The sequence below is a fragment of the Nicotiana tabacum genome, chromosome 7 (assembly GCF_000715075.1).
Source record: "Nicotiana tabacum cultivar K326 chromosome 7, ASM71507v2, whole genome shotgun sequence".
NCBI lineage: Eukaryota > Viridiplantae > Streptophyta > Magnoliopsida > Solanales > Solanaceae > Nicotiana > Nicotiana tabacum.
The window spans coordinates 52,035,312-52,107,400 of NC_134086.1; the positions used below are offsets into that span (position 1 = coordinate 52,035,312).

Here is a 72,089-nt window from a genome sequence, read left to right on the forward strand (position 1 = left end):
ATATCAGCCTTCACCTTCTAGATATCAATAACCTGCCACCATCTACCATACTTATAACACAAAACCTTCATATTACCACTCACCACCACCAATCCGCCAAAACTACCAGAAATCCAGGCCAAATTTCGACCGAAGACCACCTAGACAATACACTCTTATTGCTGCACCCATTGATCAGCTCTATGAAAGACTGAAGGCTGCCGGTTATGTCACCCCCATTCCCATTTTTGCTATGGAAAACGCTTCCTAGTGGGTCAATCCGAACAAGACATGTGTCTATCTTTTGGGCATGAAGGGACACCTATTGACGAATGTCGCACTTTGAAGGATAAGATCCATTGACACCAAGTTTATACAAGAAAAAAAAAGCTGCACCTAATGCCCGCAACAATCCCCTTCCGGATCACATGGGCGAGGGGGTAAATGTGATAGAAACTAATGAAGAATGGGATCCGGAAGGATTAATTGAACTCATTCGTGAGGGGGATGAAACCACAATACCTCCAGTCACTCTCACACCTATTATAGTGAAAATTCAACCACCAATTGAGGTTGAAGTGGCTACAACAACTACGTTTGAGGTTAAAACAACAACGCCCTCAGCCGCACCAGCTCCGTTTGAGGTGGAGGTGACTACACCCTTCACTGTGATGGTAGTACCCACACCGTCCTTTAATTCCAATGCTATACCATGGGACTATGTTGCAGAGGCGAGAAGGAAAAGAAAAGGGAAGATGGAAGAAACAGGTGTCGCACAAGACATGACCAGGACCTGTAGGTTTACATGCCTAAGCATTTGGAAGGAACAAGTAAAGAAGCTGCTCCCACAACCTATCATTGAAACCGGCCCGAATGATTTTTGGTGGAAAGTGAAAGAAAGGGAGTACTCTGTAGTGGATCATTTGAACAAAACCCCTATTCAGATTTCCATTCTGTCACTGCTGCAAAATTTTGAGACGCACAGGAATGCATTAATGAAAGTATTGAACGAAGCTTACGTGCCCAATAACATCACAAGTGGAGAAATGGCCAACATGGTAAGGCAGGTATTGGATAGCCACAAGATCACCTCATGAAGACGAACTACCATCTGAAGGACTGAGTCACAAAAGGCATTGCATATTACAGTACAATTCGAGGATAAATTCATTGCTAGAGTCCTAATAGATGGGGTTCAAGCCTCAACATTTGTCCGTTGACTACTTTGAAAAGGTTGGGTAATGATTTCCATGAAATACGAGCAGGGAGTATGAATGTTAAAACATTTGATGGGTCTTAAAGGGCCACAATTGGAGAAATCAACCTTTGTTTGCAGATGGGCCCGACTTGGTTTGACGTTGAGTTTCAAGTATTGGACATATCTACTACGTACAATTTGTTGTTGGAACGACCTTGGATACATGTTGTTGGAGCTGTAGCTTCTACGCTACACTGGGCCGTGAAGTTCGAATGGAACCATCAGGAGATGATCATTCATGGAGACAGAAGTAATCCCATTTACACTAATCAAACTGTTCTGGTTGTCGAGAATAGAAGAAAGCTGGGCGGAGAAATGTATCATCGTGTCGAGCGTGTCAATGCAATAGAGAAAGACAAGTGGTGGAGTAATAAGATCGAAAGCATACTGTTATGGATAAGGTATGAACTGGGTAAAGGTCTTGGTAAGAATCTCGAGGGTATCACTAAGCCGATACAACCAAAACGTCACGGTACCACCTTTGGACTGGGATATCAGTACACCTGGAAAGAGTATGATGATTGGTCACCGCCATGGCATGACCCATATTACCCTTTTGAATAGCCAATACCATATCTTCATTAGACATTTCAACAGACTGACGTGATATGGGGATCTGAAGAAGATGAGGCTTTAGCTGGCCTATGGAATCTGTTTCTAGATGATAAATACATGGACTGCAATGCAATAGTTGAGGAGGAGGAACAAGACCTCACCATTCAGACCATGGAGATAGGAGCTGGTCTCAAGAATTGGACTGCTACACCATCCCGGGCCCGTCGAGTTCCTGGGTAGCTGGCAATTAGCATGATTTATTTTCAATCAATTTTAAAGCATTTAAGGCATTTCTAGTATTTTGTTTTAAGACGCATTTTGTTTTGAAATAATTGCTCAAGTCATCGATCTGTACTTGTTTTGATGTTTTCAATATTTAATTAACGCATCGCTATTTTAATATTTATTATTATTTTTTATATTTTTCTCTACAACATTATTATTACTTATCCTGATGAACCAACAACTATGAGATGTAATAAGACTACGCAACATAAGGAGAGTGACTCAGAAGAGATAGATAAAGAAGATGTGATACCTGAGGAAATTGTCACAGAAGTTGAGAATTTTGAGAATAAGCCAAAGTCCAACCTGGACGAAACTAAAATAGTCAACTTGGGAGACTTCGAAACAGCCAAAGAAACCCGCATAAGTATCCACTTGTCACCATCAGAAAAAGAGGAATACACCCATTTCCTGAAGGAGTATGAGGACATTTTCGCATGGTCTTACGGTGATATGACTGGTTTTAGCATATCCATAGTGGCCCATAAACTACCTACCAATCCGATGTATCCGCCTGTAAAACAGAAACTCACAAAGTTCAAGCCTGATATGAGTCTAAAAATTAAAGAGGAAGTCACCCAGCAGATCAAAGCTAAAGTTCTCAGAGTGGTTGAATATCCTACTTGGTTGGCCAACATCGTGCCTATTCCGAAGAAGGGTGGGAAGGTTAGAGTATGTGTCGACTATCAAGATTTAAATAAACCAAGTCCCAAAGATGATTTCCCGTTACCTAATATACACATACTAATCGACAATTGTGCCAAGCATGAACTCCAATCCTTTGTGGATTGCTTCACGGGATACCATTAGACCTGGATGGACGAGAAAGATGCCGAGAAAACAACATTTATCACTCTGTGGGGGATGTATTGTTATATAGAATGATGTCGTTTGGCTTGAAGAATGCTGGAGCCACTTATATGAGAGCTATGACGACTATTTTCCATGACATGATTCACAAAGAAATAGAGGTGTACGTGGACAACATTATCATCAAATCCAAGAAGGGCACAGATCACATAGCGGATTTGAGAAGGTTATATGATCGACTTCAAAGGTACAATCTGAAACTGAATCCTGCAAAGTGTGCCTTCGGAGTCCCTGCTGGAAAATTGCTAGGTTTCATCGTCAGTCGCCGGGGGATTGAATTGGACCCTTCAAAGGTCATAGCAATAAGGGATTGCCACCTCCAAAGAGCAATAAAGATATGATGAGCTTCTTGGGCATTTTAATTACATCAGTCGATTTATAGCACACTCGACCGTGATCTATGAGCAGATTTTCAAAATATTGAAGAAAGATGCTGCAACAAAATGGACTGAAGAATGTCGGAAAGCTTTCGACAGAATCAAGGAATACCTATCCATGCCACTAGTCTTGGTCACGCCGGAACCTGGTAGACCTCTGCTACTCTATTTTCCGTAGTAGATGGAGCATTCGGTTGTGTCTTGGGACAGACGGGAAGAAAGGAACATGCCTTATACTATATGAGTAAGAAGTTCACACCCTATAATGCACGATATTCTTTGCTAGAACGCACCTGTTGCGCCCTAACGTGGATAGCTCAGAAATTGAGGCACTACTTCTATGCCTACACTACATACCTCATATCAAGGATGGATCCTCTAAAATACATATTTCAGAAACCAATGCCTACAGGGAAGCTAGCCAAATGGCAGATATTGTTGAGTGAGTTTGATATCGTCTATGTGACTCAGAAGGCGGTCAAGGGACAAGCACTAGTAGATCATCTTGCAGAAAATCCTATGGGAGGAGAATTCGAATCATTGAAAACATATTTTCCCAATGAAGAAGTGTCGTTTGTAGGAGAAGGTATTACCGAAGCCTGTGACGGTTGGAGAATATTCTTCGACGGAGCTGCAAATTTTAGAAGAGTAGGTATTGGAGCAGTTTTGGTGTTAGAGACATGTCAACATTATCCAGTATCCGCGAAGCTCAAGTTTCCATGCACCAACAATATGGCAAAATATGAGGCTTGCATCATGGGGCTCAATTTGGCCATCGACATGAATATACAAGAGTTTCTGGTAATTAGTGATTCAGATCTTCTAGTACATCAGGTTCAAGGAGAATGGGCTACAAAGAATACTAAGATACTACCATATCTATATCATGTGCAAGAGTTTATGAATAGGTTCACGAAGATAGAATTCAAACATGTTCCAAGAACCCCATTCCAGTAAGGATCCATAGTCAGCCAGCTTATTGTGCTCATATTGAAGAAGAAACAGATGAAAATCCTTGGTTTCACGATAACAAGGAATACTTGGCAAAAGAATAATAACCGGAGCATGCAAATCATGCTCAGAAACGCACGCTCCGGAGATTGTCGAATCATTTCTTCCAAAGTGGAGGAATTTTGTGTATAAGGACTCCAGACCTAGGGTTATTATGGTATGTCGACGCCAAAGAAGCTTCTAGATTGCTCGAGTAGATACACGCAGGAACCTGCAGGCCACACATGAATGGTTTTGTTCTAGCCAAGAAGATATTAAGAGAAGGATACTTTAGCATGACTATAGAAACAAACTGCATCAGGTATGTCCAAAAGTGTCACCAGTTTCAGGTATATGCAGATAAGATACGGGTACCACCAAATGAACTCAATACAACAAGTGCACCTTGGCCTTTCATCGCTTGGGGAATGGATATCATCGGTCCGATCGAGACTGCTGCTTCAAATGGGCACAGGTTCATTTTGGTGGCCATAGACTACTTCACAAAATGGGTTGAGACTACATCTTACAAGGCTATAACCAAGAAAGTCGTCGCAGATTTTTTGTCAGAGATCGTATTATTTGTCGATTTGGGGTACCCGAATCCGTCATTGCCGACAATGCCGCCAACCTTAATAGCGATTTAATGAAAGCTATGTGTGAAACCTTCATGATCAAGCAAAAGAATTCCACAACATACAGACCTCAAATGAATGGAGCCGTGGAAGCCGCCAACAAAAACATCAAGAAAACTTCGAGGAAAATGGAGACAACCACAAGCAATGCCACGAGAAATTACCATTTGCTTTATTGGGATATCGTACCACAGTTCGCACATCAACTGGAGCAACTCCCTACATGCTAGTGTACGGTACTAAAGCTGTCGTTCTCACCGAGGTCGAGATCCCTTCTTTGAGTATTATATAGGAAGCAGAACTTAGTGATGCAGAATAGATAAGGAGTCACTATGAACAATTGGCTCTTATCGATGAAAAAGAATGAATGCAGTATGTCATGGTCAACTTATCAAAACAGAATATCCTGAGCTTTTAACGAAAGGGTCAAACCTAGACATTCCACACCATGGTAGATGGTGTTGAAACGAATCTTCCCACATCAAGATGAAGCCAAAGGAAAGTTTTCACCCATTTGGCAAGGACCCTACATGGTTCATAGGGTACTAACAGAAGGAGTACTCATACTTGCAGAAATGGACGGAGAAGTTTGGTTAAAGCCTATCAATTCGGACGTAGTCAAAAGATACTACATTTAAATTATTTACATTTCTTTTGATGTAATTAAACTATGCTTGACTTGATTCCCGTTTAAGAGAGGAATACGTAGCTAGCCCTGTGGGTTCGATCACATCTCAATAAAATTTTCATTTTCCCCACAACCAAAAATTGGGGCAAAATTTTAAGGAGGACCCTCAAAATCCCAGAGCAAGTCCAGAACAACCGAAGAATTGCTTACTAAACTGGGGCAGAATTTTGAGGAGGACCCTCAAAATTCTAATGCAAAGAAGTCGCAATGTCTCTAAAAGTGTCACAGTAATTAGTTCATCTAATTTACTTGATATTACATACCACTATGTTTTCAAATAACTCTATTTTATCAAAGGCATACACAATTTTCAGAAACTTTATCTCTATGGCAACCAGATGTTACCCAGAGTAACTCGAACAAGACCTTCGAAGCGAGGCAAATCAAAGCAAACATACGAAGAAACGAACCAATCTCCCCCGCAAAACTCACGATCTTTCATTGGATGCAGGCACAATGAACACAACAGGAATGTTTGCAAGTATACATACATCAAAATCACTATCTTCATAATGACAAGGCTGACAAACGCAAACATGTCTCCCAATAAGAAAATACTCTGTCATTACTTATTATCTGTTATTGCATGAGACTAAGCATTGTCTCCTATTTGCATGAGGTTAAGCCATGCCTCCTTAATTGCATAAGGCTAAGCACTACCTTCCCCCGCATGAGACTAAGCATTGTCTCCTCTTCTTGCATGAGGCTAAGCCATGCCTCCCTAATTGCATAAGGCTAAGCACTACTTTCCACTGCATGAGACTAAGCGTTGTCTTCTCTTCTTGCATGGGGATAAGCCATGCCTCCCTAATTGCATAAGGCTAAGCATTGCCTACCACTCCATGAGACTAAGCATTGTCTCCTCTCCTTGTATGAAGCTAAGCCCTGCCTCCCTAATTGCATAAGTCTAAGCATTGCCTTCCATTGTATGAGACTAAGCGTTGTCTCCTTTTCTTGCATGAGGCTAAGCCCTGCCTCCATAATCTCATAAGGCTAAGCTTTTCCTTCCCTTGAACGATACTAAGAATTGTCTCTCCTTGCATAACCACAAATGCTGTGTTGTTTAAAACCTTGCATTACTCCTCTCTGGGCTAACCTCTGCCCCCCGACCTTACACAGGACTAAGATCTGTCTTTTGTTATCTCAAACATCATGTCTTTGCATCTCATGGGCTGAAGCATAGCCAAATTTTCCGAAGGCGTCATAGTCCGAAAGCATCATCCTCATAGCCGGAAGACACCATGTCATGACCTTAGGACCTCTCAATGTTTCACATTATTATTCAAAGGCATCATGGTTCAGAGGCACCATTATCATGGCCCGAGAACATAATTTCATGGCCTACGAATCCTTTATCTCACGATTCATGGCCCGTGACGTCATGGTTTAAGGACATCATCCTCACCGTCCAACGACAATCTTCATGGTCCAAAGGGAATTTGCATCATATTTAAATTCTCGCAATAACCCATATATATTTGCATGCGCCATATTTTAAGTTTTGTAGGTAATCCAGGAGGTACCCGTTCTTCAAACAGGAACAATCTTTGCTCCGGTTTCCATTTTACAACATTCACATCTCACAATTGCTTCAAACGTAACCGACTCCTATCAATTACTCGCTTTTAATATATGACCGTCAGATATCTACCAAGTGATACATCCATAACATCATGAGTTCATATTTGTGACTTCGCATAAATTCATCCTATAATATCCTGCTCAAAAGAACCCTTTCCGAAACACACGATCATTCATATAACAACACCATCGGTTTCGTTCACCATTGGGTACAGAACTGCACATGGCCTGATTCCTGTAAAACCAGGGATATGTAGGCAGCTCAAAGGCCAGAGGGCAGCCTATATTTTTTCAAATCACCCCATTCGGTCAAAATCGGTCATCATTTCTTTACCCGAGAACTCTTTCATCATTCCCGAGTAAAGAGGGCTAGTTGTTGATAACTAATTTTGAGCCTCATATTTTTAAAATAATATATATGCTTTTAAATATCATATTTACATCATCATTTAATTTATAAATTTTATACACGCATTTCCATAATTCTTCATAATTTTCAGAGCTTTTAAATTGATTTTCCTGCATTTTAATTGCTTAAATATTTATTAATTACTCCTTCAAATTATCTCGTAATGACTTAATCACCTAAAATTATTATTTGCACCAATAATATATGTCTCAAATATTTTTTACTTCATTTTATATAATTATATTTATATTTTAAGTCATTCGCCCAATTTTTGCAGTAATAGCCTGCATTCACACATAAATGCTCTTTATTTATGTTATTTGTGTCAAAATAGAATTTTATATTTTTATAATACTAAATTATTATATTTAATCATTTTAGTATATAAATAATATTTTTACTTATTTATCAAGTATTTTTATAAACTATTTGTGTGTATTTAAATAATAGCCTAGTTTTGAAACCAATTTTGGACCAAAAAACCCCCAAGTCTCTGGACCAACCCCTCAAAGCCCAATCCAAACGACCCCTATAATTACCCGGTCGGTAACCCATTCCATAAACCCAACCCAACCCCTTTTTAATCATGGTCGTTGATCTCTGAGATCAACGACAATGTATGCAATTTTGTTAGTTTTGCAGTTGCATTGAGTATTTTAAGTTAATATTAGTCTACTGGTCAATACCTAAATGTCTACATTACTAATCAATCTACGTCTGTTTTCCTACTCTACTTTGATTGCTTCACATTTGTAACAATTTGTGACCTGCTTCCCTGCTAATATGTCTCTCGGCATGTCTTTGGCTCACTTGATTCCATATTCCATCATTGATTACTTGACTCTAGGGTAGTTATCAAATTTGTGTTTTCCTACCATGTCTAAATGTTTTTTTGTTTCCTCATGTAAGTTAACATGGCTTTCTTTTGATACTGGGATGTATACTTAGCATGAATTGGACCTTTTAGGCTTTAACTTGTTTGGTATTATGCCCCTGTGTATGACAATCTTTGTAAATCCTGTAAACTTGTTTCTCCCTAACTCTTTCAACGTGATTCTGCCTATATCTTGTTTTGCTAAATGATAAACCTATTTCTAAGTGTTGTTGACCTTTTGGTCAATTGTTCTGTGTTTTAAACTTTGCTATGTCTTCTTCCTAAAACTAAGTACATCTTTTCAAATTCTATCCCTTAACCATTGCTCGCTCTCTTTCATTTGTTACCTATGTTGTTCTGAATCCTCATTCTTAGTTGGCTAAAAGCCAAGGCTATTTAGGTTCTGTCCTTGACCTCCTTAGTGTGAGCACTGCTCGGGGTCTATGTGAGACCCTTGTGAACTCTGACAAACTGGGATTTGGTCTCTAGTCTTCCTTGAACTGTTTCTGATCAGTTTCTCTAGTGCGAGCACTGCCCTAGATTCTTGAAGCCATTAGGAGCTTTTACACACTAGAGATTTGGGATTCTGTATGCTTATCCTTGTAATATGGGTGAATCGTTGACTACTGGTTATTGTATATCTATGAACATGGGTTGTTGGAGCTATTGTGAGTTGAAGGCCTAGCTTGTCCAGGTGTATTTGGGCCTACTGTAGGCCCCTGTAGTTTTACTTATATTGTAATTCATTCATTATATTCTGGTTTGTAATAATAATTTGTAATAAAAATTCTGGGGTATTATTAAAAATGGGAAAGGGTTCGTATTTTATATTTGCTATAAAATGGGGTAGAAATCCTGCCTATAGGGTTAATGCTATGTTGTGTGTTAGAAATCATGCCTATAGTATCCTATTATGTTCAGCCATTATATGCTAGCAACCATGTCCGTAGGCTCAATGTTTGGTTCAATTATGTTCGGTTACGGACCATGCCTATAGAAACAATGTGATCCAATATGTGTATGAAATCCTGCTTACATACTATTTCGTTCAGATTCTAGAAATCATGCCTATAGGATCTAAAAATGGATCAAATTATAGAATGCACGTCTGAATCTGTTCAATCATTTATTATCTTCTTATCCTCAATAGAAATCATGCCTATAGGATCTAAAATCAAATCTAATTGTAGAAAGCATGCCTATAGGTTCGAATTAGTTTAATTATCATTTCTGCCCATTTGTTCATGAGTTTTCGAACACTGCATTGTTACTCTTACTGGAAAACATGTCTATAGGATTCAACAAATAATTCTGGATCTGTTTCTGTAACCTGCCACTGTCTACTATTGCATAAAACAACTAGATATCATGCTTATAGGTTCAATTTCCTTATGTTTAAAATCAATAGGCAAATCATACAGGTTTTGGAAAATATAACGACCTTTGCGCATAACTGTCTGCCAATATAAATCCACATTCATATAGAGATCCTGCCTATAGGCTTCTTAATTATTTAAAATCAACAACTGTCTTTGTTAATCTGACTTGCGTGCATTTGTTGTCTAATTACGGAGGCCAACTTGAGCCCTTATTTGCTTATAAATGAAAGTCCTAACTATTTTGTCTGTCGCTTAGTATTTTCCCTTTTGAGCAACCTATGTTACAGTCTAAAAATACCTAAATAGAGGTCCAGAGCGTCCTAGACCATAGGCATGGGACGAGTAGTGCACGCATAGAGTACAATTTAGAATCAACTAGTGCGCTTTAGGTAACAACTTAAAAATAGTAATCGGGTAGCAGGAGATGATAGTCTGTGCCCACTGAATAATATGAGTAACACTCCAACTCGAGAGAGTTACGAAGTATTATTTATGTTGCACGAGGTGATCCTTTAGGATAAAACATTTAGGACCCCCCCCACCTTGTCTTTCATCAATTATTTGCGTTTAATGAACTTCCCAGAATCCTTTGTCTCTTCTTTCTAATCACAGAAGACTAATTCATATAATTGACCTCGGTCGGGACCCACAGTTATAGACCTCGAAGAGTGCCTAACACCTTCTTTTTGAGGTAATTTTGAGCCCTTACCCGATCTTTGGTGATGCAAACTGGTTAAACAGAGTTCTCAGCAAAATAGGTGCCCTAACGCACCTTAGTCCGTTAGGTAGCGACTCTATATTTTAAAACCCTTCCTTAAAAGAGTTGTCACATGTTGAAATCCGATTTCGCGAGAAAAAGGGGTGCGTCAATGATCTTCGAGAAACTTAGTCACTTTGTTGACGATAAATTGTTTCCCGTTGTCACATAGAATTTCGGATGGCATCCCGAACCGACATATAATGTGGTCCCAAATGAAGTCGATGACTTCCTTCTCCCTGACTTTCTCATACGCCTGTGCTTCAACCTACTTAGAAAAATAGTCAGTCATAAATAAGATAAATTGAGCCTTACCTGATGCCCAGGGAAGAGGGCCAACAATGTACATTCCCCACTTGATGAATGGCCATTGTGATAAGACCAAAGGCAGCAGTTCCCCGGGTTGATGAATCATCGGAGCATGTCTTGGCATTTGTCATATTTTCGTACAAACTCCTTTGCATCTTTTTCCATATTGATCTAGCAATAGCACGCTCTGATTACCTTTTGAACCAACGATTCGGCGCTTGAATGGTTTTTGCAGGTGCCCTCGTGGACTTCTCTCAGAATGTACTCAGTATTTCCCGGTCCCAGACATATTACTAGCGAGCCATCGAACAATCTTCTGAACAAGGTTCCATCCTCGGACAAGCTGAATCGGGATGCCTTTGTGCGCAGGGCCCTCGATACTTTTGGATCTGAGGGTAATTTCCCAGTTTTCAAATACTCTACATATTTATTTCTCCAATACCAAGTTAGGCTTGTGGAGTTGATTTCGGCGTGACCTTCTTCTACTACCGATCTTATGAGTTGTACTACTGCCCCCAGGTTGAGCTCGTCATCCTCGACCTAAGAGCCTAAGTTTGCAAGTGCATTGGCCTCATTATTTTGATCTCGATGTACATGCTGTAGAGTCCATTCTTTGAATCAATGTAATGTTACATGCAACTTATCTAGGTGCCTTTGCATCCGTTCTTCTTTGGCTTTGAACATTCCGTTAACTTGATTTACCATAAGGAGGAAGTCGCACTTAGCTTCAATCACCTCCACCCCAAGATTTTGTCCAGTTCGAGACCTACAATCATGGCCTCATATTTGGCCTCGTTGTTAGTCAATTTTACAGTTCTAATGGATTGTCTAACTATATTACATGTAGGCGACTTCAGTACGATGCCAAGTCCAGACCCTTTTGCATTCGATGCACCGTACGTAAAGAGAGTCCAGATTCCCAAAGACGTCCCCGTGTTTACCAATAACTCTCTTTCGACCTCCGTTATTAGGGCTGGCTTGAAGTCAGCCATGAAATCTACCAAATTTTGAGTGGGGTTGATATTTAATATCATACCCGCGGATTTCCACAACCCATTTGGCCAATTGCCCCTAGATTTTGGGTTTATGCATCATATTTCACAATGGGCAAGTTGCCACAACACATATAAGGTGGCACTAAAATTACGATTTAAGTTTCCTTGAGGCGCTTAGCAAAGCGAGCGCCAATTTTTCTAGGTGAGGATATCTAGTTTCGGCCTTACCTAAGGTCCGACTAACATAATAAATTAGAAATTGCATACTTTTTTCTTCCCGAACTATGACTCCACTTAACTCTATCTCTGATACTACCAAATACAAGTATAGTTGCTCGTCTTCCCTCAGTGTGTGAAGCAGTGGCGGGCTCGATAAATATCGCTTAAGTTCTTCCGAGGCCCGTTAGCATTTCGAAGTCCATGTGAAGTTATTTTTCTTCTTCAACAACGAGAAAGATCGATGACTCTTATCGGAGGACCTCGAGATGAATCGCCCCAGAGCGGCTATGCGCCCAGATAGCCTTTGCATGGCCTTCACGTTCTCCACTATCGTGATATCCTAGATTTTTATCTTGTCGGGGTTGATCTTAATTCCTCGATTGGATATCATGAACCCAAGAAAGTTACCTAATTCGACCCCGAACGAACATTTTCCCGGATTTAGCTTCATGTTGTGCTTCTTCAATATACTAAAGGTTTCGTGCAAATGCTTTAAATGGTCCTCTGCTTGCAGGGACTTAACTAACATATTATCAGTGTAAACTTCCATAGATTTCCCTATTTGTTCTTTGAACATTCGGTTTACTAGGTGTTGGTAAGTGGCACCAGCATTTTTTAATCCAAATGGCATTACGTTATAGTAGTATGTGCCATACTTAGTGATGAAGGAGGTCTTTTCTTGATCATCCGGGTTCATTTGTATTTAGTTGTACCCAGAGTAGGCATCAAGAAAGTTGAGGATCTCATGGACGGCTGTGGCATCGATCATGTGATCGATGTTAGGCAAAGGGAAAGAGTTATTGGGTAATGCCTTAATTAAATGCTTGTAATCCACACATATTCTCAGTTTGTTCCCTTTTAGGGACTACTACTACGTTTTCTAGCAATTCGGGTATTTGACTTCCCGGATGGACCCTATTTTAAGGAGTCTAGTTACTTTGTCCTTGATAAAAACATGCTTAACTCGGACTGGGGTCTCCTTTTCTGCTACACTAGATGGAATTTCGGGTCCTAGCTCAGTTTGTGAGTGGTGATATCCGGTGAGATGGGACCAAGAAAAACAATACATGTAATCTATAAGAAACTGAATGAGCTTTTTCCTGAGCTCGGGAGTTAACCACGTGCCTAGGTATACCTTTCGATCAGGTAGATGTTCGATCAGTATGACTTGCTCCAGCTCTTCGGCCGTTGATTTGGTAGCGTCGGAATTATCAGGGGCTATGAAGGGTCGAGGAACCTCGTAATCATTGTCTTTGTTAGTCCCCTACTTGTCCGATTGGATCGAGGTTGACATCGGCGATTGCTATTTGGCTTCTTGTTTTGCTTTCAAATCTGGCTCCTTTGTCGATGTGAGTGTTGATATTGGAATTACTTCATCGACAACAAACATTTCCTTCGTGGTGGGCTGCTCTTCATAGATTATTTTAGTCCCCTCTAGTGTTAGAAATTTTAATACCCGGTGAAGGGTCAAGGGCACATCCCTTATGTTGTGGATTCGTGGTCTCCAAAACTGGGCGTTATACCTTATGTCCCCTTCGATTACATAAAAATTGGTCTCCTAGATAGTTCCGGCTGCCTTTACCGATAACATTATTTTTCCCTTAGTAGTTTCACAAGCCATGTTGAATCCGTTTAGCACTCGGGTTGCATGCACGATTTAGTCCTGTAGGCCGAGTTATTCTACGACCCTCGATCGAATAATATTGGTCAAGCTACCTGGATCAGTTAACACACGTTTAACTCGAGTTTTATTCATGAGTACAGATATTACCAGTGCATCATTATGGGGCTGCATGATTCCTTCTGCATCCTCATCATTGAAAGATAAAGTTCCTTCTAGTATGTAATCTCGAGTCTATTTCTCCCTCGTGATTGGTACTTTGGTGCTCTTTAATATCGGACCTTAAGGAACATCGACCCCTCCAATGATCATATGAATGATGTGTTGAGGTTCTTCTTGCTCATTTTGTTTATTGGAATCCTAGTTTTTGAAATGAATTTTGGCTCGGTCACTCAGAAACTCCCTAAAGTGCCCGCTGTTGAATAACCGAGCTACTTCTTCTCTCAATTGTCGACAATCTTCCCATGATATTTGCACATTTGGTTGGGATCTCTTTGGGTTGGATTGGTGTGTAAAGGCTGAGGACATTTGGCATCTTTGATGCGTCCGATAGCCGATACGATGGCAACTGCGTCAACATTAAAGTTGTATTCTGATAATTATGATGCTTCTTTAGGTCCGATAGGCCTGTCGAAGTTGTTCTTGCTCATGAGCCCTCTAGAGCTCTAGCCTCGATCACTTCTCTTTTCATTTCGTGTAGAATTTCGCCCAGATCTGCTACTCCTATGATCTACATTATATGGTTGGTATTGATATCTGTTCAACCTCGATTCTCGATCAATATCCCTCTTTATTCTATCGACGGGTCTAATAGGATAAACGGACTCGGAAGGAGCCCCCAGTTGATCGCCTTCGACCCTGATTTTCGATGGATACCGATTATGCACATCGGCACAAGTAACAGCTGGGTATTCTATCAAATTATGCTTCAACTGCTGAGAATCCACCGAGCTTCGAACATTGAGTCCTTGAGTGAAAGCTTGAACATCCCAGTCATCAGCGGCCGGTGCAGGTCCATTCGTTCCATTTGGAATTGAGACACGAATTCTCTGAGCATTTTGCTGTCCTTTTGCCTTACCTTAAAAAGGTTTGACTTCCTGGATTCAACCTTGATGGCCCCCGTGTGTGTCTTTATGAAAGAATCTGCAAGCATAGGAAATGAGTCAATAGAATTAGGTGGTAAATTTTGGTTCTATATCATAGCCTCCTTTGGCAGGGTCTCTCCGAATTTCTTTAGCAAGACAAATTCAATCTCGCGATCCTGTAGATCATTCTCTTTGATAACACATGTGTAAGAGGTGATATGTTTGTTCAGATCAGTCTTTCCATTGTATTTAGGAATCTCGGGCATACACAACTTCTTGGGGATCAGCTCGGGAGTCGCACTCGGGGGAAAGGTTTTTGCACGAATTGTTTGAAGTCCAGACCCTTCAATATCGATGGTGCCCCCGGGATTTGACCGACCCTAGAGTTGTAGGTTTCCACCTTCTTGTCGTTTTCCTCGATCTTCTTTACCCCTAACTCAATTCATTTTGTTAGTTCTTCGAGCATCTTTAATGTTGTAGGATCGGTCACTTCTCGTTCAATTTCCTTGAAACCAATTCGACCATATGGACAACTTCCTGTGACAGCTCAGGCTCAATCTTGCTCGGTGGGTGATTCTGGTTTTGGAGCTGGGTTATCGCTGCCTGTTAAGCCTAAATATTTTGAGGATCACCCGCAGGTTAATCCAACCATCTTCACCTCCATATGTGTTTTGAGTAGCCGATTGAGCATCCCTATAGATGCTACCCTTAGGATCAATGGCCAAATTTGCATTGATGGCTACATTCGAGCTGACATCGATTGGATCTACAGCTGAAACTCCATCGAGATCGACCAGGGGTACGCCGTTCCCTGGTGCTATTTTATCATTCTCGCCGTGGTAGACAAAATCATTGTCAACGTGAAGGGGTGGCGATTGAGAGTTCGACATTTTAGACATGGAATTAAAGATACTTCAAAGAACAAGTATAAAATAGTGTGCGTTATGAATGTTTGTACCAAGTAACCACTATTATCCTTAGCCCCACGGTGGGTGCCAAACTGTTTATCCTTAAAATCGGATAACAATTAAATTTATACGCGGTTTTAAGGATGCGTGATATAACTTGATACAAATTAAGAAAGCAGATTAATATGGAAATTGATGATAAAGGAATAAATGCAAAACACACAAATTGAACAACCTTGGCCAATGAGTTCGATCACCCTCGAACCAAGAAATGCCTTAACTGATGTAAGGACATCATAATAAGATGATAAGAGCTAGAAATAACAGTGTATTACTTTTTTGCTGCGTATTGAAATGTATGTTACAAATGATCAGATCCCCCTTTATATAGTAGGGGTGTCTTACTCTTGATAAAATTCTATACAAGGTAAAAAAATTCTCTTGATTTGCTAATTAATCGGCCTCTCCTTGATACGTGCCGAGATTTTCGCCGTGAACTCCAAACGATCACGGATATTTCGGCCTTCTGTTATTCGGCTCGAAAGATTTCCCTCGATCTTGTTTAATCTCGATCTTGTTCGTTCCCGGGGTCACGGGCTCAACGATTTAACTTCGCACCTCAGTTCGATATAACTCGATGTCGAGCTTTAACCTGTCATGTTTTAGTCTCGATTGGTCACACAACATGCGGACCCGGTTTCGACCGTATACATTGTGCTTTAAATGTAGTTTTCGAGAAATATAAATTGTATTTTGCATTTTGGAGTTTTTAAACGACAAATTAATTTTTCACATCAATCATATTAAAAAATCCCTATAATTTTTTTTAAATAATTAAAAATAAATGCAGTAGCTAGTGGCCTTAATCTCTCTCTCATGAAACATTGATGAGAACAAAAGTTACAGTTAAATGTTTGGTCAGAAGTTATATTTATTTCTGATCAAGAATGGTACATATGAACTATTTAGACAATGACATTGCTCCATAATGTATTCCCCAACCCCTCCATTCACCCAGTCAAAAAGAGAGAAGAGGAAGTAAGTGGGAATAGAATTGATATTTCATTGGCAACTTATAAAGCATTTAAAATATGTTTTAACATTCTTATCTTTGAATTTTTTATATAATTAATAAAAGTCATTTTTGATAAAGGAGTCTAATTTTCTGTGAGAGCAATCGACTAATCAAAAATTTACATTTCATTTTTAGCTGTAGGCAGATTGAACAAAATCATACAGTACTTTTTGTTATACTGAAATTTGAAACATATTCTCTAAAGTTTACATCCTTCATTGACCACTAGACTGCACTCTTTGTATGTAATTATTTTACTTGTTGCTACCCAATTACATATTTCCTACTTTCCGTTATTATTTAATGTGAAAAATATAGTTCCAAATACAGTCAAACCTCTCTATAACAATCATGTCTGTTATGATATTTTGTGACTGTCACACCTCCTTTTTACTATCCCAAGGGGTATATGGGAGTTTTTCCAATTAAAGTGATATTAATCGAAATGAGATTATTTAATTTATCAGAGTCGCCATTGGAATAGTTTATTTGTTGTCCCAAGTCACCGGTTTATTTTAAATCCCAAATCGAGGAAGTTTTACGACTTTATTTAAAAGTCTGCGAACCAGAAATTCTAAATAAGGAATTTTTTTAACCCGGGAGAAGGTGTTAGGCATTCCCGGGTTCCGTAATTCTAGCACGGCTGCTTAGCGATTTATACTTGGCTTAAATTATTTAACTACTCATTTTTAGGACCTATGTGCATTTATCTTTCACTGCTTTTAATGCTTGATTATTCGTAATTAAGGAATTGAGTTAAGCGTATGTATACTCTTTTTCTTTGGCGTGTCAAAAATCATGTCACGCAAACGTGTCCACAATAAATAACGCTTTGTTTATTTTATTAAGAAAAGTTTGGTTGAAGTTGCGCGAACGCATCCCTCGAGTTACTTTTTTAGAATAAAATTCACGATTATGTTACGCGAACGTATACATAATCACAATAATAATCTAAGTCGAGCCTAAAGCAAATTACGAGTGTTCATGAATTAATATTCTTAAAGCTAATTTGAGAATATTGTAAGGCCATGGGTTATGAAATTATTGGAAGGGTATAAGATTTGATTATTATAATTGTGGAATACATAGGGACATTAGGCTAGGACGTTATTCATGTCCATTATTAACTCCAAAGTTAGAATAACCATCAAACTTGGAACATTTACCAAACCAAAATTAGATTATGGTTGTTGACCCAATCGATTCTTTGGTCCACACTAATTTAAAACACAACTTAAGCTCTTAAAAAAACTCTAAACAATGTTATACCTTGGAAAACGTTTACTTTCAACAAAATATTTTGTTAAAATTCCCAAATATTCCTCATTTGCTGGAGCGCATTGAACCGGGAATACAGTAAGACATCAAAACTAATTTTTAGAGGTCTTGAACTAATTTCAAACAAAGCAAAGTAAACAAACAAAACTGGTAGACTAATTAATGGAACAATTAAAGCATATCCAACAAAATTAAACAAGAAAAAAACTCTAAATCAAATAAGCACCATAAGCAACAGATTACATCTAACATATGAATACTTTAAATACAAAATAAATACCTGGTTGTACAAGAATCACTGAAATGGACGTTTCGATTTCTCAAAATATTCAGCAGTTAACAAGCAAAAAGAATGAAACCGTGGCTATTAAAGCCAACTCTGTCACTATGTGAAAATCAGCATGTACACATGAATCCGGCAATGAAAATTTGAAAGAAAACAACTACAAATCGCTATAGGGACTTGAAACAATGAAATCGACCTCGACTAACACCTCAGATAGGAATCCAAATCGAAAGTCAAAAGAAGCCATAATTCGACATGAAAATCAAAAGTATTCGAATCCGAAATCAGAACGAGAAAAATCCCGTCCGTTCACTTCCTCTGTTCTCACTGAATTTCTGAACTCATTAATGCTTGATATTTCATTTACTATTTCAATCAGCTTCTGAATTATTTCTTCTTTGTCTTCTTCTCACAGTGAATGAATTATTTCTCTTCTATCTTCTTCTCTCATTGCTTTTCGAAGATCCAAAGAAAATTACCAGAAAGAAAATCTCTTAAAATATTTTAAGAATCAAATTAATAGATGAGACTTTGTTACTAAAGTTGACATGTCATGGCCGTCGACTCTCTTGAATTAAGGGTGCTACCATTTTCTTAAAATTTAGATATGGGAGATTCAAAGATTCATGGCTGCCGTTTTTTTTTCTTCTTTTGGAATTGGGAATTTTTGTTGTTTTTGAAGAAGATAGGCTGTCGTTCTATTTGTGTAGTCTATGTCTCTTTTTTTATTTTTGGAGTTAGGGATTATTTTATAAGGGTAGGAATTAGGTTAGGTCAATTTAGGAGTGGGTATGGGCTCAATGTTTTGGCTTAAAAAGTTTTGGGTCATAAATTTGGGCTAATTAACTTTGGGATAGGAAGACTAAATCAAAAATATATTTTTTTCATTTTTTTTCTCTAATTTTAAAATCTAATAAAATCCTAAATCAATCTAATTTATAAAAGTTAAAATTGTTTATCTATTAAAATAACTAATTGACTTAAAACTAAATAAAAACACTACCTTCTAAAGACTAAAAGCTAAATATGTAAAAATGACCATTTTTGTGATTTTTCTTAATAAAATTAATTCCTACATACAAATTGGACCAAAGATGACATGAAATTAAAATGTGACATTTTTATAATTTTTCTATGATTTTAAAATATTAAAAATGCATTAAATGCAACTAAATAAAGAAAATTTCTAAAATCCCTTAAAAATTATTTTTGGTTTATTTTTGGGAGTTATTTTCATGTAGGGCAAAAATTATGTGCTCACAGCTGCCCCTCTTTGCTCGGAAACATGAAGAGTTTTTGGGCAAAGATAAAGTGAGCAATTACGAGCAATTTTTGCCCGTTTGAAACTCCATTTGAAAGCATTTTGAAAACGTTTGACCGAACCTTGCTTCGGAGGTTTCCTACATATCCTTGGCTATGAAGAAATCAGGTCGGTGTAGTTCTAGAAGGATGATGGAGTGATGAGTTCGAGAGTCGAGTGAGGTTCCATCGAGGCTCCAGTCTGCGCTCCTATTATTATATCAAAATGAAAAGGACTAACTAAACCTATCAGCTACGAGTTACAAGATTCCTATCTATAAATCTTCTGAAGCTTGATCTTGAGTCTTGGCTGATTCTTCCTGCAGACTCCGATCTGAATCTTGATGCTCGTTAGCTGTGAACGCTAGTACATTTTTCTTCATCTCTTCGGATGAAGGCGGGACATGCAAAGCTTGTGACTTCAATCATGTCTTGAGAAGTCCACATCTTTTCTCCGCTTCTACACTTAGAGTTCACTTCTTTTCTTGCTTTTCTTTTCTTTTATTTCAATCGAGACTTCTTCTTTTGGTCACCTCGAAACTTGTGCCTCAAGGTAAAAGCCTACTCAGGCACCAAAACAAACAAACGAACGAAATTTTTCTGCCCCAGTTTTCACTAGGAAAATTTCGTGAGTTATTGTAACAAAATCTAAACAATTTCTTTATTGAAAGCAATTAAAATCAGGATGGTGTATCCTTGGGAAAAAGAGATTAGGGAGTGGAGCCCTATATCTATAATAAAATCAACTAGGGATTGGGGGCCCTAAATTGGAAAGATTGTCAGGTTATGCTGGAAAAATGGTCGGGTTATGCCGAAAAGGTAGGAAGGTCCTCGGGTTATACCGGGAAGGTCCATGGGTTATGCCGGGGAAGGTCATTGGGTTATGCCGGAAAAGAAAGAGGTCATCAGGTTATGCCGGGGAGGTCCACGGGTTATGCCGGGAAAGTCATCAAGTTATGCCGGGAAGGAAAAAGGTCCTCGGGTTATGCCGGGGAGGTCCACGGGTTATGTCGAAAAGGTCCTCGGGTTATGCCGGGGAAGCCATCGGGTTATGCCGGAAAAGGTATTCGGGTTATGCCAGGGAGGTCCACGGGTTATAACGGGAAAGTCATCGGGTTATGCCGGAAAAGGACCTCGGGTTATGCCGGGGAGGTCCACGGGTTATGCCGGGAAAGTCGTCGGGTTATGACGGAAAAGAGAAAAGGTCCTCGGGTTATGCCGGGGAGGTCCACGGGTTATGCTGGAAAAGGTCCTCGGGTTATGCCGGAAAAGGTCATCGGGTTATGCCGGGGAGGTCATGGGTTATGCCGGGAAAGTTATCGGGTTATGCCGAAAAAGAGAAAAAGGTCCTCGAGTTATGCCGGTGAGGAAAAAGGTCCTCGGGTTATGCCAGAAAAGTCATCGGGTTATGCCGGAAAAGAAAAAGGTCCTTAGTTTATAACGGGGAGGTCCACGGGTTATGCCGGGAAAGGACATTGGGTTATGCCAGAAAAGGTCCTCGGGTTATGCCGGGGAAGCCCTCGGTTTATGCTGGGAAAGTCGTCGGGTTATGCCGGAAAAGAGAAAAAGGTCCTCGGGTGTACGTGGATGACGTCATCATCAAATGAGAGCCATGACGACCATTTTCCATGACATGATTCATATAGAAATAGAGGTGTACGTAGATGACGTCATCATCAAATCCAGAAGAATTGCAGACAATACAATATATTTAAGGAAATTCTATAATCGGCTTCGAAGGTACAATCGGAAACTGAATCCTGCAAAGTGTGCCTTCGGAGTCCCTACTGGAAAATTGCTAGTTTTCATCGTCGGTCGCCGGGGGATTGAATTAGAGCCTTCAAAGGTCATAGCAATAAGGGATTTTCCACCTCCAAAGACCAAGAAAGATATGATGAGCTTCTTGGGGCGTTTTAATTACATCAGTTGATTTATAGCACAGTCGACCATGAACTGTGAACCAATTTTCAAAATACTGAAGAAAGATGCTTCAACAAAATGGACTAAAGAATGTCAGAAAGCTTTCGACAGAATCAAGGAATACATATCCACGCCACCAGTCTTGGTCCCGCCGGAACATGGTAGACCTCTGCTACTCTATTTTTCCGTACTAGATGGAGCTTTCGGTTGTGTCTTGGGACAACATGACGAGACGGGAAGAAAGGAACGGGCCATATACTATATGAGTAAGAAGTTCACACCCTATAATGCATGGTATTCTTTGCTAGAACGCACCTGCTGCACCCTAACGTGGATAGCTCAGAAATTGAGGCACTACTTCTATGCCTACACTACATACCTCATATCAAGGATGGATCCTCTGAAATACATCTTTCAGAAACCAATGCCTATAGGGAAGCTAGCCAAATGGCAGATATTGTTGAGTGAGTTTGATATCGTCTATGTGGCTTAGACGGCAGCCAAGGACAAGCACTAGCAGATCATCTTGTAGAAAATCCTATGGGAGGGGAATTAGAATCGTTGAAAACATATTTTCCCGATGAAAAAATGTCGTTTGTAGGAGAAGGTATTACCGAAGCCTGTGACGGTTGAAGAATGTTCTTCGACGGAGCTGCAAATTTCAGAAGAGTAGGTATTGGAGCAGTTTTGGTGTTAGAGACATGTCAACATTATCCGGTATTCGCGAAGCTCACGTTTCCATGCACCGACAATATGGCAGAATATGAGGCTTGCATCATATGGCTCAATTTGGCCATCGATATAAATATACAAGAGTTGCTGGTAATTAGTGATTCAGATCTTCTGGTACATCAGGTTCAATGAGAATGGGCTACAAAGAATACTAAGATACTACCATATCTATATCATATGCAAGAGTTTATGAATAGGTTCACGAAGATAGAATTCAAACATGTTCCAAGAACCCCATTCTAGTAAGGATCCATAGTCAGCCAGCTTATTGTGCTCATGTTGAAGAAGAAACAGACAAAAATCCATGGTTTCACGATATCAAGGAATACTTGGCAAAAGAAGAATAACCGGTGTTAGGTACATGCAGATATGATGCGAGTACCACCAAATGAACTCAATGCAACAAGTGCACCTTGGCCTTTTGCCTCTTTGGGAATGGATGTCATCGGTCTGATCGAGCCTGCTGCTTCAAATGGGCACATGTTCATTTTGGTGGCCATAGACTACTTCACAAAATGGGTTAAGGATGCATCTTACAAGGCTATAACCAAGAAAGTCGTCGCAGATTTTGTCAGAGATTGTATTATTTGTTGATTTGGGTTACCCAAATCTTTCATTACCGACAATGCCGCCAGCCTCAATAGCGATTTAATGAAAGCTATGTGTGAAAACTTCAAGATCATGCATAAGAATTCCACAACATATAGACCTCAAATTAATAGAGCCGTGGAAGCCGCCAACAAAAACATCAAGAAAATTCTGAGGAAAATGGTAGACAACCACAAGCAATGGTACGAGAAATTACCATTTTCTTTATTGGGATATCGTACCATAGTTCGCACATCAACCGGAGCAACTCCCTACATGCTGGTGTACGGTAATAAAGTTGTCGTTCCCGCCGAGGTCGAGATCCCTTCTTTTAGAATTATATAGGAAGCAGAACTTAGTGATGCAGAATGTATAAGGAGTCGCTATGAAAAATTGTCTCTTATCGATGGAAAAAGAATGAATGCAGTATGTCATGGTCAACTTTATCAGAATAGAATGTCCAGAGCTTTCAACGAAAGGGTCAAACCTAGACAGTTCACACCAGGGTAGCTGGTATTGAAACGAATCTTCCTACATCAAGATGAAGCCAAAGGAAAGTTTTCACCCATTTGGCAAGGACCCTACATGGTTCACAGGGTACTAACAAAAGGAACACTCATACTTGTAGAAATGGACGGAGAAGTTTGGCCAAAGCCTATCAATTCAGACACAGTCAAGAGATACTACATTTAAATTATTTACATTTACTTTGATATAATTAAACTACGCTTGACTTGATTCCCGTTTAAGAGGGGATATGTAGCCAGCCCTGTGGGTTCGATCACATCTCAATAAAATTTTCATTTTCCCTACAACCAAAAACTGGGGCAAAATTTTAAGGAGGACCCTCAAAATCCCGGAGCAAGTCCAGCCAAAGTGATCATATGTGAGACAGTCAGAGAATCAGTTAAGTAACTGGGGCAGAATTTTGAGAAGCATTCTGGAGTAAATCCAACAAACTTCGTCACATGCAGAACAACCGAAGAATTGCTTACTAAACTGGGGAAGAATTTTGAGGAGGACCCTCAAAATTCTAATGCAAACAAATTGCAATGTCTCTAAAAGTGTCACAATCATTAGTTCATCTAATTTACGTGATATTACATGCCACTATGTTTTCAAATAACTCTATTTTATCAAATGCATGCATATTTTTTGGAAACTTTATCTCTATGGCAGCCAGATGTTACCTAGGAGTAACTCGAATAGGACCTCCGAAGCGAGGCAAATCAAAGCAAACATATGAAGAAATGAACCAATCTCCCCCGCAAAACTCATGATATTTCTTTGGATACAGGCACAATGAACACAACATGAATGTTTGCAAGTATACATACATCAAAATCACTATCTTCATAATGACAAGGCTGTCAAACGCAAACATGTCTCCAAATAAGAAAATACTCTGCGACTACTTATTATCTGTTCTTGCATGAGACTAAGCATTGTCTCCTATTTTCATGAGGATAAGCCCTTCCTCCTTAATTGCATAAGGCTTAGCACTTCCTTCCCCCGCATGAGACTAAGCATTGTATCCTCTTCTTGCATGAGGCTAAGTCGTGCCTCCCTAATTGCATAAGGCTAAGCACTATCTTCAACTGCATAAGACTAAGCGTTGTCTTCTCTTCTTGCATGGGGATAAGCCATGCCTCCCTAATTACATAAGGCTAAGCATTGCCTTCCACCGCATGAGACTAAGCGTTGTCTCCTCTTCTTGCATGAGGCTAAGCCATGCCTCTCTAATTGCATAAGGATAAGCACTGTCTTCCACCGCATGAGACTAAGCGTTGTCTTTTCTTCTTCCATGGGGATAAGCCATGCCTCTCTAATTGCATAAGGCTAAGCATTACGTTCTCTTGCATCAAGACTAAGCATTGTCTCCTCATTTTGCATGAGGCTAAACCCTGCCTCCCTAATTGTATAAGGCAAAGCACTGACTTCCATTGTATGAGACTAAGCATTGTCTCCTCTTCTTGCATGAGGCTAAGCGCTGCCTCCCTAATTACATAAGGCTAAGCTTTGCCTTCCCTTGAATGATACTAAGCATTGTCTCTCCTTGCATAACCACAAATGTTGTGCTGTTTAAAACCTTGCATTACTCCTCTCTCTAGGCTAACCTCTGCCCCCCCCTACCTTACACAGGACTAAGCTCTATCTTGTGTTATCTCAAGCATCATGTCTTTGCATCTCATGGGCTGAAGCATAGCCAAAAATTTTGAAGGTGTCATAGTCCGAAAGCATCATCCTCATAGCCGGAAGACACCATGTCATGGCCTGAGGACCTCTCAATGTTGCACATCATTATTCAAAGGCATCATGGTTCAGAGGCACCATTATCATGGCCCAAGAACATCATTTCATGGTCTACGAATCCCTTATCTCACGATTTATGGCCCAGGACGTCATGGTCTAAGGACATCATCCTCACCGTACAACGACGATCTTCATGGTCCAAAGGGAATTTGTGTCATATTTAAACTCTCGCAATAACCCATATATATTTGCATGCGCCATGTTTTAAGTTTTACAGGTAATCCAGGAGGTAACCGTTCTTCAAACATGAGCAATCTTTGCTCTGATTTCCATTTTACAACATTCACATCTCACAATTGCTTCAAACGTAACCGACTCCTATCAATTACTCGCTTTCAATCTATGACCGTCAGATATCAACCATGTGATACATCCATAACATCTCGAGTTCACATTTGTGACTTCACATAAATTCATCCGATAATATCCTGCTCAAAAGAACCCTTTCCGAAACACACGACCATTCCTATAACAACACCATCGAATTCGTTCACCATTGGGTCTAGAACTACACATGGCCTGATTCCTATAAAAACAGGGATATGTAGGAAGCTCAAAGGCCATAGTGCAACCTATATTTTTTTAAATCACCCCATTCGGTCAAAATTGGTCATCATTTCTTTATCCGACAACTTTTTCATCATTCCCGGGTAAAGAGGGGCAGTTGTTGATACCCAAATTTGAGCCTCATATTTTTGAAATAATATATATGCTTTCAAATAGCATATTTGCATCATTATTTAATTTGGTCTCTAGTCTTCCTTGAACTGTTTCTGATCAGTTTCTCTAGTGTGAGCACTACCCTAGGTTCTTGAAGCCATTGGGAGCTCTTACACACTAGATATTTGGGATTCTGTATGCTTATCCTTGAAATATAGGTGAATCATTGACTACTAGTTATTGTATATCTATGAACATGGGCTATTGGAGTTATTGTGAGTTGAAGGACTAGCTTGTCCAGGTATATTTGGGCCTGCTGTAGGCCCCTATAGTTTTACTTATATTGTAATTCATTCATTAAATTCTGGTTTGTAATAATTATTTTTAATAACAATTTTGGGGTATTATTAAAAATGGGAAAGGGTTCGTATTTTATATTTGCTATAAACTGGGGTAAAAATCCTGCCTATAGTATTAATGCTATGTTGTGTGTTAGAAATCATGCCTATAGGTATCCTATTATGTTTAGCCATTATATGCTAGCAACCATGTCCATAGTCTCAGTGTTTGGTTCAATTATATTCGGTTACAGACCATGCCTATAGAAACAATGTGATCCAATATGTGTATGAAATCCTGCTTACATACTGTTTCATTCAGATTCTAGAAATCATGCCTATAGGATCTAAAATTGGATCAAATTATAGAATGCACGTCTGAATCTGTTCAATCATTTATTATCTTGTTATCCTCACTAGAAATCATGCCTATAGGATCTAAAATCAAATCTAATTGTATAAAGCATGCTTATAGGTTCGAATCAGTTTAATTATCATTTCTACCCATTTGTTCATGAGTTTCCGAACACTACGTTGTTACTCTCACTAGAAAAAATGTTTATAGGATTCAACAAATAATTCTGGATCTGTTTCTGTAACCTGCCACTGTCTACTATTGCATAAAACACCTAGATATCATGCTTATAGGTTCAATTTCCTTATGTTTAAAATCAATAGGCAAATCATACAGGTTTTGGAAAATATAACGGCCTTTGTGCATAACTGTCTGCCAATATAAATCCAGATTCATATAGAGATCTTGCCTATAGGCTTCTTAACTATTTAAAATCAGCAACTGTCTTTGTTAATCTGACTTGCGTGCATTTGTTGTCTAATTGCGGAGGCCAACTTGAGCCCTTATTTGCTTATAAATGAAAGTCCTAACTACTTTGTCTGTCGCTTAGTATTTTCCCTTTTGAGCAACCTATGTTAAAGTCTAGAAATACCTAAATAGAGGTCCAAAGCCTCCTAGACCATAGACATGGGACGAGTAGTGCACGCATAAGGCACGATTTAGAATCAACTAGTGCGCTTTAGGTAATAACTTAAAGATAGTAATCGGGTAGCAGGAGATGATAGTCTGTGCCCGCTGAATAATATGAGTAACACTCCATCTTGAGGGAGTTACGAAGTATTATTTATGTTGCACGGGGTGATCCTTTAGGCTAAAAGACTTAGGACCCCCATCTTTGTTAAAGTCAATCATTTTATTTGTCCAAATGAACTTCCCGAATCCTTTGTCTCTTAGTTCTAATCACAGAAGACTAATTCATATAATTGAGCTAGGTTGGGACCCACAGTTATAGACCTCGAAGAGTGTCTAACACCTTCTTTTTGAGGTAATTTTGAGCCCTTACCCGATCTTTGGTGACGCAAACTGGTTAAACAGAGTTATCAGCAAAATAGGTGCCCTAACACACCTTAATCTGTTAGGTAGTGACTCTCTCTTTTAAAACCCTTCCCTAAAAGAGTTGTCACATGTTGAAATCCGATTTGGCGAGAAAAAGGGGCGCGATAATGATCTTCGAGAAACTTAGTCACTTTGTTGTCGATAAATTGTTTCTCGTTGTCACATAGAATTTCGGATGGCATCTCGAACCAACATATAATGTGGTCCCAAATGAAGTCGATGACTTCCTTCTCCCTGACTTTCTCATACGCCTGTGCTTCAACCTACTTAGAAAAATAGTCAGTCATAAATAAGATAAATTGAGCCTTACCTGATGCCCATGGAAGAGGGCCAACAATGTCCATTCCCCACTTGTTGAATGGCCATTGTGATAAGACCAAATGCAGCAGTTCCCCGGGTTGATAAATCATCGGAGCATGTCTTGGCATTTGTCATATTTTCCTACGAACTCCTTCTCATCTTTTTCCATATCGATCTAACAATAGCACGCTCTGATTATCTTTTAAACCAATGATTCGACGCCTGAATGGTTTCTGCAGGTGCCCTAATGGACTTCTATCAGAATGTACTCAGTATCTCCCGGTCCCAGACTATTGCTAGCGAGCCATCAAACAATTTTCTGAACAAGGTTCCATCCTCGGACAAGCTGAATCGGGCTACCTTTGAGCACAGGGCCCTCGATTCTTTTGGATCTGAGGGTAATTTCACGGTTTTCAAATACTCTACGTATTTATTTATCCAATCCCTAGTTAGGCTTGTGAAGTTGATTTCGGCATGACCTTTTTCTACTACCGATCTCATGAGTTGTATTACTGCCCCCAGGTTGAGCTCGTCGTCCTCGACCTAAGAGCCTAAGTTTGCAAGTGCATTGGCCTCACATTTTGATCTCGATGTACGTGCTCCAGAGTCCATTCATTGAATCAATGTAATGTTACATGCAACTTATCCATGTGACTTTGCATCCGTTCTTCTTTTGCTTCGAACGTTCCGTTAACTTGATTTACCACAAGGAGGAAGTCGCACTTAGCTTCGATCACCTCCGCCCCCAAGCTTATGTCTAGTTCGAGACCTACAATCATGGCCTCATATTTGGCCTCGTTGTTAGTCAATTTCACAGTTCTAATGGACTGTCTAACTATATTACAAGTAGGCGACTTCAGTACGATGCCAAGTCTAGACCCTTTTGCATTCGATGCACCGTACGTGAAGAGAGTCCAGATTCCCAAAGACGTCCCCGCGTTTACCAACAACTCTCTTTCGACCTCCGGTATTAGGGCCATCTTGAAGTCAGCCATGAAATCTGCCAAAATTTGAGTGGGATTGATATTTACTATCATACTCGCTGATTTCCACAGCCCATTTGGCCAATTGCCCCTAGAGTTTGGGTTTATGCATCATATTTCGCGATGGACAAGTTGTCACAACACATATAAGGCGGCACTAAAAGTACAGTTTCAGTTTCCTTGAGGCGCTTAGCAAAGCGAGCGCCAATTTTTCTAGGTGAGGATATCTAGTTTCGGCCTTACCTAAGGTCCGGCTAACATAATAAATTGGAAATTGCGTACTTTGTTTTTCCCGAACTAGGGCTCCACTTAATGCTATCTCTGAAACTACCAAATACAAGTTTCTCATCTTCCCTCAGTGTGTGAATCAGTGACGGGCTCGATAAATATCGCTTAAGTTCTTCCAAGGCCCGTTGGCATTTCGGAGTCCATGTGAAGTTATTTTTCTTCTTCAGCAACGAGAAAGATCGATGACTCTTATCGGAGGACCTCGAGATGAATCTCCCCATAGCGGCTATGCGCCCAGATAGCCTTTGCATGGCCTTCACGTTGTCCACTATCGTGATATCCTAGATTTTGATCTTGTCGGGGTTGATCTTAATTCTTCGATTGGATATCATGAACCCAAGAAAGTTATCTGATTCGACTCTGAACGAGCATTTTTCCGAATTCTGCTTCATGTTGTGCTTCTTCAATATACTAAAGGTTTCGTGCAAATGCTTTAAATGCTCCTCTACTCGCAGGGACTTAACTAACATATTATCAATGTAAACTTCCATAGATTTCCATATTTGTTCTTTGAACATCCGGTTTACTAGGTGTTGGTAAGTGACACCAACATTTTTTAATCCAAATGGCATTATGTTATAGTAGTATGTGCCATACTTAGTGATGAAGGAGGTATTTTCTTGATCATTCGGGTTCATTTGTATTTAGTTGTACCCAGAGTAGGCATCGAGAAAGCTGAGGATCTCGTGGCTGGTTGTGGCATTGATCATGTGATCGATGTTAGGCAAAGGGAAAGAGTCATTGGGTAATGCCTTAATTAAATGTTTGTAATCCACACATATTCTCAGTTTGTTCCCCTTTTTAGGGACTACTACTACATTTGCTAGCAATTCGTGTATTTGACTTCCCGGATGGACCCTATTTTAAGGAGTCTAGTTACTTTGTCCTTGATGAAAGCATGCTTAACTCGGACTGGGGTCTCCTTTTCTGCTTGACTAGATGGAATTTCGGATCCAAGCTCAGTTTGTGAGTGGTGATCTCCGGTGAGATGGGACCAAGCAAAACAATCCATGTTAGCTATGTCCCCTTTGATAACACCCGGTGAAGGGTCAAGGGCACAACCCTTATGTTGTGGATTCGTGGTCTCCCGAACAGGGCGTTATACCTTATGTCCCCTTTGATAACATAAAAATTGGTCTCCTGGATGGTTCCGGCTGCGTTTACCGATAACATTATTTTTCCCTTAGTAGTTTCACAAGCCATGTTGAATTTGTTTAGCACTCGGGCTGGATGCACGATTTAGTCCTGTAGGCCGAGTTATTCTACGACCCTCGATCGAATAATATTGGTCGAGCTACCTGGATCAGTTAACACAGGTTTAACTCGAGTTTTATTCATGAGTACAGATATTACCAGTGCATCATTATGGGTCTGCATGATTCCTTCTGCATCCTCGTCATTGAAAGATAAAGTTCCTTCTGGTATGTAATCTCGAGTCTGTTTCTCCCTCGTGATTGGTACTTTGGTGCTCTTTAACATTGGACCTTGAGGAACATCGACCCCTCCAATGATCATATGAATGACGTGTTGAGGTTCTTCTTGCTCATTTTGTTTATTTGAATCCTAGTTTCTGAAATGAATTTTGGCTCAGTCACTCAGAAACTCCCTAAAGTGCCCGTTGTTGAATGATCGGGCTACTTCTTCTATCAATTGTCGACAATCTTCCCATGATATTTGCACATTTGGTTGGGATCTCTTTGGGTTGGATCGATGTGTAAAGGCCGAGGACATTTGGCATCTTTGATGCGTGTGATAGCCAATATGATGGCAACTGCGTCAACATTAAAGTTGTATTCTGATAATCGTGGTGCTTATTTAGGTTCGATAGGCCTGTCGAAGCTGTTCTTGCTCATGAGCCCTCTAGAGCTCTAGCCTCAATCACTTCTCTTTTCATTTCGTGCATAATTTCGCCCAGATCCGCTACTCCTATGATCTCCATTATATGGCTGGTATCGATATCTGTTCAATCTCGATTCTTGATCAATATCTCTCTTGATTCTATCGACGGGTCTGATAGTATAAACAGACTCGGAAGGAGCTCCCAGTTGATCGTCTTCGACCCTGATCTTCGATTGATACCGATTATGCACATCGGCCTAAGTAACAGCTGGATATTCTATCAAATTATGCTTCAACTGCTAAGAAGCCACCGAGCTTCGAACATTGAGTCCTTGAGTGAAAGCTTGTACATCCCAGTCATCAGTGACCGGTGGTAGGTCCATCCGTTCCATTTGGAATTGAGACACAAATTTTCTAAGCATTTTGTTGTCCTTCTGCCTTACCTTGAAAATGTCTGACTTCCTGGATTCAGCCTTGATGGCCCCGGTATTTGTTTTTATGAAAGAATCTGCAAGCATAGCAAATGAGTCAATAGAATTAGGTGGTAAATTGTGGTTCCATATCATAGCCCTCTTTGGCAGGGTCTCTCCGAATGTCTTTAGCAAGACAGATTCGATCTCGCCATCCTGTAGATCATTCTCTTTGATAGCACATGTGTAAGACGTGACATACTTGTTCAGATCAGTCTTTCCATTGTATTTAGGAATCTCGGGCATACAGAACTTCTTAGGGATCAACTTGGAAGTCGCACTGGGGGGAAAGGTTTTTGCACGAATTTTTTGGAGTCCAGACCCTTCAATATCGATGGTGCCCCCATGATTTGATTGACCCTAGAGTTGTAGGTTTCTACCTTCTTGTCGTTTTCCTTGATCTTCTTACCCCTAACTCAGTTCATTTTGTCAGTTCCTCGAGCATCTTTAATGTTGTAGGATCGGTCCCCGATTCTTTCTCGTTCAATTTCCTTGAAACCAATTCGACCATGTGGAAAACTTCCTGTGACAACTCAGGCTCAATCTTGCTCGGTGGGTGATACTGGCTTTGGAGCTGGGTTATCGCTGCCTGTTGAGCCTACAATAATTTGAAGATCCCCCGCAGGTTGATCCAACCATCTTCACCTCCATATGTGCTATGAGCAGCCGATCAAACATCCCTATAGATGCTACCCATAGGATCGACGGCCAAATTTGCATTGATGGCTACATGTGAGCTGGCATCGATTGGATCTACAGCCGGAACTCTATCGAGATCGGCCAGGGGTACGTCATTCCCTGGTGCAATTTTATCATTCTCGCCATGGTAGACAAAATCATTGTCAACGTGAAGGGGTGCCGACTGAGAGTTCGACATTTTAGACCTGGAATTAAAGATACTTCAAAGAACAAGTATAAAATAGTGTGTGTTATGAATGTTTATACCAAGTAACCACTATTATCCTTAGCCCCACGGTGGGTTCCAAACTGTTTACCCTTAAAATCGGATAACAATTAAATTTATACGCTATTTTAAGGATACGTGATATAACTTGATACAAATTAAGAAAACAGATTAATATGGAAATTGATGATAAAGGAATAAATGCAAAACATACAAATTGAACAACCTTGTCCATTGAGTTCGATCACCCTCGAATCAAGAAATGACTTAACTGATGTAAGAACATCATAATAAGATGAAAAGAGCTAGAAATAATAGTGTATTACTTTTTTGCTGCGTATTAAAATGTATGTTTCAAATGATCAGATCCCCCTTTATATAGTAGGGGTGTCCTACTCTTGAAAAAATTCTATACAAGGTAAAAAAATCTCATGATTTTCTATTTAATCGGCCTCTCCTTGATACGTGCTGAGATTTTCCCTCGATCTTGTTTGATCTCGATCTTGTTCGTTCCCGGGGTCACAGGCTCAATGATTTAACTTCGCACCTCAGTTCGATATAACTCGAGGTCGAGCTTTAACCTGTCACGTTTTAGTCTCGATTGGTCACACAACATGCGGGCCCGGTTTCGACCGTATACATTGTGCTTTAAATGTAGTTTCCTTCTAATATATTTATCTTCTTGAGTATTCTTACAATTCTTTTACGTCAAAATGTCCATGGAGTCAGATCAATCTACTCCAAATTTTTTTCACTGGCATTTGTATCTCCGAATTTCGAGAAATATAAATTGTATTTCGCATTTTGGAGTTTTTAAACGACGAATTAATTTTTCACATCAATCATATTAAAAAATCCCTTTAATATTTTTTAAATAATTAAAAATAAATGCAGTAGCTAGTGGCCTTAATCTCTTGCTCATGAAACATTGATGAGAACAAAAGCTACAGTTAAATGTTTGATAAGAAGTTATATTTATTTCTGGTCAAGAAAGATTCACATGAACTATTTAGACAATGACATTGCTCCATAATGTATTCCCCAACCCCTCCATTCACCCAGTCAAAAAGAGAGAAAAAGAAGTAAGTGGGAATAGAATTGACATTTCATTGGCAACTTATAAAGCATTTAAAATATGTTTTAACATTCTTATCTTTGAATTTTTTATATAATTAATAAAAGTCATTTTTGATAAAGGAGTCTAATTTTCTGTGAGAGCAATCGACTGATCAAAAAATTACATTTCATTTTTAGTTGTAGGCAGATTGAACAAAATCATACAATACTTTTTGTTGTACTGAAATTTGAAACATATTCTCTAAAGTTTGCACGCTTTATTGACCACTAGACTGCACCCTTCGTATGTAATTATTTTAGTTGATGCTACCCAATTACATATTTCCTCCTTTCCGTTATTATTTAATGTGTAAAATATAGTTCTAAATACAGTCAAACCTCTCTATAACAATCTTGTCTGTTCTGATATTTTGTGACTGTCGCACCTCCTTTTTACTACCCCAAGGGTATATGGGAGGTTTTCCTATTAAAGTGACACTAATCGAAATAGGATTATTTAATTTATCAGAGTCGCCACTTGGAATAGTTTATTTGGTGTCTCAAGTCACCGGTTTATTTTAAATCCCAAATCGAGGAAGTTTTCGACTTTATTTAAAAGTCTGCGAACCAGAAATTCTAAGTAAGGACTTCTGTTAACCTGGGAGAAGGTGTTAGGCATTCCCGAGTTCCGTGGTTCTAGCACGGTCGCTTAGCGATTTATACTTGGCTTAAATTGTTTAACTACTCATTTTTAGGACCTATGTGCATTTATCTTTCACCGCTTTTAATGCTTGATTATTCGTAATTAAAGAATTGAGTTACGCGTAAGTATACTCTTTTCCTTTGGCGTGTCAAAAATCATGTAACGCGAACGTGTCCACAATTAATAATGCTTTGTTTATTTTATTAAGAAAAGTTTGGTTGAAGTTGCGCGAACGCATCCCTCGAGTTACTTTTTTAGAATTAAATTTGTGATTATGTTACGCGAACGTATACATAATCACAATAATAATCTAAGTCGAGCCTAAAGCAAACTACGAGTGTTCATGGATTAATATTCTTAAAGCTAATTTGAGATTATTGTAAGAACATGGGTTATGACATTATTGGAGGGGTATAAGATTTGATTATTATAATTATGGAATACATAGGGACATTAGGATAGCACGTTATTCATGGCCATTATTAACCCCCAAAGTTAGAATAACCATCAAACTTGGAATACTTACCAAACCAAAATCAGATTATGGCTACTGACCCGATCGATTCTTTGGTCCACACTAATTTAAAACACAACTGAAGCTTTTAAAAAAAACTCCAAACAATGTTATACCTTGGAAAACGTTTACTTTCTAACAAAATATTTTGTTAGAATTCCCAAATATTCCTCATTTGCAGTGGCACATTGAACCGGGAATACAGTAATACATCAAAACTAATTTTTAGAGGTCTTGGACTAATTTCAAACAAAGCAAAGTAAACAACCCAAACTAGTAAACTAATTTACGAAACAATTAAAGCATACCCAACAAAATTAAACAAGAAAAAAACTCTAAATCAAATCAACACCATAAGCAACAGATTACATCTAACATATGAATACTTCAAATACAAAATAAATACCTGGTTGTACAAGAATCACTAAAATAGACATTTCGATTTCTCAAAATATTCAGCAGTTAAACAAGCAAAAAGAACAAAACCGTGGCTATTAAAGCCAACTCTGTTACTATGTGAAAATCAGCATGTACACATGAATACGGCAATGAAAATTTGAATGAAAACAGCAACAAATCGCTACATGGACTTGAACCAATGAACTCGACCTCGACTAACACCTCAGATAGGAATCCGAATTGAAAATCAGAAGAAGCCAGAATTCGACATGAAAATCAAAAGGATTCGAATCCGAAATCAGAACGAGAAAAATCTCCTCCGTTCACTTCCTCTGTTCTCACTGAATTTCTAAACACATTAATGCTTGATATTTCATTCTCTATTTTAATCAGCTTCTGAATTATTTCTTCTTTGTCTTCTTCTCACATTGAATGAATTATTTCTCTTTTATCTTCTTCTCTCATTGCTTTTCGAAGATCCAAAGAAAATTACCAGAAAAAAAAATCTCTCAAAATGTTTTAAGAATCAAATTAATACATGAGACTTTGCTGCTAAAGTTGACAGGTCATGGCCGTCGACTCTCTTGAATTAGGGGTGCTACCATTTTCTTAAAATGTAGATATGGGAGATTCAAAGATTCATGGCTGCCGTTTTTTTCTTCTTTTGGAATTGGGAATTTTTGTTGTTTTTGAAGAAGATAGGTTGTCGCTCTTTTTGTGTAGTCTAGGCCTCTTTTTTTTTTAGGAGTTAGGGATTATTTTATAATGGTAGGAATTAGGTTAGGTCAAATTGGGAGTGGGTATGGGCTCAATATTTTGGCTTGAAAGGTTTTGGGTCATAAATTTGGGCTTATTAACTTTGGGGTAGGAAGACTAAATCAAAATATATTTTTTCATTTTTCTTTTTCTCTGGATTTAAAATCTAATAAAATCCTTAATTAGTCCTAAATCAATCTAATTTATAAAAGTTAAAATTGTTTATCTATTAAAACAACTAATTAACTTAAAACTAAATAAAAACACTACCTTCTAAAAGCTAAATATGTAAAAATGACCATTTTTTGTGATTTTTCTTAATAAAATTAATTCCTACATGCAAATTAGACCAAAGATGACATGGAATTAAAACGTGATATTTTTTATATTTTTTTATGATTTTAAAATATTAAAAATGCGTGAAATGCAACTAAATAAAGAAAACTTCTAAAATCCCTTAAAAATTATTTTTGGTTTATTTTTTAGAGTTATTTCCATGTAGGGCAAAAATTATGTGCTCACAGCTGCCCCTCTTTGCTCGGAAACATGAATAGTTTTCGGGCAAAGATAAAGTGAGTAATTACGAGCAATTTTTGCCCGTTTGAAACTCCATTTGAAAGCATTTTGAAAAAGTTTGACCGAACCTTGCTTCGGAGGTTGCCTACATATCCTTGGCTATGAAGGAATCAGGTCGGTGTAGTTCTAGAAGGATGATGGAGTGATGAGTTCGAGAGTCAAGTGAGGTTCCATCGAGGCTTTAGTCCGCGATCCTGTTATTACATCAAAATGAAAAAGACTAACTAAACCTATCAGCTACGAGTTAAAAGATTCCTATCTATAAATCTTCTGAAGCTTGATCTTGAGTCTTGGCTGGTTCTTCCTGCAGACTCCAATCTGAATCTTGATGCTCGTTAGCTGCGAATGCTGGTTCATTTTTCTTCAGCTCTTCGGATGAAGGCGGGACATGCAAAGCTTGTGACTTCAATCATGTCTTGAGCAGTCCACATCTTTTCTCCGCTTCTACACTTAGACTTCACTTCTTTTCTTTCATTTCAATCGAGACTTCTTCTTTTGGTCACCTCGAAACTTGTGCATCAAGGTAAAAACCTACTCAAGCACAAAAACAAACAAACGAACGAAATTTTTCTGCCTCAGTTTTCACTAGGAAAATTTCGTGAGTTATTGTAACAAAATCTAAACTATTTCTTTATTGAAAGCAATTAAAATCAGGATGGTGTATCCTTGGGAAAAAGATATTAGGGAGCGGAGCCCTATATCTATAATGAAATTAACTAGGGATTGGGGGCCTTAAATTGGAAAGATTGCCAGGTTATGCTGGAAAAATGGTCGGGTTATGCCGAAAAGGTAGGAAGGTCCTCGAGTTATACCGGGAAGGTCCATAGGTTATGCCGGGGAAAGTCATCGAGTTATGCCGGAAAAGAAAAGGTCCTCGGGTTATTCCTGGGAGGTCCACGGGTTATGCCGGAAAAGTCATCGGGTTATGCCGGGAAGGAAAACGGTCCTCGGGTTATGCCGGAAAAGGTCCTCGGGTTATGCCGGGGAAGTCATCGGGTTATGCCAGAAAAGGTCTTCGGGTTATGCCAGGGAGATCTACGGGTTATACCGGGAAAGTCATCGGGTTATGCTGGGGAGGTCCACGGGTTATGCCAGGAAAGGTCATCGGGTTATGCCTGAAAAGGTCCTTGGGTTATGCTGGGGAGGTCCTCGCGTTATGCCGGGAAAGTCGTCGGTTTATGCAGGAAAAGAGAAAAAGGTCCTCGGGTTATGTCGGGGAGGAAAAAGGTCCTCGGGTTATGCCGGGAAAGTCATCGGGTTATGCCGGAAAAGAAAAAGGTCCTCGGGTTATAACAGGGAGGTCCACAGGTTATGCCGGGAAAGGTCATCGAGTTATGCCGGAAAAGGTCCTCGGGTTATGCCGAGGAGGTCCTCGGTTTATGTCGGGAAAGTAATCGGGTTATGCTGAAAAAGAGAAAAAGGTCCTCGGGTTATGCCGGAAAAGTCATCGGGTTATGCCGAAAAAGAAAAAGATCCTTGGGTTATGTTGGGGATTAACTAGTGAGTGGAACCCTATAATAGAAAAGACTACCAGGTTATGCTGAGAGTGACTAGGGAATGGGACCCTATATTGGAAGAACGTAGCTAAAGATTGGGGACCCTAGGCTACCATGATTTTCTAATTTTTCTTCTTCTTGTTTTCATTTCACTTTTAATACTTTATTTAAGAGAATGCATGAAGAGTTTGAAAGGGACTTCCCTTTTTGGGTTAACTTCAACTGCAGGACCATTCTGGTCTCTGCGCACCTTGCTTTTATTGCACCTGCTTCTTGTGAGTTTATCTTAGATTGCACCTATTTTCAAAATAAAGAACAATTTGTCAGTTTGAAACGGCGGTTGGTTTGTGGCCTTGATTGTTTTGATCATTTGATCTCGGCCCAACCCTTTTGCTAAAATCCTTTACTACTTGCTGGCTTTCTGGAGACCGACTTCTCTTCTAAAACCGAGTATCTTGACTTTTCCCAAAATTTCACATGACGGTTAACCCGTAGGGCTTGGTTTTTCATTTCATTTTTCCTTTATGGGCACTTAACTTTGAATTCCTTCCTTTTCAAGAATTTTTGACTCTAGAGCATCGGCCATCATGGCCAGTCAAGGACGACTTGATGCACCTGCTGAGGCTGAGTGCCTTTTCCTAAACTTTGCTTTTGCTAAGCAGAACCCTGTAAAACCAATCTTGCCATCTTTTTTTGTATTAGTTTCGGAGGAGGATTAAACCGAAAGGGATTCAAAGAAAAGTAAAGAAAGGATAGGAAAATGAATTTAAAGAGAAGTGTCCCATTCGGGGAAGGAAAGAAGGACTTATCTGGAGTACATGCAGACTTCAATAGACATGACATGCTTCTTGGACTGGATACCCGATCTATGCAACTATCCAACTTCTCATAAACCCATTATGACCTGTGTTTTAAAACCGGGAAACCTTGCCAGGACTCTTTCAGTGCCAATAGTTGTAAGGGATTCCTTCTTCTCGATCAACGGTGCCCTTTTCGGGTTTTCGCCAATTGACCTCTCTCATTTCTCTTCTCACTATTGCCTTATAGTGCTCTTTACGAGTTTTCACTAACAAGACTCTCTCATTTTTAATTTCTCTGCTTACCATCGCCTTACGGTGCCCGTGCGGGTTTTCACCAATAAGACTCTCTTATTTTATTTCTCTCATCTGGTTGTATCGGATCCAAGCAGCCGCATTCTCCGATTCTCGAACATTCTCATCACTTGATCAAAAGGACTTGAACAAGATTTAGGGTAAAAAGAGTTTGGATTGAATTACAACTTTGGAATATTTCTGGTGAACCGTCGCCGAACTATTATAACATTTGCCCCAGTTTTACTTTTGGGGGAATTTGAATTTTTTTTTGGTGTGACTAAACCCCAGAGAGAGGCTGCCTACGTATCCTTTCGGAATCAAGTCGAACGTAGTTCAGGGAAACTTTTGTTTTTGTTTTTATTTTTGTTTTGATTTGATTTTTTTACAAACGTTTTGGGGTTGCAAGAATGAAAGCCTTCATCATCCCAATCGGATAATATTATTACCGCAAAAGGGTTAAACGTAATACCTTTTGACCACGTCTGGATTTACAGCAGTTTCAGGGTCATTTCTTTCAATGTCTCCCAGGTACAACACCCCTTTCGGCAACAATTTTCTGATAATGTATGGGCCCTTCCAGTTTGGAGCGAACTTTCCTATTGCTTCCTTGTGATGCGGGAGAATACGTCTCAAAACGAATTACCCCACTTCAAAGTTCATAGGCCGCACTTTTTTGTAGTAGGCACGAGCCATTCTTTGTTGATACAACTGCCCAGAGCAAACGGCGGCCATCCGTTTTTCATCAATTAGGGTTAACTGTTCTAGATGAGTTTTGACCCACTCACTGTCCTCAATCTCAGCTTCAACAATGACCCGAAGAGAAGGGATTTCAACTTCTGCGGGTATCACGGCTTCGGTGCCACAAACCAATAGATAGGGGGTTGCTCCGACTGATGTGCGCATAGTTGTGCGATATCCCAACAATGCAAATGACAACTTTTCATGCCATTGCCTGGAACTTTGGATCATCTTCCTAAGAATCTTCTTGATGTTCTTGTTTGCTGCTTCAACAGCACCATTGGCTTTGGGCCGATAAGGGGTAGAATTTCGATGTGTGATCTTAAACTGCTCACATATCTCCCTCATCAAGTGACTATTCAAGTTTGCAGCATTATCCGTAATGATGGTCGTAGGAATACCAAAACGGCAGATGATATTGGAGTGCACGAAATCCACCACTGCTTTCTTAGTGATGGCTTTGAGAGTGACTGCTTCGACCCATTTTGTAAAGTAGTCAATGGCAACCAATATGAATCTATGCCCATTTGAAGACTTTGGCTCGATTGGCCCAATGACATCCACACCCCAAGCAACGAACAACCAAGGTGCTGACATATGAGGCAGTTCTGTAGGTGGTGCATGAATCAGGTCGCCATGCACCTGACACTGATGACATTTTCGGACAAAGCTGAAGCAATCCTTTTCCATGGTCATCCAGTAGTAGCCTGCTCGAAGGATTTTCTTTGCCAGGACGTATCCATTCATATGGGGTCCACACACTCCTGCGTGTACTTCATGCATGATTCTTCCGGCCTCTTCGGCATCCACACATCTTAACAAGTTAAGATCTGGAGTCCTTTTGTACAAGATCTCGCCGCTCAAGAAGAAACCGCTAGCAAGCCTTCTAATGGTTCTCTTTTGGTCTCCATTGGCTTGCTCGGGATATTCTTTCATTTTCAGAAATCTCTCGATATCATGATACCATGGCTGAACATTTGGTTCCACCTCAATCATATTGCAGTAATCGTGCCTTTCTCAAATTTGGATTTCCAACGGGTCAATGTGGACATTGCCTGGATATGGCAACATCGAGGCCAAAGTAGCGAGTGCATTGGCTAACTCATTGTGAAAACGAGGAATGTACCTGAACTCGACTGACTTGAACTGCTTGCTAAGATCTTCCACATGTTGCCTGTATGGAATAAGCTTGACATCCCGAGTTTCCCATTCTCCCTGAGCTTGTCGGATAATCAGATTCGAATCTCCCATGATTATCAATTCTTCCACATCTTGGTCGATTGCCATATTCATACCCATAATGCAGGCTTCATACTTGGCAGTGTTGTTTGTGCAGAAAAACCAAAGCCGGAATGTGGTTGGATAGTGTTGACCAGTGGGTGAGATCAAGATTGCCCCAATCCCGACACCTTTTGCATTCACCGCTCCATCGAAGAACATTTTCCAAGCATTGGTGTCTTCTGAAATGACCTCAACTGAATTCACTTCCTCGTCCTAAAAGTAGGTATTCAGAGGCTGATATTCATCATCAACAGGGTTTTCAGCTAGGTGATCCGCTAGAGCTTGGGCCTTCATTGCAGTGCGAGTGACATAGACTATATCAAACTCGGTAAGCAGGATTTTCCATTTTGCCAACCTCTCGGTGGGCATCGACTTCTGGAATATGTACTTTAAAGGATCCATCCTGGTGATGAGGTAAGTGGTATAGACCAACAGGTAATGTCTAAGCTTCTGAGTGACCCAAGTTAGGGCGCAGCAAGTCCTTTCCAACAAAGTGTATTTGGCTTCGTAGCTAGTGAACTTCTTGCTCAGATAGTATATTGCCTGCTCTTTCTTCCCGGTCACATCATGTTGCTCGAGGATACATCCGAAGGAATTCTCCAAGACTATCAAATACAAAAACAAAGGCCTCCCCGATTCGGGTGCGACCAAGACTGGCAGGTTCGACAGATATTCTTTGATTTTGTCAAAGGCTTCTTGACACTCATCTGTCCATTTAATCGCTGCATCTTTCTTTAACAGCTTGAATATGGGCTCACATGTGGAAGTTAACTGAGCAATGAATCGGCTGATGTAGTTCAACCTTCCCAACAAACTCATAACCTCTTTCTTGGTTCTCGGAGGAGGCAAATCCCAAATAGAGTTTATCTTTATTGGATCTAGATCAATGCCTCTTCGACTGATGATGAATCCCAAGAGTTTCCCAGACGGAACTCCAAATGAACATTTAGCCAGGTTTAGCTTCAAATCATACTTGCGCAGACGCTCAAAGAACTTTCTCAGGTCCCGAACATGGTCATACTGTGTCTTGGACTTAATGATCACATCATCCATATACACCTCGATTTCTTGGTGTATCATGTCATAAAAGATGGTAGTCATAGCTCTCATGTACGTTGCACCGGCATTCTTTAGACCAAAAGGCATGACCCTGTAACAATAGGTGCCCCCGGGTGTGGTGAAGACTATTTTTTCTGCATCTTATTCATCCATCAAGACCTGATGATATCCAGCATAACAATCCACGAAAGACTGTATCTCATGTTTGGCATAGTTGACAACGAGGATGTGGATGTTTGGTATAGGAAAGTTGTCTTTGGGACTTGTTTTGTTCAAATCCCGATAGTCAACACACACTCGGGTTTTCCCGTCTTTCTTTGGCACTGAGACTACATTAGCCAACCATGTGGTGTATCGGATCACTCTGATCATACCTGCTTTCAACTGCTTGGTGACCTCTTCTTTGATCTTGTCACTAATGTCAGTTTTGAACTTTCTTTGTTTTTGCTGGACAGGGGGACAATCGGGGTAAGTTGGCAATTTGTGCAACACTAGATAAACACTTAATCCTGGCATATCATCGTAGGACCAAGCAAACACATCTTTGAATTCAAACAAAAGTTGGATCAGTGCATCCCTAGTTCTTTCATCCGTATGAATGCTTATCATGGTTTTTTGGACCTCTTCAGAACTACCCAAATTAACCAGCTCGGTTTCATTTAAGTTTGGCTTAGGTTTATTCTCGAATTGTTCCAATTCTCGATTTATTTCCCTAAAAACCTCTTCTTCATCATATTCCGGTTCTTGATTCATTATTTCACAGTTAGACAGCGTGCTATGATCTGGGCATGAAGTCTACAAGCATGTCAGGTATTTAAGTCCGCATTATTAGAACTGAAAGGAAGAAATAAGAAAAGTAAAAAAATCAGAAAGAATAAAGAAAGAAATTCATAGACGATGAAATATTGATTTCATTTCATTGAATTTTGAAGATAATAGAGTTTACATTGGAATTTAAAGACAGTAAACTAAAAGAAACATCCGAGTTACACCCTAGAACGACTCATGATGTAGAAAAGGTTGCAAGACTGGACTACCAGGATTCCCGCCTGACTGGGAACGGGGTAGCCTTCCAGTTTTGCAACTTGGCATTGGGCCCCACAAACAGCACCTCAGCGGTGCTCAAGCCTTTTTCCGGCTGGACCATTCTTGAAAAGATGTGGGATTGGCTGAGGCAAAACCCAACCATTTTTCTTTCGCTCATTTGCCCATGTTTCATCAGCTGTCGTGGCTTGAAAACCCATATCGAAGAACTTCTCACTGGCAGCTAAAGTGATAGGTTATGTGATACCTTGCAATGATGCCCAGAGTCCCATCCCAGGCTTATAGCCATGCTTGATCATTTCAGTAGCGACCATGATGGATGCATTTGACAGAAAGGGCTGAGGACACGGGCTTCCCTCCGCACATTAATGTGCGACCACAACCTCGAAAGCTTAATAGACTATATGCTCGCTACCTTCCCTAGCTTCGAGACATGGGACTAACGGGTCCCGATAAATTGACTGCTCATCTTCTCTGTGGACTACAATCTTCTGATCTTCATATTCAAATTTCACCATCTATTGGAGAGTGGAATGTACGGCCCTTGCCGAGTGAATCCAAGGCCTTCCCAAGAGGAAATTATAAGAAGTGTCCATGTCTAGGACCTGAAATGTCACCTCAAAATCCATAGGACCAATAGTCAAAATCAAATTAATCTCGCTTATGGTGTCTCTCTTGATTCCATCAAAGGCATGCACACAAACATTGATAGGCCTGATTCTCTCAGTCCCAATCTCCATTCTTTGCAAAGTTGAGAGAGGGCATATATCAACTCCAGATCCGCCATCCAGCATGACTCTTTTCACATAGTACCACTCATATTTAACTGCCATATGGAGGGCTTTATTGTGGGCGGCCCCTTCCGGGGGCAAATCATTTTTGCTAAAGGAAATCTGATTGACTGCAAAGAATCTTTCTGCCATCCTTTCCAGTTGTTCGAAAGTGGTTTCAATCGGAACAATAAGCTTCATTGAGGGTCTTTATCAACACTTTCTGATGCTCAGTCGAGCTTATCAGTAGTGACAAAAGCGAGACCTGAGCGGGAGACTTTCATAGTTGGTCTATTACTTCATAGTCCGCAGTTTTCATTTTACGGAAGAATTCTTTGGCCTCCTCAGCACTGACGGGCTTCTTGAGTGGGAAGCGCTTTTGTTTGGCATTGTTCACTTCCTCCAGATTAAGGTACTTCCTAGATGGCTTGGTTTCATTTACTTTCCCTGCAATTTCTTTCCCTTTGTATGTCACAATTGCTCTGTTGTAGCTCCAACAAACTGCAGTGGGGTCTTTTATAGGCCTTTGCGGTGCGCGACTAATGATCATGGTCTCGCTCAACCTGGGTGAAATTACTGACCCCCGCGCCACATATGTCCCTTTAGGTACATACATCTTGGGTCCCTTGTTTAGCTCGAACCTCTTAAGAGGACTCAGCATCAATTGTTCTTTCCTGTGAGCTCGGGGAACATAAAGAATGGCGTCTTTAGGGGGGACTGCCCCTGTTTCGGTATCCACAATCTTTTCTTCACTTCGAGGAGTGGAATTACTCTTCTTATCCCCCTTATCTTGCTTTGCGGTAGCCTTTGGATTCTTTTTCACATTGGCTATGGAAATGATGGCTTTTAGAGCTGGGTCAAACTCTTTATCTTCACAAATCATCCCAATGACTATCCCGTTATTGTGAGCCGGCAATGGGTTGTTGGTCACATTGGGGATTTCTTCGTCTTTCAGTACTACCCTCTTCTGCTCTATCAAGTTCTCAATCGCCCTTTTGAGAGTCCAACAGTCTTCGGTGTCATGCCCTTCCACCCAGAATGATAAGTGCATTGCGTACCGGGTCGGTAGGAAGGTGACTCGGGGTTTTGTCTATTCAGGAGTACGGGTTGCAACAAACACATTTGGACCAATTTAGGGAAAAGGCTAGAATATGACTCACCAATAGGCATAAGGTTTGTTCTCCTGGGTGGCTCCTGAGCATGGGCATTGTAGGGGAAGTTATTTTGTGGAGGTAGGGGATTATACTGAGCTTGGTGAGGAGGGTTATTTCTAGGAAGTGGAGCTCTATTTTGGTTAAACTGTTGCTGAGGCCGAGCGTATGGCTAGGCATTTATCACCGCGTAAGGCTGGGGGGCCATAGCATAAGCCACATCCTGGTGGGGATAATAATGTTGTGGTGCGCTTGGAGGGACGTAACCTCTGGGTGGACGAGGGTTTCTCAGACCTGAAGCCACCATCGCCACTTCTTCCTTCTTCTTTCTATTCGTTACACCTCCGGACCCGCTTTGAATTTCTTGGGATGTAGCTCTTATGGCAGATTAGCTCAATATGCGCCCTGTTTTCAGACCATTCTCGACCATCTCACCAATCTTGATGGCCTCAGCAAACAATTTCCCCATTGCAGACATCATATTCTGAAAGTAGTAAGCTTCTTGGGCTTGTAGAAAAACACTAACCATTTCCGTTTCATCCATCGGGGGCTTGACCCTGGCCGCTTGTTCGCGCCATTTAATAACATATTCTCGGAAACTTTCTGATGACTTCTTCTTGAGATTCAATAGAGAATTCCTGTCGGGAGCTACGTCTATGTTATACTGAAACCGCCTGACAAAATCTCGAGCCGGATCATCCCAAATGTGCCAACGAGATATGTACTGATCCATGTACCACTAAGATGCAATACCAACTAGACTCTCTCCGAAATAAGCCATTAGGAGTTCTTCTTTTCTACCTGCCCCTCTTAATTGATTGCAATATCTCTTGAGGTGGGCTATGGGATCCCCGCGCCCGTCATACTTTTCGAACTTTGGGGTCTTGAAACCCAGGGGCAAATGCACATGTGGGAACATACATAGATCAGCGTAGGATATGCTCTTTTGTCCGCTCAAGCCTTGTATACTCTTGAGGCTCTGTTCCATGCTTCTCATTTTCCGAGCGATTTCCTCTTGCTCGGGGCTCTTTGTAGCCTTCTCCTGCCCCGCGGTAAACTCGTACCGGGGTTGTTGAGGGTAATAATTGGTGGTGAAATGGGTAGGTTCTAGTGGAAAAGATGGTACTTGGAAAGTGAAAGATGATGGATCAAATCTTGGCCTGGGTACAGTTGGTTGTACTGTAGCCGAGGTTGGCGGTGCGGTAAATATGTTGGAGGCCACTCCCGAAACTACCTGGGGGCGAACCTCAGAAGGTGTTCCGGTGAAGTGAGCTGAGATGGTGGGGTACCTAAATGGGGTATTTGGGTAACTTATTGGGACATTAGAATTTCCACGTGCTCTAGGAAGTAACTCGGGGAAACCGGGTATGGCACTTGGTGGCTCTCTACCATTGGACCAGGCATCCTACATTTCCAGCACGCGGAGGCGCAGCGCCCTATTCTCTTCAGCTGCCGCTGACTCTGAGGTTGGGATAACCGATAGTGGGCTATCCTCTGGGATGGGAATTTTTGGTGGATGACCTTCTGACGACATTTCTACACTGCCCTTAGATCTTGTAAAGTATGGGTGTAAAGCCAGGTTACCACAAACCAACCACCTTAAAAACATAACCTGGACTCAACAGTAGACAACAAACTGGTTAGTTTGAAGCAATTAACACATAGGGAATCGCATATTGGGGTGTGATGCACCTATACAGTTAAATGTATTTCTACAAGTTTTGCAACGATTGCATGTCTCATCCTAGCTTTTGTTTATCTCCCCGATCTTTCTCTTGCTCTCTTTTACATTCTTATTTTCCCTCTTATTCTCTTTTCCTTGTTTTTCTCTCTTTTCTTTTTGGTTTTTCTTTTTGGTTTTCTCTTTTCCACATTTTATCTTTTATTTTAAAAATCATGACCGGATCCAATGAGGATTTCCTACGTATCACAACGTCGAGTGAATCAGATTATCACGTAGTTCAAGGAATAAATGCAAAATAAATAAAACATATTTGGTTTTCTTTTCAAATTTCATTAAAACAAAACTTCTAATTTTTCTCTATTACAAAGACTCGATCCTACATACTTGAGAAATAGAAACTAAAACAGACTCGAAATAGACTTTAGGAATGAAAATACATACTCGAAAAAGAGAAAACAATCAGGAGGACATCAGTGCCTCCAATCCTGCCTTAGGAACACCAATTGGTCTTACTGCAGGCCTATGCGCCAAGTCATCCTGGAGGCGATAGAGATCATCCATTATCTGGCAAACAAAGATCATGGTCGTGGCGAAGAACATGGACCTGGTCATGTCCTCGCACTCGTTGCACTTCATTACAATGTAGTCGGCGATTCTTCTAACCCTTTCCCTGATGATGCCCTTTTCTTGCAATAATTGCCTAATCTGCTGAGATCTAGCCACCAAAACCCGGGTGGCCGTATGATTCTATTCTTGCAAGTGAGGTAGTTCCCCCTCTAGTTTTGCCATTAAAGCGTAGCACTGCTCCCTCTTAGCCTTGAAGTTCTTGGCTTGTTTAGTCATTTCGACCTCAAGGCTATTAAGCTCTTTTTTCCAACCCATGACCCATTTGTCATATCTTTCCTTCAATTGTCAAACGAAAGTTGCTCGTTCTTCTAAATTTTTGGCCAACTTTGTTCGTACTTTTACTAGCTCGGACTCAGTCTTTTGCAAATCATCCTCAAAGTCACGTACTTTTTGCGTCAGGCTGTAGATGAGCCTTTCATCTTTTCTACTTCTGCCCCGGGTTCTCAGCTGATATTCTCATTTTCCGAACTTAGGCTCGGAGAGCTTCATTTTCTTGGACCAACCTTCTTCTTTCACCTTCAGCTTCTTGTGCCTGTAGATCGTTATTGAATACGACATTTCTCAATTCTACTTGCATAGCGCGAATGGTGGCTTGATATTTTTTCTCCTTCTCTCCCCAAGCCAACCTCTCCTGAATTTTATCATCAAAATCTTGAACATGAGGTCTCTTGATGGTCCTTTCAGGCTCAGGCTCGGGCTCAGGCTCTGGTTCATCATTTGTACAAAACCTTCTCTCAAACCATGCAGCATAATCCGGATCCACTTCTCCTCTCGCAAGATCCGGCACATGGGTGTCACTTTTCAGATATCGGCAACCATTCCAATCCCGTTGGACTAAAGCCTCAGGCAGTGTTGCTTCTGGGTGTAGCTCAATGACTTGGGTACTCAAATCTACATCTTCGGGTACCACTTGATACCTTCCCAGTTGCCTTAGAACTCTTTGCGGTGCATATGGTTGGATACTCCTCAGGCCCATCATCATTAAGTAGCCTTTCGAAGTTGTCATGTATATGACTTCTGTTACCAGAAGCCACCCTAGATTCCATTCAATTTGACTTGCCTTTAAGTGGGAAACCCAAGCCTCAAAACCTTTTGGAGTTTTGTAATCTTTTACCCTCTCCTCATGACTCATTATGAAGTTGTTCCCATCCACCTCGTAACTCATGAACTTGGGGTGACGGCGGATATGTTCGATCAACCATATTTGAAGAAGAATTTTGCAACCCTCGAAGAATTAAGCCCCGGTTTTGCACAATGTCAATGCACGATAAATGTCTGCCAGCACTAACGGAACAAGTGCGTGACCTTCCTTGGTAGTAAGGAGTTGTGCAATTCTGGCCATACGAGTGTCTATTGTCCCTTCCGCATTTGGAAAGACCATGATCCTTAAAAATGCCATGATAAAAGTGAACCGACGATGAATTTGCCAGCTCTTATCTTGTTTGTTGTTTAGCCCTTTTTCTTGTGTTTCAAAACCAGCCGAATGCCCGAATCTGAAGTATAAGAAGTAGAAAGAACAACAACCTTTGCTTACATGGGCCTTCTTCATTTATTTACTAATATTCAGAAGATCGAAGAATTTGTGCACAGAGGGAGCCCTTGGGAATATGAGTTGTTGCTTCCTCAACTCTTGACCAAAGTCAATGAATCTGGCCATTTCCTCTAGAGTAGGGGTAAGCTTGAAATCGGAGAAACAGAACACGTTGTGGACAGGATCCCTAAAGGTTACCAAGGCTTTGATCAAATCCTCCCGGGGTTTGATGCTCATGATGTCTATAAGGGAACCCAACTGCTTTTTCACCTAATCCTGGCCATCTTTATCTAAATCATTCCAGCACATACGAAGCTGGAACTGAACTCGTTCTATGACAGATTGTGACTGGTTCTGAACATTATTTATTTGTGACGGGTCCTGGACAGTATTCATTTGCGAGGGGTCCTGGACAGTATTCATTGGTGATGAGTTCTGGACAGTATTCATTTGTACCCGTGGAGGGCTGAGGTTAGGGTTGACTCTTATGGACTCTTTTTGCAAAACAAGTTTTCAATTTCTAAAGAAAATCAACGGACAAAGACCCCCTTTTATGCTACTTTAGCAAAAATGGTCGTTTTTGCAAATGTGGCCCCTTCGCAATTCCAAACAAATTTTGAGGCCGGGGGAAAGTATTATATTGGAAAAACACATTTTAGACAAACTTGCCCGTTCTTCCCGAAAATAGACTTTCGACAATTGAAAGGTAATCTAAGGCTATTCCGGTAAGAACGGCTTAAAATACAACAGAAGCTGGGTCAGCTTATTCTTTTGACCAAAGCCCTAAACTACACTTTACTCGATTATTTTTTGTAAAAAATGAGGCTGAACCTTATGTGGGTTGCCTACATATCTCACATCCGGTGAGAATCAGACCTACGTAGTTTGGTCAATTTTGACATAAAAACATGATATTTGACTCATTTTTTTTGAAACACATTTTCCTTCCTTTTTTTCAAAAATTTTGGCAGAGTTTCGTGGCATTTTTCAAATACCGGTATTTTCAAAAATCGGGTAAATTCTCTATCCTAGCTTACTCTTGGTTTTTCTATTGATTTTCTTTCTTTATCCGATCAACATACAAGCCGAGACAAATAAATGTACAAATAGCACGTAAGATGCATCAGGATGGTCTTTTCTTTCGGGTACACCTGTTCTAGATGGACCCAACCCCTGTGTTGAGTCCCCAAAGTCAAATGCACGTGATGCAAACAAACATTCCTACTAGGGATCCGGCATGAGGTTTTGTTATTCTAGATTTAAACCTGGGGATGTGTTCTAGACCTGGCTTACCCAAGCGGGCAAACTCGAGTCGAGGAGGGGGCAACGTACCGGGAGTACAAATGTCTTCCCGGCCTTGTTGCTTGCCCAGCCCTGTTCTATTTTGTATAACTCTAACAGAAAAGTGGGTCACGCGAACGTGAGCACATATTTTTTAGAAGACTCGGAAGGGAGGCATAAGAAGGCATTTAAATACAGTTCAAGTAATATCAAAGCGATAATGACAATTAACACATTAAGTCCACAAAATACAGTAATATCTACAATAAAGCCAAATAAAAATCACATTAACAAGCTCGAATTCTTGAACCCTGAACCAGAGATTCTAGGTTCGATCCCCAGCAGAGTCGCCAGAACTATCACATCTCCTTTTTACTACCCCGAGGAATATATGGGAGTTTTTCCAATTAAAGTGAAATTAATCGAAATGGGATTATTTAATTTATCAGAGTCACCACTTGGAATAGTTTATTTGGTTTCCCAAGTCACTGATTTATTTTAAATCCCAAATCGAGGAAGTTTTCGACTTTATTTAAAAGTCTGCGAACCAGAAATTCTAAGTAAGGGAATTCTGTTAACCCAGGAGAAGGTGTTAGGTATTCCCAGGTTTCGTGGTTCTAGCACGGTCGCTTAGCGATTTATACTTGGCTTAAATTGTTTAACTACTTATTTTTAGGATCTATGTGCATTTATCTTTCACCACTTTTAATGCTTGATTATTCGTAATTAAAGAATCGAGTTACACGTACGTATACTCTTTTCCTTTGGCGTGTCAAAAATCATATCACACGAACGTGTTCACAATTAATAACGCTTTGTTTATTTTATTAAGAAACGTTTGGTTGAAGTTGCGCGAATGCATCCCTCGAGTTACTTTTTTTAGAATTAAATTCGCGATTATGTTACGCGAACATATACATAATCACAATAATAATCTAAGTCGAGCCTAAAGCAAACTACGAGTGTTCATGGATTAATATTCTTAAAGCTAATTTGAGATTATTGTAAGGCCATGGGCTATGGAATTATTGGAGGGGTATAAGATTTGATTATTATAATTATGGAATACATAGGGACAATAGGCTAGCACGTTATTCATGTCCATTATTAACTCCAAAGTTAGAATAACCATCAAACTTGGAACATTTACCAAACCAAAATTAGATTATGGTTGTTGACCCAATCGATTCTTTGGTCCACACTAATTTAAAACACAACTTAAGCTCTTAAAAAAAACTCTAAACAATGTTATACCTTGGAAAACGTTTACTTTCAACAAAATATTTTGTTAGAATTCCCAAATATTCCTCATTTGCATGAGCGCATTGAACCGGGAATACAGTAAGACATCTAAACTAATTTTTAGAGGTCTTGAACTAATTTCAAACAAAGCAAATTAAACAAACCAAACTGGTAGACTAATTTATGGAACAATTAAAGCATATCCAACAAAATTAAACAAGAAAAAAACTCTAAATCAAATCTACACCATAAGCAACAGATTATATCTAACATATGAATACTTCAAATACAAAATAAATACCTGGTTGTACAAGAATCACTGAAATGGACGTTTCGATTTCTCAAAATATTCAGCAGTTACACATGCAAAAAGAACGAAACTGTGGCTGTTAAAGCTAACTCTGTCACTATGTGAAAATCAGCAGGTACACATGAATCCGGCAATAAAAATTTGAACGAAAATAGCAACAAATCGCTAGAGGGATTTGAACCAACGAACTCGACGTCGACTAACACCTCAGATAGGAATCCGAATCGAAAATCAGAAGAAGCCAGAATTCGACGTGAAAATCAAAAGGATTCGAATCCGAAATCAGAACGAGAAAAATCCCGTCCGTTCACTTCTTCTGTTCTCACTGAATTTTTGAACTCAATAATGCGTGATATTTCATTCGCTATTTCAATCAGCTTCTAAATTATTTCTTCTTTGTCTTCTTCTCATAGTGAATGAATTATTTCTCTTTTATCTTCTTCTCTCATTGCCTTTCGAAGATCCAAAGAAAAGTGCCAGAAAGAAAATCTCTTAAAATGTTTTAAGAATCAAATTAATACATGAGACTTTGCTGCTAAAGTTGACAGGTCATGGCCGTCGACTCTCTTGAATTAGGGGTGCTACCGTTTTCTTAAAATGTAGATATTGGAAGATTCAAAGATTCACGGCTACCGTTTTTTCTTCTTCTTTTGGAATTGGGAATTTTTGTTGTTTTTGAAGAAGATAGGCTGTCATTCTTTTTGTGTAGTCTAGGTCTCTTTTTTTTTATTTTAGGAGTTAGGGATTATTTTATAGGGGTAGAAATTAGGTTAGGTCAAATGGGAAGTGGGTATGGGCTCAATGTTTTGGGCTTGAAGGGAGTTGGGTCATAAATTTGGGCTAATTAACTTTGGGGTAGGAAGACTAAATCAAAATATATTTTTTTCATTTTTCTTTTTCTCTGATTTTAAAATCTAATAAAATCCTAAATCAATCTAATTTGTAAAACTTAAAATTATTTATCTATTAAAACAACTAATTAACTTAAAACTAAATAAAAACACTACCTTCTAAAGACTAAAAGCTAAATATGTAAAAATGACCATTATTTGTAATTTTTCTTAATAAAATTAATTCCTACGTGCAAATTGGACCTAAGATGACATGAAATTAGAATGTGACATTTTTATGATTTTAAAATGTTAAAAATACATGAAATGCAACTAAATAAAGAAAACTTCTAAAATCCCTTAAAAATTATTTTTGGTTTATTTTTTGGAGTTATTTTCATGTATGGCAAAAGTTAGGTGCTCAAAGTGACTGCTATAGTGAAATGATGTTATAGGGAAAATATATTATAATATAACATGAAATATTTTCTAAATAAAATTTGACTGTTATAGTAAAATGTTGTTATAATAGATGAATGTTATAAATAGACCTGATTGTAATTAATCCTAACATAGAGATGTATATTTCATGGGAAGAATAGAGGAGACATAAACCACACTTGTTTGGTTACTTGCAATTCACTTCTTATGCTAAATAAGAATTTCATGGACCCGACATGTGTTTTTGAAGATTTCCTAGATTTGTTCCCAATATTCTTCTCACAGTTTATTCTTTGTTTCTTATCTCCTTTAGTGGAAAATTATTAGGGACTTAAGCTTTTCAAGGTCTAAAGTATGTGGTCCAACAGTAGCATCTGTATCTTCATTGATTAAGAGAAAGTGATTTGGAATAATATATTAATGATTCATTAACTTTGTAATGGCTATCAATAAATTATAAATATAATTAATAAATTAATATACTTTTAAAATAATGGTGTTTAAGTTAGTTTATGCATGCATTAATTATTTTATCGAATATATACTACTTTATACCAGAAAGTATTTAGTAATTCTATGCGTTTTATACCGATAGACTATAATACCAATTGGTGCGTAACAAATTAGTGTTATAATTATGTAAGGGTAGGTATGATATGATGCGAGGCTAGAAACTCGTATTTTAGTCGTAGTATTACATTTCAATTACTACATTTTTACGTGTGCTTAAGCTCAAATGATAGTGAATTACAATTAGTACGTGTTTTATGCCTTGCAGGAAGTGATCCCGAGTTCAAAAATTAATTTGGAGCTAAATCGATCAATCTGGAGCTTTGAAGTCTGAGTAAAAGCCCAATGCATTAAGTCGGGATCGTGTTCGGAGCTTGTGTACTAAGTTTGGATGTCAAAAGAGGATGAAATAATTTCACTCTGAGAAATTGCACTGCCGCGCCGCATAGTGCGCTGCAGCACACGTCGCATCTGTGCAATTTTCAAACAGTCTGTCAGAAATAGCTATCTGAACTTCCCCACAAGCATACCGCACTGTGCGTCGCAGCGTGCGGCGCGCCTGTACAAATTTTACAGAGCCAAGTCCTATTTCGCGTAGGAAAGGGTGTTTTGTCTGGGCCAGACTCTACTTGGCATAAATACATATAAAAATGCTATATTGAGGTCTTTTGACACATCGGAGACCTGGGGAAACTATTTCGGAAGGGAGAAAACGTTTGGAGCCATTTTTCGGAGGAGATTATCATCGAATTCTTCATTCCTTCAGCTTTAATTTGTAATTTGATTGTGCAAATTATTTAAAAAATTGTTACTATGAGTATGAGTAGATAAACACCTAATCTAGGGTTTTGATGGAACCTATTGGAGGATGATTTTCTTGTTATGTTAATATAGGTTTGTCATAGTATTATCTCTATTTGTTCAACTATATGCTTATTGTTATTGATTGAAGGGCCCTCAATTAGCTGTTCCTATTTAGTGTGCATTACTCAGGAGGGAGTGCATATTTAGGTAGTTGTTGAGCATCATCACTCCTAACGTATATGAGGGATCAATAAGAAGGGTTTAAAGGTCGGATTAGGGATAACGAAACCTTGGGTGCGATTTAAGTGAGCTGTACTTAAAAGCTAGCTAGCGTAATTCGGGAGAATATGTCTAGTATATTGTTGTAATTACTCGGGAGAGAGTTACGACAGCCAGAGTGTTCATGATCGATAGAGAAGACTTTGACAAATTTATAGCAAACATAGCGGAAAGGATTCTGACAATAGGGGAAATCAGAACCTTAGATCATTCCCATTCTTGCTTACAAACCGTTTATAGTTAATTCTTATTTACTGCATTTTTATTACGTAATATTTAGTTAATAAACATCCAATTTGTTACTCAAATATCTGAAGATTGAATACGTGAATTTCTGTGAGTCCAATAGCTGTGATAGATAGGTTAATTCCCTGTGGGATTCGATTCCGGACTTGTTAACAGAAATATATTTGTAGCAGCCATTTTTTCCTTTTTATAAGGAATAGTTGGGCGTGATCAAATTTTAGTGTCATTGCCAAGGAATTGATGGTGTTATTAATTACAGTAAAAAGAAGTGCAAAAATTCTTACTGTAGTCAATTTTCTTCAATTTAAGCTGATCATTAAAATTCTAACGTTTGCAGTCGTGGTTGTTACAGGTGCATGCCTAGAAACTCCTCAAGAACTGGTGAATTGTTTGAAGCATTATCAAATCCTGAGAGAGTTTTCAAGGAATTGAATCGTGCAAACAGAAAAGGCAAACAACAACAGAACTCAACCGAACATATTGAACCAAACATGGAAGACGATAATCCAAAAAACAGAGACAACGTGAATGACCCAAATGATCAGGGTGTGGTACCTCTTGTGCCAGAAGCAACACTATATGATTGGGCACAACCCACCGCTGACAACTTAGCAACTTCCATTGTAGTCCCTCAGATACAAGCGAATTTATTCCAGATCACAAATAACATGTTATATTTATTGCAGAACAAAGGACTATTCTATGGGTCATACGTTAAAGATCCTCAATAGCATCTAAAGAACTTCCTGTCAATCTGTGCCACGCAGAGGCAACACAATGTGACACCAGAAGCAATGTGTTTGTTGTTGTTTCCATTCTCATTGACAGGAGCAGCTCAGACTTGGCTTAATTCACTCCCCATAAACTTATCACTACTTGGGAGGAATTAGTCAAGCAATATTTGAACAAATTTTATCCACCCAACAAGACTGCTCACTAAATTGATGAGATATTGAGCTTTAGATAGAAACCAACTGAGACGCTACAAGAAACATGGAAGAGATTCAAGGGTCTGCTGGTTACGTGTCCACATTATAGTATTCTGGAGCAGATATTAGGGCAGAGAATTTACATGGGTTTGGTAGATAGTTTGAAAGCCAATGTTGATGCTTCAGCAGGTGGAGCATTTTTTAGTAAAATATTTAGAGAGAGCAAGATCCTACGTGACAAGATGGAACAAAACTCAGGATAGACGACAACAAACGCTCTAATAACTCCTGTGGTTCACTCAGTGGTGTTAGACCTGACCAACTCCATAGCTGAAAATATGGCCACTCTACTAGCACAAATGAGCATCCTCACCAAAAAGGTAGATGAATCAGGCTAGAAGAAGCAGGTACATAAAGTTGATGCAACTAATGGGGGTTTATGGACATCATACATTAATCAACCATATGTTTTCTCGTTGAGTGTTGAAGGTGATAACCAACAATATTAGGAGAACATAAATTATGTGGCCAACTATGGGGGACCGAGACCAGGTGGGCAGAATTGGGGTTAGCAGAATCAACAATATAGACCAGCTCGGTAGCAGTACAACAACAACAATAACTATAGGACTATGCAACCACAGGGCCAAATGGTGCCTTACCAAAGTCAACAAGGTTACAACCAGCAAAATCAGCAGCAGGCTTATCAACTACCTCCACAACAACAGACTGTGAGACAAGAAGATGGGTTTGCTAAACTTGAGGGAACGATGCAACAAGTGATTGGGTCCACTGGAAAACTATCTGACCGAGTAGACTCATATGAGTCAGTGATAAAAAATATTAAGATCCAACTAGGACAGATTTTCATGGCCCTAAATAATCATCCTCATGGGACGTTACCTGCAGACACCCCAAATCAATCCAAAAGAGTAGGGTCTGAAGTAGCTGATGGCAGTGAGTCTCCGAAATGGTAGAGACTTAGATCTGGAGTAAGAAATTGCTCGTGAAAGCAGACCGATGGAGACAATGGTGTCAATACCTATTGAGCTAGACAATTCAGTAAGGTTAACTGAGGTGACGGTACAACATGCACAAGAGAACACCAACAAAGGAGAAGAGGTTGTGAAAGAGACGAAGATTGCACTGGAACCGATAGTAGAAGCAGTTCCTGAATAAGAGAAAAATCAAATCACATGGAAGAAGCGACCTCCAGCACCATTCCCACAGAGATTATCCAAGTATAAGAAAGATGAGTAGTACAAGAAATTCTTGGCGATGTTGAAGCAAATTCAGATAAACATTCCATTGATTGAGGCTTTAAAGGAGATGCCTGGTTATGCTAAGATGATGAAGGACTTGATGTCCCGCAGGTTCGACTTTCAAGACTTGGCCAAGATTACTCTGACTCAGATCTGTAGTGTTGTTGTGACGAGACCCATAGCTGAGAAGTTGTCTTACCCAGGGAATTTCACAATCCCTTGCACAATAGGCAACTTTGCATTTGCTAAGGCACTATGTGATCTGGGAGCAAGCATAAACCTTATACCTCTGGGTATCTACAAAAGGCTAGGCATTAGAAGAGCTAGACCTACGTCTATGTTACTACAGCTGGCTAACCAAATAGTGAAGAGGCCCTCTGGGATTCTTGATGATGTATTGGTACAGGTTGGGAACTTTGTATTCCTAGCAGATTTTGCCATCCTTGGCTGTTGGGTTGACGAGGAAATTCCCATAATTTTGGGAAGATCATTCTTGGCCACTGGGAGAGCTTTAATTGATTGTAAGACTGGAAAACTCAAGATGAGATTAAACGATGAACAGATAACTTTCAACGTGCAGAAATCTATGTGGAGACGCAGTGAATTTGCTAATTATTCTCTAATAGATGTGGTGGATGTAGTTTTGGAGGAGGAAGATGAGGCATTAAACATCAAAGACCCTCTAGCAGCATATCTCATGAACGTAGATAAAGCTAATGGTGAAGACTTAGCAGAGTGTGTACTTGCTCTTGAAGGGCAAGGTTTTTGGAGAAGGGAGCTCGAATTTGAGCTCTTGCACTTAGAGGAAAGAAAAACTCCTCCAACTAAGCCATCAATAGAAGAGCCAACAAAGTTGAAACTAAAACCACTACCATCCCATCTCAGTTATGCATTCTTAGGACATAACTCAACTCTACCTATTATTAACTCATCCAGTTTGTTAGATGTGCAGGCAGAACAACTTTTGCAGGTACTGACTGAGTGCAAGACTGCAATTGGGTGGACCATTGCAGACATTAAGGGGAATAGCCCAGCCTTCTATATGCATAAGATTTTACTGGAAGATGGGCACAAACCTTCCAGAGAACATCAAAGAAGGCTGAACCCCAACATGAAAGAAGTGGTAAAGAAAGAAGTAATCAAGTGGTTAGATGCGGGAATCATATTCCCCATCTCTGACAGCAACTGGGTTAGCCCAGTTTACTGTGTACCAAAAAAAGGAGGTATAATGGTAGTGAAAAATGAGAAGAACGAATTGATCTCTACACGAACAGTCACAGGTTGGTGAATCTATATGGATTACAGGAAGTTGAAATTGGCTACCAGGAAGGACTATTTCCCACTACCATTCATTGATCAGATGCTAGATAGATTGGTAGGAAGGTCTCACTTTTGCTTTCTGGATGGGTACTCGAGGTATAATCAGATTTCTATTGCCCCGAAGGATAGAGAGAAAACATTTTTCACCTGCCCTTATGGAATCTATGTTTTTCGGCGAATGTCGTTTGGCCTATGCAACGCACCCAAAGGTGCATGATGGACATCTTCACAGATATGGTAGAGGAGATAATGGAGGTTTTCATGGATGACTTCTCAGTGGTGGGGAACTCATTCGATGATTGCCTTGTGAACTTGAGAAGAGTTTTGAAAAGGTTTATCGAGACAAATCTAGTACTCAATTGGGAAAAGTGCCATTTCATGGTACATGAAGGTATAGTCTTGGGGCACCTAGTGTCAAGTAAAGGTATTGAGGTGGATCGAGAAAAGGTTGATGTGATAGAAAAGCTTCCACCACCCACCTCCGTCAAAGCAATCAGAAGTTTTCTTAGGCACACTGGTTTCTATAGGAGATTTATAAAAGATTTTTCCAAAATTGCTAACCCTTTTGTCTAAATTGCTTGAAAAAGATCGCCCTTTTGTGTTTTTTGATGACTGCAGGGTAGCTTTTGAGGAATTGAAGAAGAGACTGGTAACAGCACCTATCATAGTTTCTCCCGACTGGGAGAAGCCGTTTGAGCTGATATGTGATGTGAGTGACTATGATGTGAGAGCAGTTCTAGGGCAGCGAAAAGATAAAATCATGCATCCAATATACTATGCAAGTAGAATGCTGAGTGGAGCCCAGCTAAATTACATTGTGACTGAGAAAAAGATGCTAGCAGTGGTGTTCACATTTGACAAGTTCAAGTCATACATAATAGATTCGAAGGTAATTTTTTATACTGACCATGCAGCTCTCAGGTACTTAATCGAGAAGAAGGAGTCAAAATTGCACCTGATTAGATGAGTGCTACTGCTGCAAGAGTTTGATTTGGAGATCCGTGACCGAAAGGGAATGAAGAACCAAGTAGCTGATCATTTGTCTAGGCTGGAAGGAGCTGAAAAGAAGGTTGAGGTAGAAGAGATTCTGGAAACTTTTCTAGATGTACAACTACTAGCCATGAGTCTCGAGGAAGCGCCATGCTATGCAAATATTACAAACTACCTGGCGAGCGGTATTCCTTATGACCTTTCCTCTATTCAAAAGAAAAAGTTTTTTCGTGATTGTCGCATGTATTATTGGGATGAGACTTATCTGTTCAAGATTTGTGTCGATAACATGATCCGGAGATGTATCCCCGAGATAGGTCAGTCTTCTATTTTGTAGGCATGTCACGTGTCACCATATAGTGGGCACTTCGGGGTAGTAAGGACAGCTACGAAAGTCTTGGAGTCACGCTTTTACTGGCTAACAATGTTCAAAGATGCACATCTATGGATAAAGGGGTGTGATGAATGCCAACGAACCGGGAATATTTCCTTTCGACATGAGATACCTATGAACCCAATTCAAGAGGTAGAGGTGTTCGACGTATGGGGGATCGATTTCATGGGGTCGTTCGTCAGCTGATATGGCAACAAGTACATACTCGTCTCACTGGACTACGTGTCCAAATGGGTGGAAGCTACATCACTCCCTACAAATGATGCAAAAGGGGTAATTGGTTTTTTGAAAAAGAACATATTCAGCCGATTTGGCACCCCCAAGGGAAATAATAAGCGATGGAGGCACTCACTTTTGTAATCGAGCCTTTGCGAAGTTGTTAGATAAGTATGATGTACGCCACAAGGTGTCCACCCCATATCATCCACAAAAAAGTGGGCAAGTGGAAGTCTCGAACAGAGAAATAAAGAGTGTGTTGACTAAGACTGTGAATGCTACTAGAACATATTGGCGAGAAAGTTAGATGATGCACTTTAGGCTTATCGAACTGCTTTCAAAACTCCAATCGGCATGTCTCCATAAAAGTTGGTGTTTGGGAAAGCGTGTCATTTACAGTAGAGTTAGAGCATAGAGGTTGGTGGGCAATGAGATAGTTGAATCTTGATATTGAAGATGCGGGCACAAGTAGAGTAACGGAGTTGCACGAGCTTGATGAGTTCAGATATCACGCCTTTGAGAGCACAAGATTGTATAAGGAGAGAATGAAGATGATACATGATAGAAATATTATTGAGCAGAATTTTAAACCTGGAGATACGGTATTTCTATACAACTCAAGACTAAGGTTATTTCCGGGCAAATTGAAATCACGATGGTCAGGGCCATTTCGTGTGGTTGAAATTCACCCCACTGGTGCCGTAGAGATTGCTGCGGAAAATGACTCTCGCACATTCAGAGTCAATGGGCACAGGTTGAAACATTATGTGGGCATGGATGAGGCAAAGGGATTGTTAGTGACCCATTTGATCGAGCCTCCGATGTTGAGCGTACCTTAAATGCACTTATCTGTGTCGTGTCGCGACGTTAAATCAGGCGCTTGTTAAGAGGCAACCCAATTGTTAACCTCACTAACCCATAAATTTAGTTTAGGATTATTAGAAGTTAGTAGTGTGAGACTTTTTTGGGCAGGTACAAGCATGAATTGGACATAGAATAAGTACATAATAGAGTCGGGGTGCAACCGTAAGCTAAATGTCGAAAACAAAGCTAACTTTGTGAAAAATGGCCTAATGCGCCGCATGTGGCACCGTGCCATGTGCCACTCCAGGCAGCTCTGATAAAAATACACTACAGCGCCGCATGGGGCGCCGCAGTGTGTGACGCGGCAGTGCGTAACTAAAAAACATAAAATATTTTTTTTTTGTTTCTTTTAACTAACACTCATTCACACCCCCTACTCTTTTCTCATTCCCTACAGAAGATATTCTCCATCCCTCCCCCCAATTTCCTTACTCTCTTTTCTTCTCAAATTTCTTTCCCACACACACCTCCCATCCCTTCCATTCATCATCAACGTAGGTGTTCCTCTACTCTCATCTCTTTTCTTTGAGTAATTTATTGCAGTTGAGTAGTATAGTTTATTATGAACTAAACCCTAGGTAGTATAGTGGTGCTAATGTTTTTCCATTTCTTTGCTTATTTTGGCCATGATTGGTGCTTAACTTGTGAGGTTTCCATTGTGCGTATAATTGTGTAATATTTTTAATATGTCTTGGTGCATATAGAATAGTTTGACGGTGAAGTTGGGTGGAGGTGCCTTTATGGCCGAAAATAGGTGGAATATTTGTACAAATTTGGAGCACTTTGTGCCCTTGTTACATTGCGGTGGTTGTAGGATGGTTGATTGGTTTGGTTGTGTTGTAGTCTTGGAAGAATTAAAGCTGAAATTATGAGGTGACTTTGGTGAATACCATGTGCTTGATTAAATGTCTCAATGACATAGAAGGTGACATTGTAGCTTAGTGGAGGATAATTGTTATGCGATAATGTGATGCTATGTGCTAATTGGAATGTTCGATTCATGCTATATGCTTGTGTAGTGTTGTGTTGTACTTTCTGAAGTTTGTTAGTAGTGCATTAGTATAATTCTTTTCTTTCTCTTCTTAGTTACTATATTAGCTTCTTAATTTTGTATTTTAAGCTAGTATAGTCCGTGGTTTTGTGATTGTTATATTATGTTGGTGGTTGGGTGGGTTGTTGATTGCTTATGGCGCACTTCTAATGGGGTAGTCTGAGTCGCTGATATACATTTTACCTATGAACATGCCAATAACATAAGTGTGGGGTGGTTATCCCATTTGGTCTTGCTTTGGTTTACATGTTGTGGCTAATATGGTTTGTCTTGTGCAGGTACAATGTCTCACCCCCTGAGTAACGCTCTAACACTGGTTCTTCTGAGGTTGCTTCTAGTAACCGTCGAGGTGGTAGACGGACACCTCCCCCCGCCCCAGTGGAGGAGGAAGAGGAGCGCATTGACCCTGATACGGATGAGGTGCCAGCGTGCAAATATGGTATACGGGCTATCCCATCCCATGCTCGACGCTAGTTCCAGACATTTATCCCGGCGGTGCCACCGGAGCTTGAGGTTGCTATTGACGATGGGAAGTTGGCCCACAAATATAGTGAGATATACAACAACATTCGGGCTTTGGGTTTTGACAGTTTGTTCCGTCCAGGTGATGTGGTGAATGTGACTCTAGTCAAAGAATTTTATGCTAACTGGCATCCGAGGACAGCCTAGATGTTGTGTACGAAGTGCAGGCATGGGGTAAAGTGATTCCATTCTCCTCCCAGGTGATCAATCGGATTATGGGCTTCACAGAGCATTCCCACGAGCTCTTTTAGAGGTTTCTTCGTCGGCCAAACTATCCGGCTATCCGCCAACTGCTATGTGGCACTGACTATTCTGCCGCATGGGCACAGGATGCGAATGAATTCCATAAGGACATGAAGAAGGGTACATTCCAGCGGTCAGCCAGGGTTGTTTTGCGGTTGATTAGTGCCAAAATCATGCCCACTCAAAGTGACACTGATGTCCCACGACTGAAAGTGTGTTTGATCTATGCCTTGTTGACCCGGATGTGGGTCAATCTTGGAAAACTCATGCTGGAACATATGGCTAGAGTGCGACCACTTGGGGCCCGCCGTCTATATTACCCGAGTATGATCACTCGATTGTTGCGAGTACACCATGTAGAGGAGGAGTTTTACTATGACCGGACTATTACAATGACTTATCCTATCAAGGCCTCTGATGTTACGTTAGTGATAGACCCTCTGCTACTACTGTTAATTAGGACTAGAGTTTGGTCCGCGTTGAGGAGATGCTAAAGCTCCTATTTGCTAACTTGCGCCTTTCTGCTGCTCGGGGGGAGACCGACTTGGAGGAGTTGCAGCAAGATCACCCCCTTTCTGCTATCACTCAGCAGTGGTTGGGGTTGGCAAGAGGAGGACAACTCCCACTAGATGAGGATGTGAACTCCATTCCCTTCGATGATGAGGAGTATTTGCGCACCTTCGAGGGTGCTGATGATTAGGCCTTGGGCCTCAGGGAGTCACCTTTTCATTCTTGATTTTAGTGTTTTGCATTAGGGACAATGCAATCTCTTAAGTGTGGGGTGGGGTGCTTCTTTTAATTGTACTTGTATTTTTTTATTTGCCAATTAGTTTTGTTTGATTTGTTTCTTGCTTGCATAGATATTATGGTCTGTAAACTATAATTCTGAACTCTATCGGCCTGTAATAGTTAGTAATTAAGTGTTTAGTTCGAATCTTCCCGACGATGGATTTCGTCGACTGGTTTCTTGAGGGAGATGAGTCGGAAAAAAAATTATATATATGTAAAAATCCAAAAATATGTCTTTTATTTTAGTATTTTTTGTTTTTAGGTAGTATAAGAATTCTCTCTCGGTTTTTGTTATTTTAGTATCTTTTTATAGCTAATTTAAAGGATCAATCTCCCTTAACTGCATATGCCTTGAGAGTGGTAAGTGCCTTAGTTGTGATACCTACGCTCAATTCTTGACTCTTGAATAAGTGCCTTAAATTGTATGATTATAATTGTGTTTAACTGCTTTGACTAGAGCATCTTGATGAGTCCAATCCTGAGTGAGTTATGTGCCATGTGTGTGTAAAGTTGTGTTATTCGGTGCTTTACATTTGATGCCTAGAACTTGCCTGTGTGTTTGCAAAGAGAAATAGTAATTTTGTTCGGTTTTGGAAGTGATATAGGCGTTTCCTTGTTGAGCAATATAATATATATATATATATATATATATATATATATATATATATATATATATATATATATATATATATATATATATATATTACCCGCCTAACTGTTATGTATCATAGTTAACCCCTTCAAGCCTAAAATCATGTTCTTTGGCAACCACATTACAAGCCTTACCCAATTGTTTGAATTGACCATATATTTGAACCTTTTTTACCTCTCATGAGCACTTGAATTATAATGAACCTTGAAAAGGTTAAAGAGTGGGGTGGGTAGTTTGGCTTTTGAGTGGAGCTAATAAAATAAGGAGAAAGGTGCACTGGTTTGGACAAGTAAGAGCCACTGAAAAGAAAAAAATATATATATAGTCATATTGCTGTAAAAAATATTATTTGATAGTGGTGCTCTCGATATAATTGTGCTTAAAAAGAAGTATGGGGTAATATACATTGAGGTGAAGGAAGAGTTTTTGTTTGACGTAAGGATGGGCTTGAGTGTTTAAGTATATGTATTAAAGTGCTTAAGGGAGGTGTAGTCACTCATATCCAAATGTATCCTACCCAACCCGCAGCCTGCATTACAACCAATTAAAGTCCTACTTGATTATAGACTGAATGAGCTCGATTAGTAGAGTAGTACAATACGGGCAAGCCTATTGTGCATCGTTTATGGCATATGAATATTATTTCTGAGAGTGAGTGAATTCTTTCTATCTTGTTCCTAATTGTCTTAAATTTATTATGTGGAACTACTCTCTTTTGTTGTGTGAGGGCTCTTGATTCACGAAGGAAAGGTAACGTCATTGACCTCTATGTTAGAGTGAGTGAGCGAGTTGTGAATAATGCATGGTACTTTTGAATCGAATCTTGAGGGTGGGATGTTATGATAAGGTGCTCAGTCTACTTTAATTATTCTTGGCATGGTGTATCAGGGAGGTTGTTTGATGTAAGGTTATCCCTAGGTAAAGCGTAGTTTAAATGCTCAAGGACGAGCAATGGTTTAAGTGTGGGGTGTTGATGTGAGGTTAGAAACTTGTGTTTTAACCGCAGTATTACATTCCAAACATTCTTTCAAATTACTTATAACTATAAAATATTGAATCACTAGTATTTTTAATCTAATTTCTAAATAATAAATATTATTTTTTTTTAAAAAAAAAGAAATAAATGTTGCAGATTCACACCAAAATCAGACGTGGAAATCCTATTACTCCGAATTTATATTCTTTTTGGGACGAAGAGAGTAATTATTTGGTTAAATAATTTCTTCTTTTCTGTACTAATTGATGAAAACAAAAGTTTAGGTGAAAAAAATCCCCACCGTGACAAATTATTGATCAGATCAAGCAAATATTAACCTACTAGATTGCTGCCATTATCAATCATATTATTTTCTTTTCTTAGACTTTAAGGTGGTGGCTTTAGATTATTGGCTTGAATTATAATTAATAAAGGAATTGTGCAAGTGGTTATTTTTTATTATTATTATACACGCATAGAAACAGGGATCAAATCTTTCTCAACTCTTTTAATTTAAAATTGTTAGCTAGTAAAGCTAAATTTGGGTTAGTGAAATTATTTATAATTTTTTTAGTAGCAGCCCATAAGAAAAAACTTTACGGAAAAACATAGAAAGGCGGAATTGGGACTCGTCCGGAGTTCGCTCTGGGGTGGAGAACTCGTAAAACGCCCCTGGGCTTATGTGTGTGGCTTAGTTCCGTAAGACTTACACCTCGGCCATCGGGGCTTACGTCCCGGAAACGCCCAAGGCTCAGCTTACTGGGCTTGCCTAATAGAATTTTATGCAATTGTATGTAACTAACCATGTAAATTCTCAAATTTTCTTAATAAATCGTTGACTATTCAAAATTACTTTTTTCCTAAATATAAATCATTAAGTTGAGAGTATTTTATGTCATAATTAAAATAAAAATTATTGCACGTTATCCACTAAGACTGCTATGATAGTTAAATTTAAATAAATCTTTCATTTGAAAAGTATTTATTTATTAACTTTTGTTATGCCTTTATTATATAATAGTGCATAATTTTTTTAATAATGTTATGAAATATTATAGTGGATGTCTATAACTCCTAAAGAAATTACTCCCACTACTTTTCTCCATTAACCTCCCACTACTTCTTACCATTATGATTGTAACTCCCACACCTCCATAACCTCCTCCATGATCTCAAATGTTTAATGTCATGTTTAAGACATTCTTTTGAATACATCTATGTAATACGATAAAAAGAGAATGAAGTTATATTGTACATACTCAAAATACTTGAAAGAAATAAGAAGCTCTCATCTCTTGCTCTCTACATTCTTGTCTATTTTCTTGTTTTATATTATTACTTTGAGCTATGTTTCTTAACACGTTATCAGCACGAGTCTCTAAACTTTTCTAAGCTCCAATTAATTTTTCTAATTTAATTCTACTTTGACGGTTGTCTGGTGGTGTTAGTTATGGTGTACACCACTTTTACCAATAGAAAGAAAAGCTATGAGAAAGTATATAGCGTTATATCAAATTCAATTGATATGGTACACCCCGAGAACAACAATATCTTTGAGAGAGGCTCAAGAAATATTATGACAATGATTTATGATCCATTTAAACTTTAATAGAGTTTACAAGAAATGTTCTGACCACAAGAATAGTTATATTTCATATGTCTACTTGAATATTAATTTACTTGTGCATATAGTCACAAAGTGATAAATGTTTAGAGGCTCGAGAGTGAGTCCTATTACACTTTCACCTATTATGACATTGGTTGAGGGTAAGAAGATGGGTTTCAAGTCCCATCGCACCTTTAGTGTAAGACACTAGGTTTAAGTCCTAGTGCACCATGATAATAAGACGTTAGTTTCGAGTCCCAACGCATTATGACCTATCATACCTTTATATAGGTATGGCATTGAGTTTGAGCCTCAGTGTACCATATTGATGATATAATGATGACTAAAGAAAAATAATGTATTTTTCATGAAAATGCATGAAGTTTGTCCCACTTGATTTGCTCTATTCTTGAAGTGAATGTGATAGCGATGCATAATAAGTCTAAATAAAGACAAGTGATTGACTAATTTACGTGGGCGTGCCAAAGATCAAATAATAACAGTCATCATTATGGTAATTGTAAAAAGGAGAACAATAAGGGTTCTCAAAATTGTCCTCCAAAGATGAAGGAATATGTATCAATGTGGGATGTTAATACGAGACACATTCACATGATTATAGTCCATTCGTTGAAAATGTGATATGTGATACAAATTATGCATAAGAATGCATTTATACGTGGTTGAATAAATATCACAACTCACCTCCACGGGAGGTATGACAGTTCTTGTTGCTGAGTTTTCGTTCAAGGGATATGAAAGAAGATAACTGCATCCCCTTTGGTGCATGATAAGTAGACCTTGGTCCTTACTCAACCCCAAAAGCTAGCTCATGAGGTGAGGATTGCCCAAGACCATATAAAGAGATCACAAAACTCTCATCCCATCGATGTGGGAGACTCAACACCCCCTCCCCCTCTCCCCGCACGTCCAGACCTGCCAACTGGAACGTGAACAATATAATATGGGGGCACAACATCGGTGAAACAAAGAACTAGGATGGGTTCGGCTTTGATACCATGATAAGATATGGACATTGGGCCTAACTCAACCCCAAAAGCTAGCTCATGAGGTGAGGATTGCCCAAGCCATATAAGGAGAACTCAGTCACCGTACTTTCTCACATGGTATTAGAGCATCGGTGAGAAGAGATCGTTGTGCGTCATTCCAGCGATATCCGGGAAGAAAGAACTTTGTCACCATGCAATTTTTCGGTGACCTAAGTGACTAATTGCGTCAAAGTCACTAATTATCAGTGTTGTGCAAAATCCAACACCACCACAAGGTTCCCAAGAGATATCCGACCAAACCCCAGAAAAAATCACCGGAAAATAGTTAGCCACGCACTGTCACGCGCCTGTCGGAGAACTATTTCCGGCGGCGCGTCTGTCATACGCGCCGGCGTGTGTGACCCCATCCGGTCAGATTTTGAAAAAATTTCTTCAAGACAGCTTCATCTCCTTGCAATTCCGAGTCCATTGATACCATTTTCAACAGATTCCGACAACTTTGGAATTTTCCGGCGAGCTACAATGATTTTTCCAGCGTGAACAGTGATCCCCAGCAATTTTCTACTTTTTCCGGCATGATATTATAATGGAATTCATATCTGAAGTCTTTAACTCACAATACGTCGGATTAAATGCAATAAATCCAATCCAGATGGTTTTTTTATCGAATTATATTGAGTTTCTTCAGTACAAAGCACGTAAACAGACATCTTCAGGATTAACCTCCGTTGTTCCAACAAATAGTACCATGACTGGTGTCTCCCAATCTTCACCTTCTGAGTCTTGGGTAATTGATTCAGGTGCATCTGATCATATTTCTAGTAACAAATCTCTTTTCACTAGTATCTCATATTCTTAATATTTTCCAATAGTCACAATGGACAATGGGTCTCAAGCCATGGCAACTGCAATAGGTCAAGCAAGTCCACTTCCTTCCTTACCTTTAGACTCAGTTCTTTATGTTCCTGGTAGTCCTTTTAATCTCATAGTTGTTAGTCGCTTAGCCAAATCACTTAAATCTGCTGTTTTATTTCTTTATGACCTTGTTTTTATACAGGAACGCAGTACAGGGCGGATCATTGGTACCGGACGTGAATCAGATGGACTTTATTACCTTATCCTTGCAAAATCACATGGACTCGCATCTTGTCTTCCTCCAATAAATTCTCCCATTACTGATTCACCAGATTTATTACATAAACGGTTAGGACATCCCAGTTTGTCAAAACTTCAGAAAATGGTACCTGTCTTATCTCACTTGTCCACTCTAGAGTGTGAGTCGTGTCAGCTCGGTAAGCATACCCGCTCCTATTTCCCGCGGCGTCTTGACAATCGAGCAGAGTCACCTTTTACTTTAGTCCATTCAGATGTTTGGGGTTCTAGTCGGGTTAGTTCTACCTTAGGATTCCGCTACTTTGTCAGTTTCGTTGATGATTATTCCAGGTGCACTTGGATATTTTTGATGAAAAATCGATCTGAGTTGTTTTCTATTTTCCAGACATTCCATGCTGAAATTCAAAATCAATTTGGGGTTTGTATCTGCATATTTCGTAGTGATAATGCCCTAGAGTATTTGTATTCCCCATTTCAGTAGTTTATGAACTCCCATGAGATTATTCATCAAACATCTTGTCTGTACAGATCCCAACAAAATGGGGTAGCTGAAAGAAAGAATAGACATCTTATTGAAAATGCTCGTACCCTACTCATACAATCTCATGTTCCGCTGCGTTTTTTGGGGGATGTGGGCACGTGATTTTTGCCCTACATGAAATACTCTCATAAATTCAAAACAAAGTAATTTCGTTTCATTATTTGCAATTTTGTGGATTTTGTGGCATTTGTTGTTAATTATTTGCATTTTTGCCTGTGCATTTCGTTTGTTAATTAATGGAAAATACAAAATATGTTGCATTTGCATTTAGGATTTAATTTTCTGCATGTTTGAAATATTTAGTAATTTAGTGTTTTATAAAAATGGAAAATTACAAAAATAGTTCATTTTTGTATTTTTATTTCTCGAATTTTGTTAGCTTTCTTTAATTTAGTATTTAATTAGTATGGTAATTATTTTTAGAGTTTAAATAGTTTAATTTGATAGGATATTATTAGTTTTAATAATTAATTTAGAATTTATTTCTAATTTTGAAAAGAAAAGAAATTTGGAAATTGAAAAAGAGAAAAGATTCAAAAAAACAAAAGGAAATTTGGATTTGGACCACTTAATTAAACCCCCTTCAGCCCAATTGCCTCCAGATCTGTACAAGTCCAGCGCAAACCCGCCTCTACCCGGTCTGGATTCCCCTTCGGGCGAAACGATGTCGTTTCGATCAGTGTCAATCTGAGCCGTTGATCCCCACTTGATCGAACGGCTCAGAACTAAAGTCTGGTGAGTATATATATGTTCGAACACCCCCCCCCCCCTCAGCTCATCATCCCAACACCCCAACTTCAGAACCCTGCCCCCCAAACCCTAGTAACCGCCCCAGAATTTCCCACTATTTGGTGGCGGCGCTGGCGTCCAATCGCCACCGAATTAACACCATGAACTCCTTTCCACCTCCCCATCCCAAATCTCCAAACAGTTCCTCTCAAATCCCCTTCCATCACCTAGAATCTCAGATCTGAGGTTAGCACCGGAAACCCTAAAATTCCCAGATCCACCCAAAATCACACCATGCAACCCCTCATCTTCTTCCTGCCTCAAATACGTGTTTGTTTCGTTTCAAAATGGTCCGTCAGTGGTAAAGCAGAAGGCCGGATAGCCAAGTTTCTCCTTGGGTTTCTTTCTGGCTTAGCAAGGTTAAGTGAACCCGATACTGTCATTAATCGTTTGTCTTTTGTTAAGGACAACCGATTAATGACCGTCAAAGGTTCATTGTCTCCTCCAAGGTTGTTCGAGTTCATGCAGTTCTTGCCGAAGAAGGTTTGGGATAATTTCCTTTGCATCGATTGGTTTCCTTTTGATCTCTTCTATTTGTTTGCTTGGTTGTTTGTTTTTCCAGTTTTCATCCTTCAGAATTTTTGTTCTTGCTTAAATGCATTATGTTCTGGTTGTAAGTTTGTTAGTTAGCTTGTTTGCTTAATTGTCAATGACAAACGGCTTCGTAGGGTTTGAGTTTAATTTGGTTTCAATTCAGGAGATTATCTTCTTTCCGCTGGGTTTCATTTCACATTTGTGAATTAATTTTGGAACTGAAGCATTGAGATTAGTCAAGTATAGTTCATCGTTCGCATTAATTCTTGTTTCAAGAACATTTTCTGAATTCATGTTTATGTGTGGAGGGTATTCTAGCTAGTTTCTCATAATTTCAATAGTTGTTCCGAATTTCAATTTGTTTGAAAGTGTAAGCCCGTTTGTTTACTGTTATTGTGATTGTGAGCATTCAGAATTTAAGGGGGTAAGTGAATAATGGGGAACCTTAAGGGGTAATTTTGGAGATTGTTTCAACTTAAAGAAATTTTAATAACTGATGAGAAGCTTCCTAAATGGACAGCTGCCCAAAATGGTTGGGGAAAACAGGCTGTAAATTGAAAATATCTGAAGGAAATGGACAGCTGTCCAAAAATCAGTTTTGAAAGATGCCCTATGAGGGTATTTTGGAAAAAATCTGACTGCTTTGCCTTGGAAGGCACACAGCAGACCCTCACCCTTTAAAAGAAATCCTTCTTCTCATTCAAGATAGTTTTTTTTACACCTTAGAGAGACCAAAAAGGCTGAAAATACAGGACAACTGAAAAAGAAAACAAAATCACTGTCCCATTGAATGTTTTTCTGTAATTCTTGAGGCTCTCACTTCTGAAATGATCTCTAAACAATCGAGGGCTAAAATGGTTTGAGCTTGGTTAGTTTGCAAAAGTTTGGTTCAAATTTTGGCTGTTCTTTTTTGATTTCTGGGTGTCAGTGGTTATTTCTGTTGGTTTAAGGTTGGGTCTAAGACTGGTTTCATTGATCATTTTTGAGCTTACTACTGCTGCTGAGTTTGGGATTTTGTTCTGTTGTTGCTGCCCACTGATCTTTACTCCTTCTTGCTTTCCCCTTATTCCCAGGTACATAATCTCTGAGATCTGTCTAATGCGAGGCCTGATTCAAAGATGAAATAAAAATCTGGAAATTTGAGCATAATGTCACCATTGTTTGCTCATAGATCTAGCTTTATTTTGTTTTAATTGCTTTATTTTGGAATCATATAGTTCATGGTATTCTGCTGGTTGCTGATAGTATCCCTCTAAGAGCAGAATTTGTTTGTAGTTGGTGGGTGACTCCATTTTCTATCAAATGTCTCGTAGTTAAATGTTGGTTTTGGGCATGTTGAACTCCTATCCTTGAATCTGATCCTGGACCATCATAGAAGCTTGATGAACAATTTGTTTAGTCGAAACAG

General features: G+C 39.5%; 1 protein-coding gene across 1 annotated transcript; it reads right to left on the reverse strand.

Annotated features, from left to right (window-relative positions):
- Positions 1-43,692: 43,692 nt before the first annotated feature.
- On the reverse strand, positions 43,693-44,145 carry LOC142162087 (uncharacterized). Its single transcript, XM_075218394.1, has one exon. It carries the CDS (start codon positions 44,143-44,145, stop codon positions 43,693-43,695), a length of 453 nt encoding a protein of 150 aa, XP_075074495.1.
- Positions 44,146-72,089: the final 27,944 nt, after the last annotated feature.

What these genes read in the sequence shown, in the direction of transcription:
- LOC142162087 (XM_075218394.1), bottom strand. Translation starts at nt 44,145, where the DNA reads ATGAAGCTTATTGTTCCGATTGAAACCACTTTCGAACAACTGGAAAGG.